The 71,015-nt window shown below is 43.9% G+C and overlaps 4 protein-coding genes across 4 annotated transcripts; 1 reads left to right on the forward strand and 3 right to left on the reverse strand.

The window, feature by feature from the left end:
- Window positions 1-1,319: 1,319 nt before the first annotated feature.
- LOC117482783 (cell wall protein IFF6-like) lies at window positions 1,320-10,012 on the reverse strand. The gene is given in 13 exon segments (XM_034130964.1): window positions 1,320-1,683; window positions 1,943-2,041; window positions 3,263-3,349; window positions 4,053-4,135; window positions 4,137-4,185; window positions 4,485-4,593; window positions 4,891-5,121; window positions 5,347-5,484; window positions 5,703-5,783; window positions 6,549-6,581; window positions 7,041-7,969; window positions 8,064-8,120; window positions 9,754-10,012. Coding segments are annotated over 12 exon segments (1,908 nt in total). The 5' UTR covers window positions 8,114-8,120; window positions 9,754-10,012; the 3' UTR covers window positions 1,320-1,664.
- Window positions 10,013-10,777: 765 nt separating this feature from the next.
- Window positions 10,778-31,939, forward strand: mindy1 (MINDY lysine 48 deubiquitinase 1). The gene is made up of 12 exons (XM_034130965.1): window positions 10,778-10,941; window positions 14,289-14,802; window positions 19,500-19,661; window positions 20,229-20,389; window positions 21,296-21,353; window positions 21,447-21,511; window positions 23,549-23,707; window positions 27,562-27,664; window positions 29,256-29,398; window positions 30,744-30,923; window positions 31,012-31,203; window positions 31,794-31,939. The coding sequence occupies exons 2-12, from the start codon at window positions 14,544-14,546 to the stop codon at window positions 31,863-31,865; spliced, it is 1,554 nt and encodes a 517-aa protein (XP_033986856.1). The 5' UTR covers window positions 10,778-10,941; window positions 14,289-14,543; the 3' UTR covers window positions 31,866-31,939.
- Window positions 31,940-34,389: 2,450 nt separating this feature from the next.
- Window positions 34,390-57,656, reverse strand: LOC117482785 (phosphatidylinositol 4-kinase beta-like). The gene is made up of 14 exons (XM_034130966.1): window positions 57,507-57,656; window positions 54,573-55,053; window positions 52,761-53,485; window positions 48,768-49,199; window positions 48,160-48,387; window positions 43,277-43,537; window positions 42,575-42,681; window positions 41,823-41,927; window positions 41,557-41,680; window positions 41,366-41,479; window positions 40,645-40,796; window positions 39,180-39,312; window positions 38,564-38,684; window positions 34,390-37,996 (listed from the first exon to the last, which is right to left on the reverse strand). Exons 2-14 carry the CDS (start codon window positions 55,036-55,038, stop codon window positions 37,815-37,817), a joined length of 3,150 nt encoding a protein of 1,049 aa, XP_033986857.1. The 5' UTR covers window positions 55,039-55,053; window positions 57,507-57,656; the 3' UTR covers window positions 34,390-37,814.
- A 6,138-nt stretch (window positions 57,657-63,794) lies between these two features.
- rfx5 (regulatory factor X, 5) lies at window positions 63,795-69,870 on the reverse strand. Its single transcript, XM_034130967.1, is given in 12 exon segments — window positions 63,795-64,860; window positions 65,101-65,229; window positions 65,301-65,380; window positions 65,488-65,686; window positions 65,810-65,888; window positions 66,296-66,412; window positions 67,123-67,245; window positions 67,415-67,497; window positions 68,358-68,391; window positions 68,493-68,545; window positions 68,547-68,626; window positions 69,782-69,870. Coding segments are annotated over 11 exon segments (1,569 nt in total). The 5' UTR covers window positions 68,601-68,626; window positions 69,782-69,870; the 3' UTR covers window positions 63,795-64,242.
- Window positions 69,871-71,015: the final 1,145 nt, after the last annotated feature.

Raw genomic sequence — 71,015 nt, forward strand, 5'->3', positions numbered from 1 at the left:
TATGTGTAAAGTAATTCACACAGCCTCTTCCCCTTTCTCTCTGAGGAGCAGCAGGTTCAGCTTTCAGAACAAAGTAACAAAAAACAAAAATGGCATTCATTTTTTTAAATATGTAGTAATAGATTTATTTATTTTTCTTCTCAAGAGAGTACCAGAATGTGTATTTTATGTTAGTATTTCAAAAAATCTCCTGGGGGAGAATCCCCCCAGACCCCCCTGCAGGGGTTGGGTTTTCAGCATGTCAACTCTTTCACCTGTGGGGAAATTGCAGGATTGGCTCCAGGTCGCCCTTTGTATTTACTACAAGACAAATGTGCCTTTTTATTTCATACAGTTCAATTTGGATTGAGACAGGGAAATAATCTAAACCTCACGCGTGGCGTTTCACTGTCAAGGGGGGCGATATAGCGTGTATGTAATTACATTGCAAATACTGACTTGAGCCCCACCACTGTATGGGTTAGCCCTACCATAGATTACCCAACACAAATACTCTGGAGCCGCTACTGCCCTGATCCCAACACCAAGTAATCTATCCACTGCGCCACACGCCTAATACTAATAGTATTGCAAATGCTAATGCTTATAGTAAAGCTAATACTGATGCTAATACTAATACTAATAGTAATACAAATGCTAATGCTGATAGTAATGCTAATACTAATACTAATGTTAATGCTAATAAAAATACTAATGCTAATAGTAATGCTAATGCACATAGAAATACTAATGCTAATACTTATGCTAATACTAATGCTAATAGTAATGCTAATGCTGATTTTACAGAAGAGTTGAAATGGGAGGTAATAACTTTTCACCATGAGATGCATATCTGTTGCACTGTCTGTGTGACATGTATTAGACCCAGGGATATCATTGTATAAACTCTAGTTATCATAACGGAAAAATACTAACTTCTACTGATAAGTTTCTGATTATTTTTGGACTAAACAACGTGTCCATGAAACAGAAACAGTTACTTCATCACTGTGTGTCTCTATGACCCGCTCACATGTTTCCTTCAACATGTTTGATTACAAACAGCTGTGCAGAGACCGCAGTGTGTGTGTGAGTGTGTGAGTGTGTGTGTGTGTGTGTGTGTGTGTGTGTGTGTGTGTGTGTGTGGTGTGTGTGTCTGTGTGTGTATATGTGTGTGTGAGTCTGTGTGTGTGTGTGTGTGTGTAAACCTCTGTATAACCCTTCATACAGTAGGTGAGTCAGCGCTGCACCCACACAGTTCCTCACAACGTGCTAACACGGTGACTCAGAGCTGAAGAGAGTCACCGTGTTAGACAAACAAACATTAGAAAAACAAAAAACACTCTTTACTATTATTTTATTGATGCATTAATGTGTCCGTAACTAGAGCTGGGGTCAGTCAGAGAAAGACTCAGTGCAATGGAAGTAAAGTCAACTTTATCAGAACATTTTGTAAATTAAACATTATTTTGTGTTTCTGGTTTGTTTGGCTGACAACAGAATCACATGATGAGTCATTTGTACCACACACACACACACACACACACACACACCACACACAACACACACACACACACACCACACACACACACACACCACACACACCACACACACACACCACACCACACACACAGTGTGTGAAGCTCCCGACCCCGGGTCATGTGACTGTTCTTCTCTATGCAGCGTCACAGCTTCTCGTCGTACCTGCAGAGAAACACCTGGTCAGCTTCTGAGTCATTGAGGTTTCAAGAGAGAGAGAGAGAGAGAGAGAGAGAGAGAGAGAGAGAGAGAGAGAGAGAGAGAGAGAGAGAGATAGAGAGAGAGAGAGAGATAGAGAGCGAGAGAGAGAGAGAGAGAGAGAGAGGAGAGAGAGAGAGAGAGAGAGAGAGAGAGAGAGAGAGAGAGACAGAGAGAGACAGAGACAGAGACAGAGACAGAGACAGAGACAGAGAGACAGACTCACTGAGACACAGCAGCTGGGATCTGAACCTGATCCACTGGGACGAGCAGAGAGAGCTCCTGGAGAGACTCCACAAACTGAAGCTTCCTACTGAACTTAGAACTGAAGAGGAGGAGGAGGAGGAGGAAGAACACAGAAGTTAGTTTGGTTAGTAATGCTCCAGACTCATGTTCTCATCATGCAGCAGCTGCAGTGTAGAGATGGAGATCTGAGCTCCTCCTCCTCCTCCTCCTCCTCTTCCAACAGAGCAGCATATTATATTATAAATGACCAGTGGCGGCTCCAGAGTATTTGTGTTGGGTAATCTATGGTAGGGCTAACCCATACAGTGCTGGGGCTCAAATCAGTATTTGCAATGTAATTACATACACGCTATATCGCCCCCCTTGACAGTGAAACGCCACGCGTGAGGTTTAGATTATTTCCCTGTCTCAATCCAAATTGAACTGTATGAAATAAAAAGGCACATTTGTCTTGTAGAAAATACAAAGGGCGACCTGGAGCCAATCCTGCAATTTCCCCACAGGTGAAAGAGTTGACATGCTGAAAACCCAACCCCTGCAGGGGGGTCTGGGGGGATTCTCCCCCAGGAGATTTTTTGAAATACTAACATAAAATACACATTCTGGTACTCTCTTGAGAAGATAAATAAATAAATCTATTACTACATATTTAAAAAAATGAATGCCATTTTTGTTTTTTGTTACTTTGTTCTGAAAGCTGAACCTGCTGCTCCTCAGAGAGAAAGGGGAAGAGGCTGTGTGAATTACTTTACATTGTGGAAAAGGGTGGATAGCCCCCATTGTTCTGTGTGTCAAAATGAAAGACAGCCCACACACCTATCAATCATCAAACCGTGGGGTCTTATTTCACGTAATGTTGTATCGATGTATATAGAGATGTACTACCGCTAAAGTATTCTCCGTCGGGACTTCCTGCAACAACACCACGCCGTTATCGTGATTCTGATTGGCCAGAAGACATTATCAAAGATGTTTTATTGGGAAGAAGATCACTACGTGACAAAAGTTTTCAAAACCGTTTCTAGTCTTCGGTATTTCCAGACAAGTGGCTACTGAAATCAATCTTACTAACTGCTGTCTGTGCAATTTACTCCGCGCGAGATGACGGACTTTATTTAGCTTACTTTAACATCATTTTTCATGGTGGGGCTAAGGTGGGGCTAAGCCATTTCTTGGTATGGCTGTAGCCTACCCCAGCCATACCCTGGCACCGCCACTGTAAATGACACAAACTCAACTAGAAACAGTGAGATGACCCAGAGCAGAGGAGATGAGTCAGAGCAGAGGAGATGAGTCTGACCTGATGAAGGGTTTGATGATGGTGGCGAGGGCCTTGATGTACCAGGTGGGGTGGACCACGTAGAACCCCTTCAGGTTCTTCCTCAGCCTGAGGGACAAAGCAGTGACTAGTGAATCAAACCAGAGGAGGTGACGCCTGCTGGACAACAGAGGGCGGGGGGGGGGGAGCCCCCTGCTGGACAACAGAGGGGGGGGGGGGGAGCCCCCTGCTGGACAACAGAGGGAGGGGGGGGAGCCCCCTGCTGGACAACAGAGGGAGGGGGGGTTAGAGGTGTGTGTTACCTGTGATGGTGGTGTGTGTTACTACAGGTGTGTGTACCTGTGGTTGATGGTGGTGTGTGTTACTACAGGTGTGTGTTACGTGTGATGGTGGTGTGTTTTACTACAGGTGTGTGTTACCTGTGATGGTGGTGTGTGTTACTACAGGTGTGTGTTACCTGTGATGGTGGTGTGTGTTACTACAGGTGTGTGTATCTGTGGTTGATGGTGGTGTTACTACAGGTGTGTGTACCTGTGGTTGATGGTGGTGTTACTACAGGTGTGTGTACCTGTGGTTGATGGTGGTGTTACTACAGGTGTGTGTTACCTGTGGTTGATGGTGGTGTGTGTTACTACAGGTGTGTGTACCTGTGGTTGATGGTGGTGTTACTACAGGTGTGTGTTACCTGTGGTTGATGGTGGTGTGTGTTACTACAGGTGTGTGTTACCTGTGGTTGATGGTGGTGTGTGTTACTACAGGTGTGTGTTACCTGTGGTTGATGGTGGTGTGTGTTACTACAGGTGTGTGTTACCTGTGGTTGATGGTGGTGTAACACTCCCTCAGCCAGCTGATTCCTGGCAGCTTGTCTCTCTGCCCTCCAGCACACAGGTACACCCATCAGGTAGTTCTCCCTCACCATCAGGTCCAGAGTGCCCACCACGTACCTGTGGGGGGGGGTGGGAGAGGTCACCTGGGGGGTTTAGAGTTCACCTGGGGGGTTAGAGTTCACCTGGGGGAGAGTTTCACCTGGGGGAGAGGTTTCACCTGGGGGGTTAGAGTTCACCTGGGGGAGAGTTCACCTGGGGGGTTAGAGTTCACCTGGGGGAGAGGAGAGCTACCTGTTCACCTGGAGGAGAGTTCACCTGGGGGGTTAGAGTTCACCTGGGGGGTTAGAGTTCACCTGGGGGAGATCTAAAGCTACCTCGTTCACCTCTCACAGTGGACATGTTGGTCAGTGGTTTACCTGAACAGGTGATCCATCATCCTGCTGGTAGTTAACCAGGCTGTTCTTCGGCATGGGTAACAGGAAGCAAACACCCCGATGATGTCGTTCATACCGTCTCCATAGTAACCTGAGAGATTAACACAGATTATTAAATCTTTACTGACGTTCCCTTATTAACACTGTGAATGGTCAGCCTCTGAATTCTGACTTTAATCCCAAAATTCAGTTTTTGAATTTTTTATCAGATTTCTTTTTTTTCATGGTTATGGTTCTGGTTCTCTCTCTCTCTCTCTCTCTCTCTAATCGATCTATCTATCTATCTGTCTCTGCTCTCTCTCTCTCTCTCTCTCTCTCTCTCTCTCTCTCTCTCTCTCTCTCTCTCTCTCTCTCTCTCTCTCTCTCTCTCTCTCTCTCTCTCTCTCACCTCCGTGTGACAGCACCCTCAGGTAGGGCTGCAGGACGCTCATGTTGACTCTGCTCTCCGGCCCCCCGGTGGAGAAACAGCGCCACCTGGTGCCCTGCGGATCCACTACATCCTCCTGCTGCCCCCCCACTGCTGCTGAAGAAGACCCGGAGTCGAACTCAAACCTGGAGCGCGGACCGGATCTGAACTCTGCCCGGCGCCGAGTCGCCACGCCGAGACGCCGCAGGTCATCTGAAGGAAGAACAAATCATCTGAAGGAAGAACAAGTCATCTGAAGGAAGAACAAGTCATCTGAGGGAAGAACAAGTCATCTGAAGGAAGAACAAGTCATCTGAAGGAAGAACAAGTCATCTGAAGGAAGAACAAGTCATCTGAAGGAAGAACAAGTCATCTGAAGGAAGAACAAGTCATCTGAAGGACGATGTCCTTCATGACTTGGAAGATGTCTCGTCTCACCCTCCAGGTCCAGCTCGTAGACGGGGAAGCACAGCGACTCGCTGTCAGACGGAGTCTCCATGCCGTCCAGATCGAAGTCCTCGTCTGGAGAGAGGAAGGCGGGGGGGAAATCCTCCGAGAGCATAGACTCACTGCGACCTGACAACAGCATTAATATTACATATATATATCATTATTATCATTTTACACAATATTACACATTTTATAATTATATTTTATTATCATTATTTTGTTCTCTCATCATGATTATTATTATTATTATTATTATTATTATTATTATTATTATTATTATTATTATTATTATTATTATTATTATTATGTGTATTATGTTTATTAATAACAGAGTAATTGATTACCTAAGGACAGACTGAGCGCTGGAGCCACCAGGACTTTCTTCTTCTTCGTTGGTCTTGAGAAGGCCAGACTGCTGGGAGGAGCTGCAGACAGGAAGTGAGGTCACACATTAGAGAGGCGAAGTCCCTCCCCTTCCGGTTGACCTCCATGGGTCCTTATTTCGGAAAAGTTATGCATTGAAGTCAATGGAGAGAGAAAGATTATCTTTCGATCCCGTTTGAATTGAGCCACGAATTACACATATGATGTTTGTCAATTTAAAAGATAATTTTGCAAGTCAAAAAAATAAAAATGTGTCGTAAAAATGTGAAGTAACACATTTGTTTGGTGAAACCGCTCAATGAACTACATCTCCCGTCTCGCACCACACACCAAGACGGCCGTCACGTTGGCACATTTCACTTCTTTCTTTCAGAATGAGGCAGGAAAGTATTAAAAGAGGTGAAAATCACTCCAAGTCTGGGCATGTTGAGAGCTGTACATACACACAAGGGGAGTTAGTCGGTTCATAAGAGCCAGCATGCGGGACCGGGATTCTGGGATTTGTAGTCTTTCTAGTTGCGTATTTTTCATAGTCTTATATTTCAACAGTTTTACGACAAACTGACTTTTTTGACATGAAAATTATTTTTTAAGATTGACAAACATCATATGTGTAATTCGTGGCACAATTCAAACGGGATCGAAAGATAATCTTTCTCTCCCCATTGACTTCAATACATAATTTTTCCGAAATAAGGTCCCATGGGTCGGAAGTAGATGGGCGGGACTTCGCCCTCTATAGCATTAAGTATTAGTGTTAATTATGAAGTATAAATATATGTAAAGTATTTGATCAGTAACTCCACCTGGCCTCTGATTGGACAGCAGCTCCACGGCTCCTGGAGACAGGAAGTCACTTTTCATCTTTCACACGTTTTGTTCACTTTTAACCTCTTTTGGGATTTCCTCACATATTTCTCACGTGTGTTCTTTTCACATCGTTTAAGACATTTTACGTTTCAGAAAGTCTGAAACTCTTTTCTCACAAAACGTCAGGAAACATTTTTCTAAGTTTTTAAAAATGTATTTGATATATTATTGATATCTTCTAATGAAGTAAAACACATGAAACCACGAAGTAGAAAATTCTCCTGTGAGTTCATTTTAACCTAAAAACTAATTCTTCTTCTGTCCTCTCGTCTAACGGACAGAAAGAGACGAGGGACTGGAAACAACAACAACAACAACAACAACAAATCACCTAACAGAATACTTATACCCAAATACATTACATTTAAAAAATCTGTTTAACGTTTATAACTGTAATAAAAACAATACCTGACTTCCTGTTACTTTACCTGAGAGAGCAGCAGCTGTTACAGGACGGCCAGTATCTGTGGCAGTATTCCCAGTACTAGTGTCTGTAGTAGTATTCCCAGTACTAGTGTCTGTAGTAGTATTCCCAGTACTAGTGTCTGTAGTAGTATTCCCAGTACTAGTGTCTGTAGTAGTATTCCCAGTACTAGTGTCTGTAGTAGTATTCCCAGTACTAGTGTCTGTAGTAGTATTCCCAGTACTGGTGTCTGTAGTAGTATTCCCAGTACTGGTGTCTGTAGTAGTATTCCCAGTACTAGTGTCTGTAGTAGTATTCCCAGTACTAGTGTCTGTAGTAGTATTCCCAGTACTGGTGTCTGTAGTAGTATTCCCAGTACTAGTGTCTGTGGTAGTATTCCCAGTACTAGTGTCTGTAGTAGTATTCCCAGTACTAGGGTCTGTAGTAGTATTCCCAGTACTAGTGTCTGTAGTAGTATTGGTAATACTGGTAGTACTAGTGTCTGTAGTAGTATTCCCAGTACTAGTGTCTGTAGTAGTATTCCCAGTACTGGTGTCTGTAGTAGTATTCCCAGTACTAGTGTCTGTAGTAGTATTCCCAGTACTAGTGTCTGTAGTAGTATTGACAGTACTAGTGTCTGTAGTAGTATTCCCAGTACTAGTGTCTGTAGTAGTATTCCCAGTACTAGTGTCTGTAGTAGTATTCCCAGTACTAGTGTCTGTAGTAGTATTCCCAGTACTAGTGTCTGTAGTAGTATTGGCAGTACTGGTAGTAGTATCTTTAGCAGTACTGGTAGTATCTGCAGTATTCCCAGTACTGGTAGTATCTGCAGTATTGGCAGTACTGGTAGTATCAGTAGTATCTGCAGTACTGGTAGTATCTGTAGTACTGGTAGTATCAGTAGTATCTGCAGTACTGGTAGTATCTGCAGTATCAGTGCTGTTGTTCAGAGACCTGCGCACACAGAGGCTTCACTGGTTAAACTGTACATCAACACAGAGACACTTTTATGTATTTATTAAGTGAAGTTATAAAATTGACCTCTGACCTCAGGGTGTCTCCTCCTCCTCCTCCTCCTCCTCTTCCTCTGGACTCCATGACTCTCCTGCTGACAGATGACCTCATTACTCTCAGTTATATTCTTAGATCCATAAACAGGTGTTTCTGTGACGGTTCACTTTTGGATTTGTCAAAGTGTTTATGTTTTAAAGGTCTCCTATCATGCAAAAGTCACTTTCTGATGTCTTTTCTACATCAACATGTGTCCCCGGTGTGTCCCCGGTGTATCCCCGGTGTGTCCCCGGTGTATCCCCGGTGTGTCCCTGGCGTGTCCCCGGCGTGTCCCCGGCGTATCCCCGGCGTGTCCCCGGCGTATCCCCGGCGTGTCCCCGGCGTGTCCCTGGCGTGTCCCCGGCGTGTCCCCGGCGTATCCCCGGCGTGTCCCCGGCGTATCCCCGGCGTGTCCCCGGTGTGTCCCCGGTGTGTCAGGGAACTCACGCAGCGTCAGAAAATAAAACCCTCTCTCTTTTCCTCCGTACCCAAATCTCTAAAAACGGGGGAACAACGGAGCTGATCCAGATTTGCGTCCGATATGATGTAATATCTGAAATGTAGACCCACAGCACTATCAGAAACGTTGCTATCAGAAACAATGCCCGACTGTTTTGGACGTAATATGGTCGGTGTTTACATTAGCATCGCTAACACTCAGAGCTAACCTGTACTGGAGAGCATGTGTGTGAAGAAGCAGGAAATAAAAAGGAACTCACCTTGTGGTATAACCGGCAAGAGAGAAAGCCTTTGAGCTCCATACTGTTTCAGAAATAATCCTTGATAATCCATGATATGGCGTTTCATCACGGCAGTATTTAGTTTAGACAGTAGCTGCCGGGTCCCGCATGAGCTCAGACCCCTCCTTTTTTATTTGTTAAAGCTTTATACCCAGAATCATCACTTTTGAACCAGGAAGTGAAATAGAGGGATATGAGGCATGGCTAGAATGGGTGATCTGTTTGGTATTTTGAGCAAAACACTTCATAGACATGTGTTTTATATATTTGTATATATCTGAGACCTATGCTATTGCCTAGAAATAGCATGATAGGTGACCTCTAACACTTTTTTGTTTTAGATTTATTTTCTGTGAATGTTTGGGACATTTTCCAGCAATTTCTTTTATACCTTTTGGGAATTTTTCTACATATTTGTCCGACATCCTCACACATTTTGTGGACATTTACACACATGTTTCAGAGATATTCTTTTCTACAAGTAAACAGCACATTATGCATATTTGTTTCACTTATTTCACTTCATTTTTGATATTTTTCTGCACTTTTTGAAGTAAGTTTTGGTGATTTTTAAGGATCTTTACACATATTTTTTGGAAATGTTTTAATTATATTTCGGCTCATTTTTCTGACACTTATAACATTTGATTTATAAATATTTCTGCAATTTTTTCGCAAACGTTCAGGACATCTTTCTGGACATTTTTACATATTCTTTGGAAATGTTTACTCACATTTCAGATCTCTTTCAGATCTCTTTCAGACATGTCTGGTATATGTTTCCCCCTCCAGTAGCGTGTGATCCTGTGTGTGTGTGTGTGTGTGTGTGTGTGTGTGTGTGTGTGTGTGTGTGTGTGAGTAAACGCTCTCCAACAGGATGGCGATGGTTAAGAAAACAAACTTTAACAATAACAAGATTCAGAGCAGAAATCCAAAGTAAAAACTCACAGCAGCTCGTGTTCCTCCGGGAGTCGACAGGAAGCTCGATCACACTCAGATGAGAGACAGACAGGAGAGAGACAGACAGGTGAGTCAGACAGGTGAGGTGAGAGAGAGGTGAGACAGGTAAAGTAGGTGAGGACAAACTGCCGGAGACTCAGAGAGAAACCATCACAGAGACTTTTTCCGAGTGTATGAGCGGACTCTAACACCTCACCTGTGTGTGTGTGTGTGTGTGTGTGTGTGTGTGTGTGTGTGTGTGTGTTATCAACAACAGGTCCTGCAGAGGTGTGACTGTATGACTGTCAGGGTGAGGCTGCAGCGTGCTGCTACCTGCAGAGGGTGTGTGTGTGTTGCACAAGGATTAGCTATTATTGTGTGTGTGTGTGTGTGTGTGTGTGTGTGTGTGTGTTCTGAGGTGTTAAAGCAGGGTTGGTCTGATGACAGTGAATTGTTGTTGTAACTGAATATAAGTTATAAACAGGTTTTTGTAAATAGTGACTAAATCTGTTTCAATGCAACAAAAAAAAGAGGATTCTTTTAGTGTTTCTTAAAAATACACGTTGACATAACGCAGATCATACAACGCAAACACAGAGGACTTTAAAGTCAAATTAAAGTGACAAAATGCAAAATAAAACGTCACATGAAGCTATCTGCTAACACCAGGTCTTTAGTGAACAAAGACACATCTTATTATTTAGTGGAACCAAACCTCACTGAAGTTTACTCTGGAGGGAGAACATCTACTTCCTGTTTGTGTTGTGAACCAGCAGAGGGCGACAGGAAGCCAGATCACTGTGTGTTTAAGTGTTTAAGTCATTTATTTTCTGTCAAATTAAGTTGCCTTAAAAATACACAGTGACCAAATCTAATACATTTCATATAAAGTGTAATATTATTATTTAATATTTTCTGAACAGATAAAATACAGTAAGTAAAAACGTAATATTGCAATATTTACATTTGAATTATTATGTATCCTCGCTGTTCCCTGACCTGTGCTCCCCCCCCCCCCCCCGGACAGCAGGTGGCGGTGAAGCTCCAGGCTTTAAACCCGGACGTGACGCGGTGTTGTTGGTTCCTGGTGGGCGGGGCTTAATGTCTGTAAACAGTTAGCATGTTAGCATGTTAGCATGTAGCTCAGGAGCAGCACCGACACAGCTGATTAACGGACTCCCGGTGCCGGTGCTCCCGGTAAGACTCCCGTTATTCTGTAGACATTATGTTCTGCTGGGTGTGAAGAGGTTAGCGAGGTTTGTATCGATATAGGTAACAGATCTGTTAACGGAACAACAGCTAACTTGAGCTAAGTTAGCTTAGGATGCTGCCGTCATGCTAACAGAAGCTGCTTAAAGCTGTCTTCTGTTTTCTGCCTGTTTTCTCTCTGTTTTCTGTCTGTTTTCTCTCTGTTTTCTGTCTGTTTTCTGTCTGTTTTCTGCCTGTTTTCTCTCTGTTTTCTGCCTGTTTTCTCTCTGTTTTCTGCCTGTTTTCTCTGTTTTCTGCCTGTTTTCTCTCTGTTTTCTGCCTGTTTTCTCTCTGTTTTCTGTTTTCTGCCTGTTTTCTGTCTGTTTTCTCTCTGTTTTCTCTCTGTTTTCTGCCTGTTTTCTCTGTTTTCTGCCTGTTTTCTCTCTGTTTTCTCTCTGTTTTCTCTCTGTTTTCTGTCTGTTTCTGCTTGTTTTCTCTCTGTTTTCTGTCTGTTTTCTCTCTGTTTTCTGTCTGTTTTCTCTCTGTTTTCTCTCTGTTTTCTGTCTGTTTTCTCTCTGTTTTCTGCTTGTTTTCTCTCTGTTTTCTGTCTGTTTTCTGCTAGACTCCTAGTACTAGACTCCTAGTACTAGACTCCTGGTGCTAGACTCCTGGTGCTAGACTCCTAGTACTAGACTCCTGGTACTAGACTCCTGGCGCTAGACTCCTAGCGCTAGACTCCTGGTGCTAGACTCCTAGTGCTAGACTCCTGGTACTAGACTCCTGGTGCTAGACTCCTGGTGCTAGACTCCTAGTACTAGACTACTGGCGCTAGACTCCTGGTGCTAGACTCCTAGTGCTAGACTCCTGGTACTAGACTCCTGGTGCTAGACTCCTGGTGCTAGACTCCTAGTACTAGACTACTGGCGCTAGACTCCTGGCGCTAGACTCCTAGTACTAGACTACTGGCGCTAGACTCCTGGTGCTAGACTCCTAGTGCTAGACTCCTGGTGCTAGACTCCTGGCGCTAGACTCCTAGTACTAGACTCCTGGTACTAGACTAGACTCCTGGCACTAGACTCCTGGCGCTAGACTCCTAGCGCTAGACTACTGGCGCTAGACTCCTGGTGCTAGACTCCTAGTGCTAGACTCCTGGTACTAGACTCCTGGTGCTAGACTCCTGGTGCTAGACTCCTGGTGCTAGACTACTGGTGCTAGACTCCTGGTACTAGACTCCTGGTGCTAGACTCCTGGTGCTAGACTCCTGGTGCTAGACTCCTGGTGCTAGACTCCTAGTGCTAGACTCCTAGTGCTAGACTCCTGGTGCTAGACTAGGCTGCCGCACCAGCAGCTGATGCTGGTGTCAGATTGAGGAAAAAATTCACCAGGAGAGTTTTCTTGACTAATAGAATGAATTCTGGGGGTTGGAGCTTAGACTTTCCGACTTTCAATTTGAAGGACCACCCTAATCCATCTATCTAGTTCCTTTACATCTCTTTATATCTCTCATGTTTCTGTAGTGGTTGTGTGTAGGGCTGCACGATATATCGTATCGTGACGATAATCGCGATATGCGCGATATTCACATGGACGTGCGATTCTTTAAAAAAAAAAAAGTTTATACATTTTTTTTTTAGGACTTGCGATATTAAGTAGGCAAATTAACTCAAACACGTCATGTTACAATGATTTTGCTGCTTGCTGCAAAAGGAAAACTTGCACGGCTCTCATGTCAGGGGTACTTGAGTGAGTGACAGCAAACCACCAATCACAATCAAATCTCCAAAGCTAACGGACCCGGAGATTAAAGGTAAAAACACTGAATAAAGTAGTTTCATGTGTTTCTCCAGGGCAGTTCGGCGCTGCTAACCGAGCTAGCTCAGCTTGTTGCGCTGATAACTTAAGATCCAGACGTCCGTGACTAAAATCCTTCATCCGGTTAAATATAGTTAAAAAAATACCAATTGTATAGCATTACATTTCAAGAAAGGATGGTTTGGGACAAAAAAACGGTCTTTTCTTCAATTCCTGTATGTTTTCATATCGCTATATATATATATATATATATATATATATATATATATTAGGGCTGTCAGTCGATTAAAATATTTAATCGCAAATTAATCGCAAATTTTTTAACTGCTCTAAATGTACCTTAGAGGGATATTTTTCAAGTTTTTAATACTCTTATTAACATATGAGTGGACAACTATGCTTTATATGTTTGTTTATCATTTGAACAATGACAAATATTCTCATGAATAATAAACACAACAATCTCTGAACATTACAAATATTCGCCTCAATTCAACCTGGAACCTCTCTCATACAATAATACTGTGTGTGTGTGTGTGTGTGTGTGTGTGTGTGTGTGTGTGTGTGTGTGTGTGTGTGTGTGTGTGTGTGTGTGTGTGTGTGTGTGTGTGTGTGTGTGTGTGTGTGTGTGTGTGTGTGTTGTGTGTGTGTGTGTGTGTGTGTGTGTGTGTGTGTGTGTGTGTGTGTGTGTGTGTGTGTGTGTGTGTGTGTGTGTGTGTGTGTGTGTGTGTGTGTGTGTGTGTGTGTGTGTGTGTGTGTGTGTGTGTGTGTGTGTGTGTGTGTGTGTGTGTGTGTGTGTGTGTGTGTGTGTGTGTGTGTGTGTGTGTGTGTGTGTGTGTGTGTGTGTGTGTGTGTGTGTGTGTGATGTGCAGCTCAAGGCATATATGCTCGAACGGGAGCTGCCTGGACGCTGCAATCATGTTGCGCGCACTATCCGTGCTGAGTGTGCTGTCTGGCTACCTGCATAAAGTCAAGTGCTCGGCGCAGTTGTCGGCGAAATGTCGCTCCTCTGTTTTCATTGAAACAGCTCCTTATATCCGTTAGCGCAGCTAGCTAGCACCAGATGCTAACAACAACACGTAAGGTGTGCCTCGCTCGCTCGCCCCACACATACACACACCCTCCCGGTCCTCCCGATGGCCAGTCCGGGCCTGCCGGTGAGCGTGGAAGTGTGGTCTGCCACAAGCGGGCGGCAGGAGCGGGGCTGTCAGCATCAGCTTGTAGATGGTATTTTAAACTCGATGCGCTCTGAAACTACGGCGGCCGAGGACAAAAAATACACATGCGTTAATTGCGTTAAAATAATTAGTGGCGTTAATTTCTTTTTGCGTTAACGCGTTATTAACGCTTGACAGCCCTAATATATATATATATATCGCAGGGGGAAAAAATCGCAATGTCAGTTCCAATATCGTGCAGAGAGACAGGAGGACAGAGAGAGAGAGACATGAGGACAGATAGAGTATTGATCAGGGAGCAAGACGTGTGTGTGTTAACCTGACAAACGTCTTCTTTAATGATTTTCTACTTCCTGTTTGCTTCAGGTCTGACAGGAAGTCTGCTGACAGGAGAAGAAGAAGTCCTGAACACCACAGAAGAAGAAGAAGTTTATTACGTGATGTTTCGGGTCAGATAGAGGTCAGAGGTCATCCAGGGTCATGCTGGCTCCGCCCCCGTCTGACACCCACTTCCTGCTTCTCTACACATGAAGGCTTCAGCGTGATCTTTCTTCCAGACGCGTGTGCTTAGCGTGTGCTTAGCGTGTTCTTAGCGTGTTCTTAGCGTGTTCACGTGTCGCCATGGCAGATCAGCTGATGGCAGAGAAGGCGTCTCCTCTCAAAGAGCTGAGCAAGAAGACGGAGGAGGACGAGGGTCCAGCTCTACCTGTTAAAGTCCTGCAGAAGAAGAAGGGGGACGATGATGAAGAGGAGGAGGAAGAGGCCACGCCCACTCCGCCTGATTCGTCCTCGCTGTCGTCAGATAACGGCACGATGACCGCCGTCACCACAGAAGAAGAATCTCTGTCGACTCTCCTCAGACACGGAGGAAGAGACACGGGTGAATAGATAGATCTGTAGGGTCAGTGCATGTTAACGGTCTGCAGGGGCTCAAATACCTGTGTCCCCCCCCCTTCCTGAAACCCCTCCATTGGACTCCTTTGTTTACATCCGGACCGTAGTGACATCACTATGTCCTCTCCTCTTCTTACAGTAGAACATATATATTTCTGCTGGAGACTAAATTCCTTTTTATTTGCGTTTCATTTTTCTGCCTTGAAACTATTTTGGTCTGCTCTGATTGGTCTACCGCTTAGAGATGTCCCGCCCCCTAGCATGTACAATGTGTTATGCTGCGTTCACACCGGACGCGATGCGAATATTCGCTCGAGTTTCACCGCGGCTGTCAGCTGTGTTTACTCCATAGACTTACTCGCATCATTCAAGCAAGACTCGCTGGCAAGGGGGCTACAACTACAACAAAATGAACATATTTGACCGTGATTTAATTGTAATACACATTTCAAAATGATGCCGAAGTAACAACATACTGATACCAGTTGGTAAAAACCATGAATTAATGCTTTGTCAAGTCTGCAGACAGACGGCAGGTGAAAAACCTTTTAAAATGCGTGTTTTCTGAATGGAGATCGGCTAAGCTAACGCAGTATATGCTCCGACCGTCCACACTCACAACAACGGCCTACAGACATAAATAAAGCAGCGACTGTATTCACCATGACACAGGCAGTCTGTGGTTTGTACTCGTTTAACTTTTGTCTAGTTTCTGAACAGATATGAGGAGCTGTGAGCTCTGAGTGCTAACAGCTAACGGCTGATGTTGGTTTTGTGGTTCTACGTCAGTGACGGCAGGCTGAGATCCTCACCGCTGATTGGCTACCGCGAGATCGTGTCACAGGAATTTGACGCTCGAGTTGAAAAATGTGAACTCGAGCGGTTGTCGCGGCCCCCCCCCAATCGCGCCGCGACATTCGCATCAACCGCGCCGTCGGAGCGAATTTGCGTCTGTCCGCGTCTCTGCATTGACTTTACATGTAGTCGCGCCGCCCCCAAACATCGCATCGCGTCCGCTGTGAACGCAGCATTAGAGCGTTAGCCAATAGGAGTGTGAGTGTTCCGTAGTGATGTTACTTTGTTCTGGAAGTAAACAAAGGAGTCCAATGGAGGCGTTTCAGACAGAGTGTGGGAGAGAAACTCCTTATGGATGAACACAGGGATTTGAGCCTCTGCAGACCATTGACATGCACTAACACCTATATAACTCTCTACAGGGGGGGGGGGGGGGGTCTCTTTAATGAGAACCCTCTCTATAATTCCTCAGATATATTCAGGGTTCGTACGGGTGCTGGAAATCCTTGAAAATGCTTGAAATTGTACGAGGTGTTTTCAAGGTTTGAAAAGTGCTTGAATTTTGGGAATGGTGCTTGAATTTGGGATAAAGTGCTTGAAAATGTAAATGCTTTACCTCGCTTTTTAGATTAAAAGAAAATGAAGAAGTCGGAGCGAGCTTAATTGCTTCGCTTTTACATAAAACAGCTCCGCTCCGGCCTTCCCCGCGCTATGCGCGTGACCTGCAAGTGTTTGTGTTACGTGTGACCTGGGCATTCTGATGAGAGTGATAGATGACAGTATGCCAGGAGGTTGCCATTTCAACGAGCGTTGGCTAGCTGAAGACAAATACAAGCCATGGCTAAGACGAGGGTCAAGCCCACGAGTAGCCTCCTGCAAAGTTTGCAAAAATAACGATGCGAGAGTCTGCGCTGACGAGCCACATGAAAGGTACGCCGTAGAAGAGCATTTTAGATTAGGCTAACGTTGCATGTTACGTTTAAGCTAACGTTAGCAAGCTGAATAGCGAACTCGATGAGGGATAATAATAATTGCAGGGGACAATCATTTCAGAGGAGCGTACCTACGTTAATATGTGCGTTACAGTCGCTATCCTGTGGTGTTCAGAGGATGAAGCACTCACTGTTGTAATTCAACCCAGTCTCACGGCATTTCGTGTTATAGTCACGAAATATAATCTATTGATTCGACACAGAGCGATTTTAAAAGCAATGTATTTCTACTGGTAGTATGTTTCGTGCCTAAACCAAATGTGACTTGCTCTATCGAAATCAATCACATTGACCCGAAGACACATTTTCGTTTGTATTACTGGTCTGGGGGAAGCTCGCAAGTGTGTGTGTGTTTGTGTATTTTTGCGTTTGTGTGTATTGTGTTTGTGCACCGGGGAAACACTCACAAGAAACACCGGCTGTTATGCTTGCTGTGACGTTAAACTACTCCGTTCTCCGCTTGTAATTATGCCGTTACAAGCTTCAAAGTTGTATTTATCATCTGAATTTGCCGAAACAAGTTTAATATTCTGAAAGCCAATACTTGTTTCTTTGAAAATATTCAAAGTATTAACTCTTCTTCCATTTACAAGCTTCAAACATGTATTTATCATGAGATTTTGGCAATAACAGTTTCATATTCTGAAAGCCAAGACTTTGTTTATTTAAAATGAAACAAAACACCCGAACCCTGAAAAACTAGTTTTTTTACACAAATCCACGTTTATTTTTTAAATGAGCCGTTGCGACTTTTGACTGATTTCGATAGAGCTGGTCACAAATAATAACAAATTAGAAGGAAAAAAATATATACAGATTTCAGTATTCTGAGGCTCTGAGGCTCTGAGCCCCATTTCTTTTCCTCACAGACGGTAAAAGAAAACGACATTATCCGATTTAAAATAAAAACAATAATCGTGGCTTGATATTGAGTAAGAACATGTTTTTATGAACCACACAGCTTCTGGTCTTCCAAGACCCGACCGGACAAAAAGACGCACGCACGAAACATACTACCAATAGAAATACATTGCTTTTAAAATCGTTCTGTGTGACATGAAAAAAAGGGGAAAATCGTGTTGGTGAACACGAATCAATAGATTACATTTATTTCGTGACTATAACACGAAATGCCGTGAGACTGGGTTGCGTAATTAGACCTTAGCTTGTTAGTATGTTATAAATTATAAACTGAGGATTTGACCGCGTCGCTATGGTTGATACTTTTAGAAACAGTCTTTTATATAAAATCTTGAAGTATTATACAAGTAAAACTACATTTTGCTTTAATCCCATGTAATTGTAGAATGAACACAGTCTTCCTTTGAAGATGTATAAGTCAGGTGTCTTGAGTAGCGGGTAATCAAAATTACCTACAAATCATTGTACACATTTGTAAATATTATTTTCCACTTGTTACCATTGTGAGTCTATTTTTATGCAGCTCTGCTTGATTTTGTGGCTACAATTCAGGCTAATACGCTACCAGAGGTGAAATAAGTACTCAGATCTTGTACTTGAGTAAAAGTAGAAGTACTCAGATCTTGTACTTGAGTAATAGTAGAAGTACTCAGATCTTGTACTTGAGTAAAAGTAGAAGTACTCAGATCCTGTACTTGAGTAAAAGTAGAAGTACTCAGATCTTGTACTTGAGTAATAGTAGAAGTACTCAGATCTTGTACTTGAGTAAAAGTAGAAGTACTCAGATCTTGTACTTGAGTTATAGTAGAAGTACCAGAGTGTAGGAATACTCTGTTACAGTAAAAGTCCTGCATTCAAAATGTTCCTCAAGTAAAAGTAGAAAAGTATTATCATCAAAATATAGTTAAAGGTGGGGTAGGTAATTTTGGAGAAGTGTGCTAGAATTTGAAAATACACAGCCGGAAGAAATCTGCTACTTCCTTACAGAGCCCCTCCTCCAACACACACGAACGCGCACATGACCAATGAGGGCACGAGATAAGTTTGTGCACAGATGGAAGGCTGACAGGCAGGTCGGCCATCCAGTTATTTTAGCCGGGCCGGCTCAGATGATTGGTCGTGCTTTTTACAGTACTACGGCTTCCACAGATGATTTTTTTGTATGGATTTTTTGTCAAAGCATTTCAGATATTCATTGCTATCGGGATGTTAAGAGCATTCCATGGAATATAACAAAAAGTGTATCTCGAGCCGGTTTCTCAAACTTACCTACCCCACCTTTAAAGTAGCGACAGTAAAAATAGTCATTGTGCAGATTGGTCCATTTCAGAATAATATATATGATATGTTTTATAATGATTGATCATGAAAGTGTTCTCAAAGCTGGTAAAGGTGCAGCTAGTTTGAATGACTTTGTATACTGCAGGGTAGCTTGTGAATTTACTCCAGGTGGAACTAAAGTCTGATTTAACACTTGATTATATTTCACATCATTCATCCACATCTGTGAAGTAACTAAAGGTATTAAATACATGTAGTGGAGGAAAAGTACACCATTTACCTCTGACTTATGTTTACTGCCAACCTAAAAGTACCTCAAAAATAGTAATCAATAATATATTGAAAGGTTATTTGGCTGATTGTTTTATATTGGGTCAGCCAGGTTATATGGGATGCCCAGTCTACGTACAGATGGGTCACACATTTTGAAATATTAAACTTAGTTTTATTTTCTTTAATTTTTCATCCTCATCTAGAATGCTATTATGAAACACACATTTGGTTGTTTATAGCACATCTGATTTAATGTGAGGTAGGGAAATAATCATTTGAGTATGTGTATATAAATGTGTAATTTACAACAGCTGTAAGATGCTTGAAAAGCTTGAAAATTCACCTTGAAAAGTGCTTGAATTTGACTTTGGAAAAGGTGTAAGAACCCTGTATATTCATAATTATATTCTGTGTGTTGCAGACGTGGAGGAGGCGTTGGGCGTCTCTGAGGCGCAGCGAGGCTCCACAGACTCCGCCTCCTTCTCCCTCCCCAGCCTCTCTGAGGGGGGTCTGACAGCAGGCGGGGGGGGGCAGGGCAGCGAGGACCCCCCACTGAGGGAGGGGGAGACGCTGGAGGCTGCGGGTGAGAACGCTTTAGAGAGATTTACTAATACTACACATTTTAGTTTCTTTTCACCCATGAAAAACTAAAATGTGTGCGTGCAGTGTGTGTGTGTGCAGCGTGTGTGTGGGTGTAGTGTTCAGTGTGTGTGCAGCATTCAGTGTGTGTGCAGCGTTCAGTGTGTGTGTGCAGCGTGCAGTGTGTGTGTGCAGCGTTCAGTGTGTGCAGCGTGCAGTGTGTGTGTGTGCAGCGTGCAGTGTGTGTGTGCAGCGTTCAGTGTGTGTGTGCAGTGTTTATAGTGTGTTTGTGTGCAGTGTGTGTGTGTGCAGTGTTTAGTGTGTGTAGCGTTCAATGTGTGTGCAGGGTTCAGTGTGTGCAGCGTGCAGTGTGTGTGCAGCGTTCAGTGTGTGTGTAGCATTCAGTGTGTGTGCAGGGTTCAGTGTGTGCAGCGTTCAGTGTGTGTGTGCGCAGTATTCAGTGTGTGCAGTGTTTATTGTGTGTGTGTGTAGCGTTCAGTCTGTGTGTGCAGTCTGTGTGTGTGTGTGTAGCATTCAGTGTAAGTGAGTGCAGTTCTGCTCCTGTCCACAGGAGGCGCTGCAGCAGCGGTGGAGGCGGGGCCTAACATGCCGGCCTACTACCTGGTGAAGTGGATCAGCTGGAAGGAGAAGAAGACGCCGATCATCACGCAGAGCGAGAACGGGCCGTGTCCGCTGCTCGCCATCATGAACACACTGTTCCTGCGCTGGAAGGTACACACACACACACACACACACACACACACACACACACACACACACACACACACACACACACACACACACACACACACACACACACCGTCTGAATACCTTTTAACTAACGTCTAAATAATGTTTAAATTACGTTAAACTCTTTACTGTCATATTGTCCGTTCAAAGGTTTGAATAAATCAATATGAAGTCACTTATATATTAGGGTTGTTTGAGGTAGGAGAACCATCACGAAGAAAGACAACATTTCAAAATGAAGTGGTTAATTTACGGTCAAATATCGTACATTTTTATTTCCTCTGATTTTATGGTGGTAGTATTACTACTTCGGTAGTTCTAGTGTTTGTAGTATCTGTAGTATCTGTAGTATCTGTAGTATCTGTAGTATCTGTAGTATTTGAAGTATCTGTAGTATCTGTAGTATTTGAAGTATCTGTAGTATTTTAATTATCTGTAGTATCTGTAGTATTTTAAGTATCTGTAGTATTTGAAGTATCTGTAGTATCTGTAGTAGTCGTAGTAGTATCTGTAGTATTGGAAGTATCTGTTGTAGTAGTAGTATCTGTAGTATTTGAAGTATCTGTAGTATCTGTAGTAGTAGTATCTGTAGTATCTGTAGTAGTAGTAGTAGTAGTATCTGTAGTATCTGTAATATCTGTAGTAGTAGTATCTGTAGTATCTGTAGTAGTTGTAGTAGTATCTGTAGTATCTGTAGTAGTAGTATCTGTAGTAGTAGTAGTATCTGTAGTAGTATCTGTAGTAGTAGTATCTGTAGTATCTGTAGTATCTGTAGTAGTAGTATCTGTAGTAGTAGTAGTATCTGTAGTAGTATCTGTAGTAGTATATGTAGTAGTTGTAGTAATTGTAGTATTTGTACATCTTTAGTAAACGATGTCTGTGTTTCAGGCGAAGCTCCCGGCGCAGACTGAAGTGGTCACTGCTGAGGACCTGATGGCTCACCTGGGTCAGAACACACACACACACACACATATATATATATATTCAGACATATATTCAGACAGTTTAGACTTCTAATTTGTGTGTGTTTGCTGTGCAGGAGAGTGTGTATTGTCTGTTACACCCAGAGAGAAGGCAGAGGGCATGGAGCTCAACTTCCAACAGGTACACACACACACACACACACACTTGGACACTTTAACGACATGTGTAGTACTTATATTTAAGCAATAGCTCACGACAGGCTTCGCGTCGGGCCGAACCACGCCGTTTAGCTGTGATATAATGAGCATATTGCTTTTATGAAACGGTTACCAAGTGTGGCAATATGAAAGAAAAATACGCACTCTAATTTAAATAGTTTTTATTAGTAAATAATGATGTTCAAAATAAAATAGTCCCTCCGTTGCCTTCTGCACGAAACATAGTGCGAGGTGGTTGCTATGCAACAACACTAACAACAGCTAGCGAACATATTAGGTGCCGTTTACACGAGGACAAAACGGCTTGTATCTGCATAGTTTCTCTTGCGTATAGCCCTATTATTTACACGAGGCCGATAGAAACGGACCCCACAAACGATAACGGGTCCCAAGGTGGATAGATTTGCAAACGAAACTCTCTGGGGGGTCAAACGAGTCCGTGTAATCGCCTCTATACGAATATTTCCTGAAAAAATAACGATAGCCCCACCTCTCCCCACCTCTGCTGCTCACTGCTGTAGCATGGCCAGTAGCCATCTGTAACGATCAACTATCAAAAATAGCTGTGTTAATTCAACGCACAAGGGGTTCTTGAATGAAATAATATTATAAAAGGCAAACCAGAATTGTTAACGCCCAATATACTCCTTAAACAAAATAAACAGAGTCAGATTTCATGCATTGATCCATTATATTGACAATTTTCCAGCCAAACAACACAAACAAAATTAAACAGTCCGCTCTGCGATACACCAAAATTGTCTTTACTGCCTAATCCAGGCCATTATTGTTCATTGCTCCTGCGCCCGTCGGCGGCAAAAAGAGAAATGTTTGTAGGCAGAGGACCGGCGTGTCCCAGAGGAGCGATCTCACCCGGTGTTTGTAGAGAATATCTCTCTTTCTGAGCGCGTCCTCTCCACGGAGACGTGCTTCTTGGTCGGTCGATGCAATATCCACAGATTCGGTTTCTTTCAGTTAACTTCCCCGTTGCATTTATCCATATATTTACATGCTGAGGAAATTACTATATCCCGCTGAATACCAGCAATCGCCACACACACTTCCTCCTGTCAGTAGCTACTGCTAGTGCTACTGCTACTGACCATGCTACAGATGTTAGTGCAAAATCTACAGCTCCTCTACCACAACCATCAGCAACAAGTGGACATGGAGAATGACATGAACTCAGAGCCGTATAATATAATCTATCTATATGGCGCTGCATGAACTACATGTTGCTAAATCCACCGCGGGGCGTAAACAGAAGGGTAGCCATGGCAACATTGCTCCGGGCTGCTCCGGGGGTCTTCTTCGCTGCTTTTGGTGTATTTTGTGGCGGAAGCGCCACTTGCAGTCCCGGCATATGTACTACAGCGTGTCCAGCGTTTCCAGCGGTCTCGTTTGAACAGACACGTTAAATGAAACTAATGCATGTGAACGGAAGACTTTTTTGAAAACGCATACTGTGCATAAACGCAAACGTTCCCGTGTGCACAACACCTTAGACAGAGAGCGTTGATCCATTATTTGGCTATTTATTTACATTAATGTGTGTTAATAAATAAAATAAATTGCTATTTTTGTCATTTCACAGTACAGGTACTATGAAACGAAATTGTTCCTCTGCATTTGACCCATCCTAGTGTTAGGAGCAGTGGGCTGCCATTATGTCCGGCGCCCGGGGAGCAGTGTAGGGAACGGTGCCTTGCTCAGGGACACCTCGGTAGCACTTGGTCTTGCCGGGACTCGAACTGGTGACCTTCCAGTTGCCAAGCCAAGTCCCTATGGACTTCGCCACCACTGCCGTTTATTGTGCACCCACTGAAAACCTATCCAGCATCAGTAGAATGGCTTACGTGGTTACTTGTATAGGATGAGGTTGTTCCATTATATCACGGCTAAGAACCAATCAGATAGCTTGATTTGACTTGTCCGTTTTATAAATATATATATATGTGTGTGTGTGTGTGTGTGTGTGTGTGTGTGTGTTTGTGTGCAGAACATGAGTGATGCGATGGCCGTTCTGCCGAAGCTCTCCACGGGTCTGGACGTTAACGTTCGTTTCACCGGAGTCACGGACTTCGAGTATACGCCTGAATGCATCGTGTTCGACCTGCTGAACATCCCACTGTACCACGGCTGGCTGCTGGACCCCCAGGTACACACACGCTCGCACTCGCACACTCACTCACATCTCCCACAATGTCTCATAGTGATCATTTAACATGGCGTCTCTGGGCGAGGCAGCTGGAGTTGTCACTTAGGGATCTTCTGGGACAGATTTGTAAATCAGTTTGATATCGTGAAGACATCGAGACAGCGCTGACTAATTCTGCTGCTGAAATCATCTGAAATGATGTGGAAAGAGTGAATATTATGGGATGTAGAGCAGGTTTAAGATCTTCTATTCAGGAGATTTTAAAGCCCCTCTCCACTCCAGGTGATGTCATCACTATAAAACCCTGAAAACTTCGTGTGTGTGTGTGTGTGTGTGTGTGTGTGTGTGTGTGTGTGTGTGTGTGTGTGTGTGTGTGTGTGTGTGTGTGTGTGTGTGTGTGTGTGTGTGTGTGTGTGTGTGTGTGTGTGTGTGTGTGTGTGTGTGTGTGTGTGTGTGTGTGTGTGTGTGTGTGTGTGTGTGTGTGTGTGTGTGTGTGTGTGTGTGTGTGTGTGTGTGTGTGTGTGTGTGTGTGTGTGTGTGTGTGTGTGTGTGTGTGTGTGTGTGTGTGTGTGTGTGTGTGTGTGTGTGTGTGTGTGTGTGTGTGTGTGTGTGTGTGTGTGTGTGTGTGTGTGTGTGTGTGTGTGTGTGTGTGTGTGTGTGTGTGTGGCAAACCTGTCACCTTTCGGCGAAATTTGCCGTTTTGAATCCAAAATAGGTTGTTTGTGTGATTCATGTAGATCTGCAATAAAAATATTTTTGGGGTATGGGGGGGTGTCTGGGACCCGGAGTAATCTGCGGCCGCGAGCTGTTATGTGCCATCATGACGTGCATGGTGTTATTTTTGTATATAGTATATTCAGGGTGCGTACGGGTGCTGGAAATCCTTGAAAATGCTTGAAATTGTACGAGGTGTTTTCAAGGTTTGAAAAGTGCTTGAATTTTGGGAATGGTGCTTGAATTTGGGATAAAGTGCTTGAAATTGTAAATGCTTTACTTCGCTTTTTAGATTAAAAGAAAATAAAGAAGTCGGAGCGCGCTTGCTTAATTCGCTTTTACATAAAACAGCTCGCTCCGGCCTTCCCGCGCAATGCGCGTGACCGGCAAGTGTTTTTGTTACATGTGTGACCTGGGCATTCTGATGAGAGTGATAGATGACAGTATGCCAGGAGGTTGCCGTTTCAACGAGCGTTGGCTAGCAGAAGACAAATACAAGCCATGGCTAAGACGAGGGTCAAGCGAAGCCCAAGAGTAGCCTCCTGCAAAGTGTGCAACAATAACGATGCGAGAGTCTGCGCTGACGAGCCACACACCACACGAAAGGTACGCCATAGTAGAGCATTTTAGATTAGGCTATCGTTGCATGTAAAATACATGACACTTTTGGCGAGCTTCAAAACAAGCTCGCCAAAATGGCTTCACTAGTCTGGCAGTATTTTAAGTGTCCGAAAATGACAATAAAATAGCGGTATGCAACGTGTGTGTGAAGCAGAAATCCTGCAGCTCCACCCGCTGTGACGGACCGGTGAGCGGAGCAGAACACACATTAAGAGTTAGACCTAACACACTTAGCTATTTTATCTACCTCTGGAACAAGCTAAACTAGTTATAAATATATTTATTCTTCACTGTCGGCTCGCTCATTACTGGATCAGTGAGCTGCAGGAGATACTGACGGGCTGTCAGGAGAGAGAGAGAGGGGGAGAGAGGAAAAGAGAGCGATATCGGTATCGGCCGATACTGATTCCGGCGATCGGCTCCAAAATTGGCGATCGGAGCATCCCTAATAATTGTATATGATATGTTTTATAATGATTGATCATGAAAGTGTTCTCAAAGCTGGTAAAGGTGCAGCTAGTTTGAATGACTTTGTATACTGCAGAGTAGCTTGTGAATTTACTCCAGGTGGAACTAAAGTCTGATTTAACACTTGATTATATTTCACATCATTCATCCACATCTGTAAAGTAACTAAAGGTATTAAATACATGTAGTGGAGTCAAAGTACTCCATTTACCTCTGACTTGTGTTTACTGCCAACCTAAAAGTACCTCAAAAATAGTAATCAATAATGTATTGAAAAGTTATTTGGCTGATTGTTTTATATTGGCTCAGCCAGGTTATATGGGATGCCCAGTCTACGTACAGATGGGTCACTCATTTTGAAATATTAAACTTAGTTTTCTTTTCTTTAATTTTTCGTCCTCATGTAGAATGCTATTACGAAACACACGTTTGGTTGTTTATACTTTATAGCATAAAGAACATTTGATTTAATGTGCGGTAGGGAAATAATCATTTGAGTATAAGTATGTGTATGTAAATATGTAATTTACAACAGCTGTAAGATGCTTGAAAAGCTTGAAAATGCACCTTGAAAATGCTTGAAAAGTGCTTGAATTTGACTTTGGAAAAGGTGTAAGAACCCTGTATAATGAAGCGCGACTGTGTGCTCGAGTCTTCCTGTCTGTCGGCTGAACTCTGCTGCTCCGCGATGAGGTCTAGCTTCAGCAGCTACATTACCTACGGTGCGTTCGTTAATATTAACTGTGTGGTCCGGAGTCACTGTGGCACAGACTGGACCGCTGGTGAACAGCTGTTAGAACGGGCCGTTCAGGTGTTCAGAGCAGAGCTCCCTGTTGGAGCAGCAGAGCGTGATGTGCACTGAAAAGTCTTTCTGTAGCGATATTTTTTAAGGAATCGTTGAGCTAGCTAACTAGCATACATTGTCACTATCTGCTAACGTTAGCTTTAGCCTTAGTTTTCTAATAGTTTTTTCATAGGCTATAAACAGAGGTGGTATAAGTATAGATCTTGTACTTGAGTAACAGTAGAAGTACTCAGATCTAGTACTTGAGTAAAAGTAGAAGTACTCAGATCTTGTACGTGAGTAAAAGTAGAAGTACTCAGGTCTTGTACTTGAGTTAAAGTAGAAACTACCAGAGTGTAGGAAAAGAGCCGTTTTTTGTATTATCTGCGAAATAATCACCATGATAATGATAGACTTTATTGCCAGCAATATACTTTTTTCACAGAAAAATGTATAACTTGCTACATCTCTCAGCCAGCCAAACTACTACTCAAGCAGCATGCGTTATGCCATCATCTATATCTGTATAGTTCAATGTTAATTGACAATAAATATTGTTGTTTTTTTAACTGTACTTTCTTTATTTGATTGGCAGTCAGTTGTTGATTACATGCAGACGTTGATACAGCTACAGGCTACTTCAATATATATCACACTAACTCATAAAGCAAGTTAGACATTTTGATGTTCCGGACCTTTGCATGGGGACATTTTCTCTAACTGGACCTCGTTGAATACCCCTGATCTACGTAACATCACTAGCAGCTAGTTTGAATGACTTTGTATACTGCAGGGTACCTTGTGAATTTACTCCAGGTGGAACTAAAGTCTGATTTAACACTTGATTATATTTCACATCATTCATCCACATCTGTGAAGTAACTAAAAGGATTAAATACCATTTTCCTCTGAACTGTAGAGGAGTAGAAGTACAAAGTAGCAAAAACATTGAAATACTTAAGTAAAGTACAAGCATCTCAAAATTGTACCCAAGTATAGTACATAGTAATACATTTTCAAAATGCTCAACAGTGCTGCCAAAATTATAAACTGACTGCTACACAATTAAAATAAATGGTTTTATATATTTCTATTAGATGTGACTCTTTGGCGTTTCTGTTATTATTAACTGCTGCTTTAGTTGTTCTGACTGCTAAAATCCTGTTATTCCTCATTTTAAAGCCGATATTCCGTGGGGTTGGGGGGCTCGGATCCTTGTCACCTTTTTCATACCTGATGAGTTTGCATCCCTGGTGTGTGTGTGCAGAGTCCGGAGACGGTGGCGTCGGTGGGGAAACTGAGTTATAACCAGCTGGTGGAGAAAATCATCGACTACAAACACTCTGCAGACAGCAGCCGAGTCAGTGAAGGTAACACATGCAAATATGAAGACACACACTAATGCATGCAAAATCATTTCACTACTATATACCAGAGGTGGGACCAAGTCATTGTTTTGCAAGTCCGAGTCAAGTCTCAAGTCTTTGCGCTCAAGTCCGAGTCAAGTCTCAAGTCTTTGCACTCAAGTCCAGGTCAAGTCTCAAGTCTTTGCGCTCAAGTCCGAGTCAAGTCTCAAGTCTTTGCGCTCAAGTCCAAGTCAAGTCTCAAGTCAGGATGGGCAAGTTCAAGTCAAGTCCAAGTCCTTTACTTTGACAAAACGAGTCTTAAACAAGTCCTTATGTGCTTTTCAACAAATGTAATGACATCGATCAACAGAATAATACTTAATAATCAAACTGCTCTTTATTAGTCACATTAATAATTTAATAATCAATTTTCTCTCTGCTGGTAAAGTAACGTGTTTTTCTTCTATTTTAAGAGGGATCAGTAAGGTAAGGCTACCGTGACGGTTTGATTCAGAAGGAGTTTAATGTATAAGATCCCTGATGTTGAGGTAACCAGAATGTTTATTTCCACTGTGTACAACATGTTATAAGGGACCCACAATCTATCTTTATGCAAGGGATAATGTGCAGCGAGGCGTCTCTATGGGGAAAAGAACACCTGAATCTAGATCCCTCTGCAGGTGGTACTTTAACTATATTTTGATGATAATACTTTTCTACTTTTACTTGAGTAACATTTTGAATGCAGGACTTTTTATTGTAACCGAGTATTCCTACACTCTGGTACTGTTACTCAAGTACAAGATCTGAACTTCTCCCACCTCTGACAATAAATCCTGAGTGGTTACCAAAAAAAATCCCCTGCTCTGAAGGTTATTTTCATTTTACAAATCCTGCACTCAGCTTTGCTTTCTCCAATATCATTGAAATGCAGCCAGATGCTGCTTCTTTTTTCGGTTTTCGCAAATTTCTTGACTTTTTCCGACGCGCTTGCATTTAAATCTGTCTCCCCGTCGCTCTGTGTAGCTGGCCTGTACCACTACACCTGCTGTCTTTGGAGCGTCTGCCCCCCACCCTTCTTTCACATAATGGTATGATCCTAGTGTGTCCTCGCATATGATTGGCTGCATGGTGGCTCAGCAAAATAAAGTCCCGCCCCTGCCTGCATGGATTCACAGCAAGAGTTGCAGCGGCTGAAGATTCTGCTCTCCCCGACGGGAGTCTGCTCTTCTAGCGGCATCTCGCGATCGGCGTGTTGGAGACCCCTGAATTAAATTATCAAGTCACCTCAAGTCAGAAGGCTCAAGTCCAAGTCAAGTCCCGAGTCATTGGTGTTCAAGTCCAAGTCGAGTCGCAAGTGTTTTGTGATTTTGTCAAGTCGAGTCCAAAGTCATCAAATTAGTGACTCGAGTCCACACCTCTGCTACATACACACATGAACACGTGTGAAGATTTTATTGTGTGTGTAGTAAAAATATATCTCTCAAAATGTTCACAAACATCTTTGTAACTCGTTTTCAGACCCATTTCATACAATTTCCCAGTTTTTCCAACATGTTGTGGACATTTCTGAGTGTGTATTAATGTGAGTGTGTGTGTGTGTGTGTGTGTTGAGGTCTGGTTGCTGAGCAGTTCCTGGAGTCCACGGCGACGCAGCTCTCGTATCACGGTCTGTGTGAACTCAACGCCACGGCAACCGAGGGAGAGATCTCCGTGTTCTTCAGAAACAACCACTTCAGCACCATGATCAAACACAAGGTACACACACACACACACACACACACACACACACACACACACACACACACACACACACACACACACACACACACACACACACACACACACACACACACACACACACACACACACACACACACACACACACATTGCTGTTACCTGTTGTTAATAAAGTTTCCCCCCCTCAGGGTCACCAGAGGCCTGTACTACGAAGCCGGTTCAACCTAACCTGGATATGTTTGAGTTAGCCGGTTGACCCAATCCAAAACAAACGCGCTCTCGCTAAACGGTCCTACGACGCGGGTTATCGACTCGTTAACTCAAGCCAGCCGTGTCCTATCTAGTTAGGTGCGCGTTCACATGAAAGGGGCGGGGTTAGCAACATTTGACCAATCTCAAACATGGACAAGCGTACTGACAGCGCAGCGCGTCATACTTCCTGAATGAAAAGTGAACTTTAATATTAGTCAAATATGAAGAAGTTAAACTTTAAACATCCATGACTTAAACACTTTATCCAGGATGAAAGCCACATAGCTGCACCTGCAAGGTGAATACAGCTGGTAAAAGAAAAAGTGTTTGAATGCGTACATTAACAGGTTTATGATATCACTGCCCCGTCCAAGACACGATCTGACTTTAATTACATTTGACTCGAGTGTTTCGTCAACTTAATGTGTTGCTTAAAATAATACTTCTGCATACAGTATGTGACACTGTGAGTGTTGCACGGCCAGATACGGCTCAGCTGACTCAGATAAGGAAATATATGATACATTATGATGTGATATGATGTGAATGATAATGGGACACATCGACGTCTGCACTCACAGTGCCGCGGACTGTACTTAATGTTACTCTGATCCGGTTACTTATGTTGTGGCAGATATTTAAGTAAGCTTTCTTAACGCTAATGTTATAATAGTCAGATTGCTCTGAAGATGGGAGGGGATATTCTATTAATGTTCACGTTCACACAGTCGGTGATTTTGGCCGGCCGTCTTTCCTGCAACGGCAGTTTAAACTGTATTTCCTTTCTCCTGTCATATGAATTGATCGCTTTAAACTCCGCACACTGAGCTCTGATTGGTCAGCAGGCAGTGCTTTTATCCTGGAACCTATCCTGCTCCGGAGGCTAGCCGTTCAGAATAAGTTATCTAGCCCGCTAAGAAGTGAACCAGTGTCGTAGGACCGGAAACCCCGAGTTTTCCCTGAAGTTAGCTCGCTAAGAGAAAATCCGGCTTCGTAGTACAGGCCTCTGTACCTGCTGTTACCTGTTGTTAATAAAGTTTCCCCCCCCCCCCCCAGGGTCACCTGTACCTGCTGTTACCTGTTGTTAATAAAGTTTCCCGCCCCCCCTCAGGGTCACCTGTACCTGCTGGTGACGGATCAGGGCTTCCTGCAGGAGGAGGGTCTGGTCTTCGAGTCTCTTCACAACGTAGAGGGCGATGGTAACTTCTGTGACTCTGAGTTCAGGCTGTGTCTGCAGAGAGCTCCGGAGCCCAAGAGCAGCAAGCAGGAGCAGCAGAGGCAGATCGACCAGGTGCCAGTGTTAACGCAGTGTTAAAGCAGTATTCACACACTCATGAGGCAGCTTCTAACACAGTACTTCCTGGTGTTCCTCTCTTCAGGACTACCTGGTGGCGGTGTCCCTGCAGCAGCTCCAGGGGGGGGCCCCGGGGCCTCTCAGTGATCTGGAGCTGGCCCAACAGCTGCAGCAGGAAGAATATCAACAGCAGCAACAACAACAACAACAACAGCAACAACAACAACAACAGCAGCAAGAACAGAACCAGCAGGGGGCGTCACAGCCACCACCACAGGTACTAATACACTAACACTACACTGTAGTATACAGGTACTAATACACACATACTACATTGTGGAAATACTCTAGAATACCACAGCAGGTACTAATACACACATACTACACTGTGGTATACAGGTACTAATACACACATACTACATTGTGGAAATACTCTAGAATACCACAGCAGGTACTAATACACACATACTACACTGTAGTATACAGGTACTAATACACACATACTACATTGTGGAAATACTCTAGAATACCACAGCAGGTACTAATACACACATACTACACTGTGGAAATACTCTAGAATACAACAGCAGGTACTAATACACACATACTACACTGTGGAAATACTCTAGAATAGTTTAAATATAAATATTGATGACATAGGTTTTTGAACATTTTACATTTAATTTTCGGCCACTTTCACTTTTTTTTAAGTCATTTTTAAAAACAAATTCACATTTTTATTTTACACATATTTTCTAGGCATTGTTAAAAAAAATCCACTTGTTTCTTGAACATTTTACAATTAATTTCACACAATTTAACCCATTTTTCACATAATTTTCACTCGATCATGTCTCTCTGTTTCAGGCCAGAGGTCAGGGGTCACAGCAGGGCGGAGCCAGGAGAAGAGAGAAGGAATCAGACTGCACCCTCCTATAGAGAGGACACACACACACACACACACACACACACACACACACACACACACACACACACACACACACACACACACACACACACACACACACACACACACACACACACACACACACACACACACACACACACACACACACACACACACACACACACACACACACACACACACACACACACACTCTCTCTCTCTCTCTCAGCTCGATGCCAAACCCCCAGTGCTTTGTTGTTTGCTGGCTGATGAAGGTTCACTTAAAGGGTCAATAACACATTTATTTATGGTCAATAAAACCTTTAGAACATAAAGAAGAAGCTCTGCTTCATTTAACGTGGAATAAAAAATGATCTTCAAAAATAAAATCAAAGAAATATAATTTTTTCTGCACAGACTTTGTTATGAGAAATGTATTCCTCTCCTCCCATCCCTTCTTCCTCTCCTCCCATCCCCTCTTCCTCTCCTCCCATCCCCTCTTCCTCTCCTCTTCCTCTCCTCCCATCCCCTCTTCCTCTCCTCCCATCCCCTCTTCCTCTCCTCCCCCTCTTCCTCTCCTCTTCCTCTCCTCCCCCCCTTCCTCTCCTCCCATCCCCTCTTCCTCTCCGTTCGTGATATATAACGCATGTATTGGCCATAAATGCGTCCACGTGTCGTTGGAGAGACTTTATTCTGTATTTAATGTAAATCTGAGGATTTCACTACAAAACTAAAAAAGCCTCGGTCGGATCAAGTGTCATAACTCGAACTCTAAGTGCATCCCGTCCTTCAGATGGACCTGATGTTTGTTCCCCTGCAGGCGCTTCACTAAATACACCAATATCGGTTCAATAAAACTTATATCATTATTTTGACCTTATCTCTGACTTCTTTATATTTACGAGCCACATTCTGATTATTGTATTTATTTATGACTAAATAACTAATAACTTTGACCTAATGAATCAGAAGGTTGACTTTATATCTCAAATATACGACTTGTCTCTAAAGAAATATATTATTGATGAAATCTCTAACATTTCCGACCTAAAAACTCTAAATATCTCTAATTGATTTAATACTTAAAGATTTCTCACATTTTTGAATAAGTATATTGTAATGTTCTCTGTATAATTGTGTCTTTATGAAACAAACATTACATTATAACTGATTTAGAACCTGCTGTGGAACAAAAGGGACGTATTTCAAAATAAAACATGTTTAATATCTGCTGAAACTGATTTTCAAAATAAATCTTCTTCCTGTTTTAAAGCCACGTGTTAAACCGAGGAAACGTTTCTCTGTCGCTGAGCAGACTTTCCCATCATGCCTCTCTGCGTGTTTTCGGGCGCGTCGCCGGTACTACCTGTTTGTCGTCCGGTGTTTTCAGACGTGTCGCCGCGCACTGATTAAGCTTTGTATTTCATTTGTCATGTCAAATTATCAGTAAAAACTAAACAAATAAATGTCTGATGTCGACTCTGTTTGTTCTCCCACATTTTTCACAATTTGAACAGAGGCTTATTTCCACAGGCGACCGATTTAGACACTTTATCTGAAATGGAAAAAGCTCCTTCTCATTTTATAAAATTGCCTATTTCCCCTAAAGCAAAAGAAACTCATTTTAAAATTGTTCATAAAATCTACCCGGTTTCTACTTTTTTAAATTCAAGATTTAAATTTGAAGTGGAACCATGTTCCTTTTGTAATGTATCTGATGAATCGTTGGAACATTTATTTTTCTCATGCCCTTTTTCTGAATTGTTTTGGTCGAATGTGAGATTGGTTGTTACTTAAATTAACAAATATTCCGGCCTTCAAAATATATCACATTTTATATTTATATTGATAATTTGGACTCTCCCATTTCTGATTTGGTAAATATAATTATTATTTTGGGTAAATACCATTTACATTGTAGTAAATGGAGAGGAGGCAAGCCCTCCTTTCCCTGTTTCATAAATGAGTTCAAGTCCTTTTTTCTGTCCCTTAGAAAAATACAATCTTGTAAACTGTCTATAAAGATTTGCAATGACATGTCTATAAAGATTTGCAATGACATGTCTATAAAGATTTGCAATGACATTTCCAAATGGTTATTTTAAACTTAATGCCTCTTAAATGTTTTTGTGCCTTTATGCTTTTTTCTTTCCCCCTGGCTCTTATTGGATGTATTATTTATGTGATTTTGTCTTATTGTGAATGAATGTCTTGCACTTATGTTAAGTTGATGATATCCTCACCGAGATTTTGTATGTTTAAAAAATGTTCAATAAAAAAAAATAAAAAAAGACTTTGTTCATGTGTTAGCATCGTTAGCATTTCCCCATTGAAACCAATAAAACATGAAGCTAATTCACAGGATGACTCGACAGAAACAGTGTGCTAATAACTCTGTTCATGTGTTAGCATCGTTAGCATTTCCCCATTGAAACCAAGACAACATGGAGCCAATTCACAGGATGAGTCACAGAAACAGTGTGCTACTAACTCTGTCTGTTCATGTGTTAGCATGGTTAGCATTTTCTCATTGAAACTAATACAACATGACGCTAATTCACAGGATATAAATCAGAGGAGAGCTGGAGGAGTCCCCATGCTGCTTTAATGGGTTTAGTGGTAAAAACAAATAACAGAAAACATTTTCATTCAGGATAAATGCACTTTAAAGAGTTTTCACATTGAAATTCTTGAATGTTTTCGAGCTGATGAAAGGAAGATAAAAGGCAATGAAGGGTTTTTAGAAACAGAGACAAGTTTTAACTGGTTTCCTCTCCGGTACAGAAGCTCAACCATTAAAGGAGCTAGTATTTAAATCTATATACAGTCTATGATTTAAATGCATTTTGGGCTTTATGTGCCTTTAGTCAAGGTGGAAAACAAAGAAAAAAGATAGGCCTACTAGAATTTAGAAAAATCAGTCAAGCTTTCAGAGAGAAACTTTAATTACTGTTAATATAAATAATAATAGTCCAGATGAGGAAGAGGTTAAAACTCGTCCCTGAAGCGGTCAGATATAAAAGCACTTCGTCTCCGGTTGCATTGATAAGAGTTGTGTACCTCCTGTACGTCTCAAGGCATCTCATTTTACATTAAACAGTTAATTTACATACATACATATTCACAAAGGAACAGAACGAGAGAGGGTAGTTGCTATTTAAGTTGCTTATCTGGTAAACTTTAGTCACAGCTGCATCTTTGTAAAGCGCGGTGGTGTATAAAGTAGCGGCTAACGGGTAGCGGGCTAACGGTTAGCAGACGGTAACATGGTTTCACAATAAAAGATATGTGCTTCTCCTTCAATAGTGGTCAAAACACACACAAAAACAACTGTACATAAAATAATGATGGTAACACCAGGTAGTGACATTATTCCAGCATTTGTGTCTTTACAATTATTGGGTAAGATTATAATTTGCTAATTTTCACCACAGTGCTAACAGAAAAAGACTGAACAGTTAATTGTTCGTTAGCCAACTAGCTTGTTAGGTTTGTCACTACAAAACATAAGATGAATTTGCTTAAAAAGATTTATAAAGATAACATTTGATTGTGAAGAAAAATGGTAAAATATTACAAGCTAGCAACAATTTAAGCTGAGTCACTGTCATGCTAATGGCTAACAATAAGCAGCAGTCGTGGTATAGTGATTTCAAATTAGGTTTAGTTGTAGTGAAAACAGTCCGCAGATAATAAAGTTATATATTGTAACACTGCTGCTGTAAACTGTACTATAGTTACTGCTCGTGTACAAGTTAGTTCAAAGCTAGTTAGCTAGCATAAGCCGTCCCAGTGTCTGTCTGCCTCCGTTAGCATTATTAATAAAACATAAACACTTGTATGAAATAAAACAGGAACTCAGCTAAAGTGTTTGCTAGCCAGGTATGTTTTTAGTTTTTTCTCTACAATGTACTAGTGTTAGCGGAAGAAGGAGAACTCTTAGCAGAATAGTTCATGCTAGCTAGCTCATTAATAGCTGGCGAACAAGTTTTTCATCATCCCTCAACTGTAAATACAACTGTAGCTAAACGTTGGGTACAAGAGCATTGACTCGCTAACTAGCTTTTGATCAAAAGAAAAAAAAAAAACTGTTTTTATGTTAAAGTGTGATAGACTGGAATAAAGCCATTAATAGTGTCACCAACATTAGTTACAACTTCATTATATACGTGTTAAAGTTGCTCAGCAATACTAAGAACACATTAGTCTGAGAAAAAACATTTGTTTAGTGGATTGTTATTATATAAAAAAACATTCACATATTCAGGAAACGCGTCTCCTCATAAAGAAAAAATAAACGTTCTGTCAAACAGAAATCAGAGTCTCTGCTTCAGCCGGAGGAATGTTTCTAATCAGCTAATCAGCCATCGTTAAATATGCAAATATATCGTTAACAGACAGGTAACTGTAACACATTAACTCAAGAGTTATACACAGATATCCAGTTAGTGGAGAGGAACATGTTCTTGCATAAATCTGTTGAAAGGAATCGTTTCAGAAGCCATTTTGGCTCTAAAATGTGCGGGACTGTTCTTTGACTTTGACTTTATATTTCAACACTGTAGAGTTGTGTTAGCGTTAGCATCTTTTATCAAGTCGTGAATGGAACAAATTTACACAGAAGTTTCTCATGAAATTCAACACGGACCACGAGGAAAGAAATAGAAATTAATCAGAGACGATCCTGCAGATAAACTGATGATGTACACGTCTCTATTTTTCACCAGACACTCGTCACGTTTTCAAAAGGGTTTTCGAGTCATAACATTAGGAAAGGTAGCGGTTAGCACTGTACATAAATCTTATTAAAATAAAGATGTATAGGTCCATTAAATCTCAACATTACATGAAGCAAACTATTCACAAGGATGCGTTTGGTTTAACAAAGAGAACCACAACAACAGAGCTCTAGTGTTAGCATGTTAGCCGTTATCAGTTATTTTAGGCTGGAATGTCTCCCACAGATATCAGTGGGCTAATCCTAAAGTTTAAATGATGTTCATGTTTGTAGAAATATGTATAAAAGTCACGCTATTGGAGCCAAACACCGGAGCACTTTAGCCTACATGCAGCGCGGCATTTAGCATACCAACGTTAGCATGCATGCTCACAGTTAGTAAGGTTACGTGCTAACACTTAGCAAACGGCATGCTGGAACCGCTATGTGACTTTTACGCTAGATGAGTCAATGTTCTTAAAGTTTGCACAAAAAATAACGGTGAAGAACTGGAATCATCTTCCAGCTGGAACCGGTTTATTTGTTCAGAAACAGCCGTGATAAATGTCTGGTGAAAACATTCAAACTAAACACAAAATAAACTCTCCGGAAACATCTCAAACCGTTCAGTCTCTCTGAACACCGGAGAACACGTTAGCTTCTCTGCGCAGGTTCTTACAACTCTCCCAAACACACTTCTTTATTTAGAGAGAGTTTGATATTTAGGATTCATTACAATTTATGATTTGGTCTTTAAAGTGTCAGAAAACGTCACAAATTAGAAGAAACTGAAGTGAGCGTTTCAGTCCGATCAGCAGCTCTAATGTTCCCCGCTCAGTTTATTTAATTATAACTCTTGTTTTAAACCCTTCGATGATGCGTCTGGAACATGTGCTGCTTCAGAGGGGAACCCAACAGAAGTCTTTTAGTTTTTTTTAATTTAACTTGATGCTTCCAGGTAGGATATTTTCACAGGATGTAAAAAAACAACCTGTTTAAAGTCCCGGACGCTCCCAGCTGCTCATGAACGCAACACAACGAATCAGCTGATCGTCGTCACAATAAAGACTTGAGACGGACGAGATGAAACCGAGATGATCAGCGATTGCCGTTGGTGACGTACTGGAAGGAGTCGTAGAGCTTGGTGGTGATGGACCTCATGGACCCGTCCACCAGAACACACACAGTCTCACACACACACACACAGTCTCACACACAGTCTCTCACACACACAGTCTCACACACACAGATCAGAGGTCACAGGTCACATGATGCCGTTGGTGACGTACTGGAAGGAGTCGTACAGCTTGGTGGTGATGGACCTCATGGACCCGTCCACCAGCTGCTCCACCAGAACCTGCAGCTGCTCCTCCGTCAGAGACATGTGGAAACGCTCCTTCAGACCCCGGATGGTGCTGGATCCGTGGAAGCACGCCAGGTGAGAGCCTGAGGAGACAGGTGAGGAGACAGGTGAGAGCCTGAGGAGACAGGTGAGGAGACAGGTGAGAGCCTGAGGAGACAGGTGAGAGCCTGAGGAGACAGGTGAGAGCAGGTGAGAGCCTGAGGAGACAGGTGAGGAGACAGGTGAGAGCCTGAGGAGACAGGTGAGAGCCTGAGGAGACAGGTGAGAGCAGGTGAGAGCCTGAGGAGACAGGTGAGGAGACAGGTGAGTGAGGAGAGAGGAGGTGAGGAGACAGGTGAGTGAGGAGAGAGGAGGTGAGGAGACAGGTGAGAGCCTGAGGAGACAGGTGAGAGCCTGAGGAGACAGGTGAGAGCAGGTGAGAGCCTGAGGAGACAGGTGAGGAGACAGGTGAGAGCCTGAGGAGACAGGTGGGGGGTCAGGTGGAGGACTTTTATACGACTGTTTACAATATAACTTTTTTTTACGACATACTATAGTATGCATTTTCTTAGGACTTTTCCCGGCATGCTATCCTATGACTTCTCTATGTCTCATTAAGATAAACTATGATATCTTTGTAAACATGTGTATTGAGCACTGGGACTCGTTACCCTGCTGCATGATCTCCACGATCTGCAGAACCTTCTCCATGTGTTTCCGAGCCGCAATGAGACCCTGCAGCATCAGCATCTTGTAGTAGATGAACATGTCTCCGTCCAGACCCCCCATCACCTGAAACACATGTCAGTCACTTCAACAAATCAAGACGTGGCATTCAGCAGGAACTCAGAGAACCAAAGATTCAGTTCTATCATCACGTGCTCAGCAGCTACAGTGTAGATATGGAAATGAGAAACTGAAGTCCTCCTCCAACAGAGCAACATGAATCTATAGATAACAGCAGATACATATCCTGAAAATGAGTTGAACATGTGTTGCTGCGGGTGTTCATTCTCTAGGCTGAATGTTGAGATCACCGAATCTACACATCCATTACATCTGCTAATAATGTATCAATGAAAACAATACTTTAGCAGAATAACCTGAATGTGTTTTCATACATATCATTGCATTCATTTGATAACAGATCAAATAGTGCAAGAGAATGTTTTGAGATGTGCAATTATATATAAATAAAATAGAAATAGTGCCATAAGAGTCTTTATAAGTAGATGGAATATGATATATAGATAAATAAACAGCAAAATGCAAACAGATGAAACTCACGTCCACAAACTCCGAGGTGAGTTTGAAGGCGGACGTTTCGAAGCCGAGGTTTCGAGGCGAGCTGGAGAGGATGAAGCCGAAGTCGATGTGGATGATGTGACCTTCAGAGTCCAGGAGGATGTTCCCGTTGTGTCTAAAGAGAGACAACATACAGCACCGTTAGCTTAGCATCAAGAGGTGTCCTCCAAAGGGACCAGTAAGGTTTCTGAGGGTCACTAATGCCCCTTTCACACCGGCGCTTTTCCAGCTCCTGCTGGGAGCTAGAGCCTGAAAAGCGCCGGTTTTTCCAGTTCACACCGCAGCGGCGGCACGTCATAGCTCCGGAATGCGGTTCACTTCCAGCTCCAAAAAGTTGTCGGTCCAGAGGCAAGAGCTTTGGAGCTATGACGCGGCGTCGCTTACGTCGAGGCGTGCAGGAAACCTTACTTTGACCATCCGTTCGCTGTTATTGATCATTGTGGAGAGCAGGCAGACGTTTTGTTTGTTATTATAGCAGCTATCGGATGGAATCAATACATGGGCTGCACAGGTTGTCATGTCCGACTATCACAAGTAGAATCATAATGAAAAATACGCCGGTAAAAAGTGCCTGTAGAAAACGGCTTAGCAAGTAGTCAGTTTAGCTTCGGTTGCTATGCTAACATCACCCATGTTATACCAGAGAAACTTTCATAACAGCGTTGTGATGCCAAACAGCGTCAATTCAGACTGACACACATTCACTTAAGGGGAACTGGGGATATGTATCAGCTGCTTGTGTGACAGTCAGACAGTGAATACTTTAGAGCCGTGTGAGCTAACCCGGAGCTAACGGGAGAATACACTCCCGTTGAAGAGCAGCCAGCACTGCAGCGGTCGGTAAATGCCGCTGAAACACATTAATAAACAATGAACCACGGCACTCTGGAGAAAAGTATAAGGTTGGAGAAGTCGTTATTTAATTTAATCTGGCTTCGTATGATTAAAAGCAACACGATCGTCGACCCGACGCAGTCCCCGGCCCGTTGTTGTTGTGGGAGAAAATCTCTCGGCAGCTCTGGGCGGTGTGAACAGAGCGGGAGCTGAAAAGGGAAACCGGAGCTGAACCAGAAAAGCTCTCGCTAGGAGCTAGAAAGGGAAAAGCGCTGGTGTGAAAGCCGCATGAAAGGAGAGCATGATGGGAGTTTTGGGGAATTGTGTAATTTCAGAGTTACTGACATCTACTTAATTTCTCTAGAACGTTACAGACTTCCCCCCCTCACCTGTTTTTAACCTGCAGCAGGTAGCCCCGCCCCCTCACCTGTCTTTAACCTGCAGCAGGTAGCCCCGCCCCCTCACCTGTCTTTGACCTGCAGCAGGTAGCCCCGCCCCTCACCTGTCTTTGACCTGCAGCAGGTAGCCCCGCCCCTCACCTGTCTTTGACCTGCAGCAGGTAGCCCCGCCCCTCAGCTGTCTTTGACCTGCAGCAGGTAGCCCCGCCCCTCACCTGTCTTTGACCTGCAGCAGGTAGCAGATCAGTGAATATCCAGCGACGCTCTGGACGAAGTTCCTCTGAGCCGACAGGAACTCTTCAGTCGTGAAGCTGCCGTGTTCCTGCAGGAAGTAATCCATCAGGGACAGCTGGCTCTGCTTACGCACCTGGGGGGGGGGGGGGGGGGGGAGGTGAGAGAGGGGGGGGTAAACAGTCATAAAAAGTCATTCAAAAGTCATAAAAAGTATCTTCATTTATGAAATGACGAAAGAAGTAGAAAGCAGCATGAGAGGAAAACAAACAGGTATTATAGTGCAGAACTTTAAGAAAGTACTCAGAGAAACAGTACTTTAGAGTATTTGTAGTATATGTGTATTATCACCTGGTACTTGAGAGTATCCCCTGGTACTTGAGAGTATCACCTGGTACTTGAGAGTATCACCTGGTACTTGAGAGTATCACCTGGTACTTGAGAGTATCACCTGGTACTTGAGAGTATCACCTGGTACTTCAGAGTATCACCTGGTACTTCAGAGTATCACCTGGTACTTCAGAGTATCACCTGGTACTTCAGAGTATCACCTGGTACTTCAGAGTATATGCAGTATATGTATTCTCACCTGGTACTTTAGAGTATATGCAGTATGTGTGTATTCTCACCTGGTACTTCAGAGTATATGCAGTATATGTATTCTCACCTGGTACTTTAGAGTATATGCAGTATGTGTATTCTCACCTGGTGCAGGGACACGGCGTTGAGCACCGGTTCGATCATGCCGCTGTCTGATGACATCACCATGATCTTATAGGGTTTGATCCACAGAGGAACCCTCTCCTGCTGCCAGATGCTCTGCATGCACATTAGTGAACATATTAAGAAACTGATAACAGTAATACAATTAATAGTATTGATCCAGGTGTGTTTACCTGCAGCTGCCGCAGCACCTGATAGGCCAGCAGCTCCTGCCTCAGGTCGTCTCCACACTTCACGATCACTGAGAGCAGCCTCCAGTTCAGCAGGTGACCGTAGGGAGAGCCCTCCCTGATCCTACTACACACACACACACACACACACACACACACACACACACACAGGGATCAATAAAGTACTTCTTTATGTTTTTAGGTAAACAACGCCTGAGATATTAACCAATGAACGGTGAGGAACATGACATCATCAGAGCGCGTCTCACCTGACTTTCTCCTCCCAGGGTTCCTTCAGGGCGACAGCAGACGGATCCTCAGGATCTCTGCGGAACGAAGTGGGCGTCTGGGCGAGGTTCTCCGAGAGGCGCCGCCTGAGAACAGGAGAACCAGGAGAACCAGGAGAACCAGGAGAACCAATAGAACACTTTATTTTAAAGGTCACCTATTCTGTAAAATCCTCTTCTCCATGTCTCTTCTACATCAACATGTGTCCCCTCTGTGGAAAGGGGGGACACATGTGTGTACTTGTATATGTATACCAGAGGTCGCGTTAACCGAATATCTTTCGCCTATGACGGATTTTTTTTTAACAATGACGGAAAAATCTGAAAGCTCAGAAAAGCGCCAAAGTATCCCCGCAGCGGAGCTCCGGTATTATGCCGTGTTATGCATGCCCGCCCAAAAGGAAATGATATAGTTTCCAAACCTAACTTTGCCGAACAGATCAACAAAAGTATTTGCTTTACGCTGTGCGCACTCCCGCGAGGTGCTGTGGGCATGCATAACACGGCGCTAACAGTTCACGAGCGAGCGTCCACCCCCCGTTGACAGTTCGCGAGCGTGCTCTCTCCGCCCCCCCCCCGGCAGAGTTGTGTACAGGCCGACGGGTAATAATGGATTTTGACGGAAATGTTGCGATCCTGTCCGTCAAAATGGCGGGCAGCGAAAAAGTCTAGTGCAACCTCTGATGTGTGTGTGTGTATATATATATATATATATATATAAATGTATAGAGTACCTGATGTCTCCGGCGGCGATGAACACCGGCTCTCGGCTCTCCAGACTCGTGATGCTGTCCACTGAAAATTGACTGATGTTATCAGAGCTGCTGGTCTGAGCCTCCACCTGGACACACATTATTATCATACCCATTAGAATAAATACAGTCAGAATAATGATCTGATAGCACAGTCTGCAGATCTCTACCTCCACCTGCAACATATACATAGAACACATACTGTATATGAAAGTACCATGCTAACAAAGGTATCCCAACTGTAGCTGAGTACATGACAGGATGTATGATTACCTAGAAGAGCATCAGGACTGTTTTAGGCATATGATAGCTATGTGATTAACATGATGATTCAGCCTCTATGGAGATAGACATATGACAAGCATGATCATTTCTGACGTGGAGCTAATCTGAAGTAAACATTGAATACTGCTTTCTATTCCTCCATCTTGTGACTGTGTAACTCCCTCTCTTGGATATCAGCATGTGAAGGACACTGTTCAGGAACTAGTTGATGCTCTGTATGTGATGACTCCTTCCATTCTGGAGAGGATCACAAATACATGGATCCTGATATTGAAGCTCAAGCCGGGGACCAGGGAGAGTTCTCTCACTGTATTATAATAATAATAATAATAATAATAATAACATAAATACAAATAAAGTAGTTCTTATTATATCTAAATGACACCTCTCCCCCCTCACCTCCACCTGCAGCTGCCCGATGTCGTCGGTTGCCCAGGCCTCGTCGTCGTTGTCGTAATTCGGGACGGTGGAGAAGCTCCCGGCTCGATGCTCTGATGTCATCGTGCTGAGGTTAGCGTTAGCATTAGCCGCGGAGGCGCCGCAGTCCAGGCTCTCCGCGGATCGAGCCGAGCGGATCCTGGTCTCTGGGATCCGGGTCGGAACCGGAGACGTTTCATAGCTCTGGCACTCCAGAACCTCCACGTAGATGAGGTAGGGAGCCTGGAACACAGCTCTATCCGTTAAAACTGTACGCTAACAGTTTCTACCTGCGTTTCCTAAGCTAGGCTAACAGTTTCTACCTGCGTTTCCTAAGCTAGGCTAACAGTTTCTACCTGTGATTCCTAAGCTAGGCTAACAGTTTCTACCTGCGTTTCCTAAGCTAGGCTAACAGTTTCTACCTGCGTTTCCTAAGCTAGGCTAACAGTTTCTACCTGCGTTTCCTAAGCTAGGCTAACAGTTTCTACCTGTGATTCCTAAGCTAGGCTAACAGTTTCTACCTGTGTTTCCTAAGCTAGGCTAACAGTTTCTACCTGTGTTTCCTAAGCTAGGCTAACAGTTTCTACCTGTGTTTCCTAAGCTAGGCTAACAGTTTCTACCTGTGTTTCCTAAGCTAGGCTAACAGTTTCTACCTGTGTTTCCTAAGCTAGGCTAACCGTTTCTACCTGTGTTTCCTAAGCTAGGCTAACCGTTTCTACCTGTGTTTCCTAAGCTAGGCTAACCGTTTCTACCTGTGTTTTCTAAGCTAGGCTAACAGTTTACACCTACTTCTAGTCTTTGTTCCGAGTTTATTTCTTCAGAGTTGATTGCATTAATTGTAAGTCTTTGTGGTTTCTAATGCTTTTCACACTGTAGTTACCTGTGTCAGGTGTTACCTTGTCATATTGCTAAGCTAACGGTGCTCTCAGGTGTGTTACTGTAATGGAAATTATGATTATCAGTGAATTGAATGCTATGATGTTATATTTAACATATAAATAATACAATTCTGAAAGCCTTACATGTCGAGAGACAGTAGGTCTCAGCACTCAGGAAGGTGATCAGTCCAGGGTTCTTACACCTTTTCCAAAGTCAAATTCAAGCACTTTTCAAGCATTTTCAAGGTGCATTTTCAAGCTTTTCAAGCATCTTACAGCTGTTGTAAATTACATATTTATATACACATACTTATACTCAAATGATTATTTCCCTACCTCACATTAAATCAGATGTTCTTTATGCTATAAACAACCAAATGTGTGTATCATAATAGCATTCTACATGAGGATGAACAATTTAAATTTTTAGAAAAGAAAACTAAGTTTAATATTTCAAAATGAGTGACCCATCTGTACGTAGACTGGGCATCCCATATAACCTGGCTGAGCCAATATAAAACAATCAGCCAAATAACTTTTCAATACATTATTGATTACTATTTTTGAGGTACTTTTAGGTTGGCAGTAAACACAAGTCAGAGGTAAATGGTTTACTTTTACTCCACTACATGTATTTAATACCTTTAGTTACTTCACAGATGTGGATGAATGATGTGAAATATAATCAAGTGTTAAATCAGACTTTAGTTCCACCTGGAGTAAATTCACAAGCTACCCTGCAGTATACAAAGTCATTCAAACTAGCTGCACCTTTACCAGCTTTGATAACACTTTAATGATCAATCATTATAAAACATATCATATACAATTATTAGGGATGGTCCGATCGCCAATTTTGGGGCCGATCGCCGGAATCAGCTTGTTCCAGAGGTAGATAAAATAGCTAATGGCGCGTTTCCACTACACGACCTCGCTCGGCCCTGGACTGGCTCACTTTATGGCGCATTTCCATTACAGTTTAGGAACTGGGGTAGTATCTATAGTAACGCAGTGTAGGCGGAGCCGTGACGTGATCTTCAGAGAACCCCAGAAAAAACAACACAGCCGTTAGCTGTTAGCACTCAGAGCTCACAGCTCCTCATATATGTTCAGAAACTAGACAAAAGTTAAACAAGTACAAACCACAGACTGCCTGTGTCATGGTGAATACAGTCGCTGCTTTATTTATGTCTGTATAGGCCATTGTTGTGAGTGTGGACGGTCGGAGCATATACTGCGTTAGCTTAGCCAATCTCCATTTAGAACACACGCATTTTAAAAGGTTTTTCGCCTGCCGTCTGTCTGCAAACTTGACAAAGCATTAATTCATGGTTTTTACTAACCGGTATCAGTATGTTGTTACTTCGGCATCATTTTGAAACGTGTATTACAATTAAATCACGGTCAAATATGTCCATCTTGTTGTAGTTGTAGCCCCCTTGCCAGCGATGCTCTCTCTAGTTTAGCATACTCAGCCCGACTCAGCCTCGTTGTCTCTGGCCCTAGACCCGCGATTTTATGAGGCCAGAAAAACTGTGAATTAGGACCCGCCGGCCGGTACTAGGCCAAGTGGAAACGCAACCAAAGACGGGCCGCTGACGTCACAGCCCTCTTAAACCGGGCTGCGCGCTGTAGTGGAAACGCGCCATAAGTGTGTTAGGTCTAACTCTTAATGTGTGTTCTGCTCCGCTCACCGGTCCGTCACAGCGGGTGGAGCTGCAGGATTTCTGCTTCACACACACGTTGCATACCGCTATTTTATTGTCATTTTCGGACACTTAAAATACTGCCAGACTAGTGAAGCCATTTTGGCGAGCTTGTTTTGCCGCGCACAGAGAAAAGTGTCATGTATTTTACATGCAACGTTACATTAGCCTAATCTAAAATGCTCAACTACGGCGTACCTTTCGTGTGGTGTGTGGCTCGTCAACGCAGACTCTCGCATCGTTATTGTTGCACACTTTGCAGGAGGCTACTCTTGGGCTTCGCTTGACCCTCGTCTTAGCCATGGCTTGTATTTGTCTTCTGCTAGCCAACGCTCGTTGACACGGCAACCTCCTGGCATACTGTCATCTATCACTCTCATCAGAATGCCCAGGTCACACACGTAACAAAAACACTTGCCGGTCACGCGCATTGCGCGGGAAGGCCGGAGTGGAGCTGTTTTATGTAAAAGCGAAGCAATTAAGCGCGCTCCGACTTCTTTATTTTCTTTTAATCTAAAAAGCGAAGTAAAGCATTTACAATTTCAAGCACTTTATCCCAAATTCAAGCACCATTCCCAAAATTCAAGCACTTTTCAAACCTTGAAAACACCTCGTACAATTTCAAGCATTTTCAAGGATTTCCAGCACCCGTACGCACCCTGTCAGTCACAAGGTGTCATGTGACCACACAGTGACCTGATCAGGGGTCTATTGATAGGGTCAGGGGTCAGTTATCTCATGACTAAGCATGTCTTACGTCTTCATTGTAACTGTATAAAAGCTCTCTCTTCAGTGTGGAGACATTGCTCTTCATGTTGTTTGCCTCTTTTGCAAATGATTAAAGAACCAGAAAGACATCTCTCTCTTGTCTTTATGCTAAGCTAACAGTCTCAGGTGTGTGTGGTGTTACCTTGTCTCTATGCTAAGCTAACAGTGTTCTCAGGTGTGTTCCCAGGTGTGTGTGGTGTTACCTTATCTTTATGCTAAGCTAACAGTCTCAGGTGTGTGTGGTGTTACCTTGTCTCTATGCTAAGCTAACAGTGTTCTCAGGTGTGTTCCCAGGTGTGTGTGGTGTTACCTTGTCTCTATGCTAAGCTAACGGTGTTCCCTTGTCTTTATGCTAAGCTAACAGTCTCAGGTGTGTGTGTGGTGTTACCTTGTCTCTATGCTAAGCTAACGGTGTTCCCTTGTCATTATGCTAAGCTAACAGTGTTCTCAGGTGTGTTCCCAGGTGTGTGTGGTGTTACCTTGTCTCTATGCTAAGCTAACGGTGTTCCCTTGTCTCTATGCTAAGCTAACGGTGTTACCTTGTCTCTATGCTAAGCTAACAGTGTTCTCAGGTGTGTTCCCAGGTGTGTGTGGTGTTACCTTGTCTCTATGCTAAGCTAACGGTGTTCCCTTGTCTCTATGCTAAGCTAACGGTGTTACCTTGTCTCTATGCTAAGCTAACAGTGTTCTCAGGTGTGTTCCCAGGTGTGTGTGGTGTTACCTTGTCTCTATGCTAAGCTAACGGTGTTCCCTTGTCTTTATGCTAAGCTAACAGTCTCAGGTGTGTGTGTGGTGTTACCTTGTCTCTATGCTAAGCTAACGGTGTTCCCTTGTCATTATGCTAAGCTAACAGTGTTCTCAGGTGTGTTCCCAGGTGTGTGTGGTGTTACCTTGTCTCTATGCTAAGCTAACGGTGTTCCCTTGTCTCTATGCTAAGCTAACGGTGTTACCTTGTCTCTATGCTAAGCTAACAGTGTTCTCAGGTGTGTTCCCAGGTCTGTGTGGTGTTACCTTGTCTCTATGCTAAGCTAATGGTGTTCCCTTGTCTTAATGCTAAGCTAACAGTCTCAGGTGTGTGTGTGTGGTGTTACCTTGTCTCTATGCTAAGCTAACGGTGTTCCCTTGTCTTTATGCTAAGCTAACAGTCTCAGGTGTGTGTGTGGTTACCTTGTCTCTATGCTAAGCTAACGGTGTTACCTTGTCTCTATGCTAAGCTAACGGTGTTCCCTTGTCTCTCTGCTAAGCTAACGGTGTTCCCTTGTCTCTCTGCTAAGCTAACGGTGTTCCCTTGTCTCTATGCTAAGCTAACGGTGTTACCTTGTCTCTATGATAAGCTAACGGTGTTCCCTTGTCTCTATGCTAAGCTAACAGTCTCAGGTGTGTGTGATGTTCCCTTGTCTCTATGCTAAGCTAACGTTGTTCCCTTGTCTCTATGCTAAGCAAACAGTGATCCCTTGTCTCTATGCTAAGCTTACGGTGTTCCCTTGTCTCTATGCTAAGCTAACGGTGTTACCTTGTCCTTGGAGTTGAGCACCACAGCCTGGGTGTTTGGGATCCTGACGACGTGATGCTGGTTCTCAGCGGTGGGCATCCAGACTCGAGCGGGCAGCTTGTGGTTCAGCAGCGAGAGTTCAGAGATCAGACGCTGAGTCTTCTGCTCTTTGGTCGGCAGCGTCGCCAAACGCCTCCCGATGCCCAGCAGAGACTTCACCAGTTCTCTCTGAGGCCGAAGACGCTCCAGCTGCAGAGAGGAGATATCACGGGTTAATTATTGTATATATATTTACAGATATGTTCAATATCATCTTGGCCTGTCTCTCTATTAGTGGCAGTACTTTATTTAACTGTTTAGTTACTAAATAAAAGCCTCAGTATTTAACTTTTATAAAACCAAACACTCCCAACACAAAGATGACTTTCAAAAAAAAAATCTCAGTATTTTATTTAACTTTTATAAATCCCACCTCCCAACAATGAGTTAAATAGTTTTCTGTGTTTTTACTTTTTGTTTGACTTTTATGTATGCACCATAACACCAAGTCAAATTCCTCGTACGTGTCATGCTACCTGGTGATAAACCTGGTTGGGATTCTGAGACGAGTTTCAAAATAAAAGCCTCACCTCCTCCGGCACGGCCTCCACTCTGGGGTTACTTCCTGTCCTCCTGAGGCCGGATCCAAACCCACTGCTGGCTGTGTTCACATCAGACTTTGACCTCTGGTGGGTCTTCCTGGAGGGGGAGACGAACATCTCGCCCTCCCCCAGAACGGGACTCTCTGGGGGGGGAAACGGAGACGCTGAGTCCACGTTGTTGTTGCTGTTGTGGCGGCGGTGGCAGCGGCGATGAGACGGAGAGGGGCTGCCGGAGACAGACCCCCCGCGCTGAGGGTCAGCTGGAGGGTTAGAGGGCTTCAGCTCGTCGGACAGGATGAGTTTCCGCAGCTTGTTTCCTCTGGAGTGACGCTGGGTGGAGATGTGCATGTCAGAGGAATACGCTCCCAGCAGCCAGGCCGTCAGCAGGGAGAAGGTGATGCCTCCTCGACAGCGGTGGATCTGAGAGAGACAAATCAATCAATCAATGTTACCTTCGTCTCAGTGGACTTTACAGTTTGTAGAGAATATCAATACGACAGCCTCTGTCCTCTGACCTCTGACCCTCACATCGGACAAGGAAAAACGTCCTAACTGTAATCTTTGCTAAACCAATCTAACCCCCGTTAGACCAACAAGAACCTCATCCAGGACAACTGGAACCTCTTCAGCCAAAGGGAACGCCCACCAGGTAAACAGAACCTCATCTAGGACAAATGCCAAAACAATGCCAAGTATCCATCTCAGTGGCACGTCGTCTCGAGTCGAGTGTCTGTTATCTAAACTTCTACAGTCCAACCGACTGTAGAAGTTTAGATAACAGACACTCGACTCAGGTGAAGTGAAATCAACAAACTTCTACAGTCAGAAACCAACAGAAAGTCGTCTCAGGACTCACCAGGTAGGGGCTGATGCTTACTGTAATCTATAGTTTAGAGAACAGGACTCACCAGGTAGAGACTGATGCTAACTGTAATCTATAGAGAACAGAACTCACCAGGTAGGGACTGATGCTAACTGTAATCTATAGAGAACAGGACTCACCAGGTAGGGGCTGATGCTAACTGTAATCTATAGAGAACAGGACTCACCAGGTAGGGACTGATGCTAACTGTAATCTATAGAGAACAGGACTCACCAGGTAGGGACTGATGCTAACTGTAATCTATAGAGAACAGGACTCACCAGGTAGGGGCTGATGCTAACTGTAATCTATAGAGAACAGGACTCACCAGGTAGGGACTGATGCTAACTGTAATCTATAGAGAACAGAACTCACCAGGTAGGGACTGATGCTAACTGTAATCTTTAGAGAACAGGACTCACCAGGTAGGGACTGATGCTAACTGTAATCTATAGAGAACAGGACTCACCAGGTAGGGACTGATGCTAACTGTAATCTATAGAGAACAGGACTCACCAGGTAGGGGCTGATGCTAACTGTAATCTATAGAGAACAGAATTTACCAGGTAGGGACTGATGCTAACTGTAATCTATAGAGAACAGAATTTACCAGGTAGGGGCTGATGCTAACTGTAATCTATAGAGAACAGAATTTACCAGGTAGGGGCTGATGCTAACTGTAATCTATAGAGAACAGGACTCACCAGGTAGGGACTAATGCTAACTGTAATCTATAGAGAACAGGACTCACCAGGTAGGGACTAATGCTAACTGTAATCTATAGAGAACAGGACTCACCAGGTAGGGACTGATGCTAACTGTAATCTATAGAGAACAGGACTCACCAGGTAGGGGCTGATGCTAACTGTAATCTATAGAGAACAGGACTCACCAGGTAGGGGCTGATGCTAACTGTAATCTATAGAGAACAGGACTCACCAGGTAGGGACTAATGCTAACTGTAATCTATAGAGAACAGGACTCACCAGGTAGGGACTGATGCTAACTGTAATCTATAGAGAACAGGACTCACCAGGTAGGGGCTAATGCTAACTGTAATCTATAGAGAACAGGACTCACCAGGTAGGGGCTGATGCTAACTGTAATCTATAGAGAACAGGACTCACCAGGTAGGGGCTGATGCTAACTGTAATCTTTAGAGAACAGAACTCACCAGGTAGGGACTAATGCTAACTGTAATCTATAGAGAACAGGACTCACCAGGTAGGGGCTGATGCTAACTGTAATCTATAGAGAACAGAACTCACCAGGTAGGGACTGATGCTAACTGTAATCTATAGAGAACAGGACTCACCAGGTAGGGGCTGATGCTAACTGTAATCTATAGAGAACAGGACTCACCAGGTAGGGGCTGATGCTAACTGTAATCTATAGAGAACAGGACTCACCAGGTAGGGGCTGATGCTAACTGTAATCTATAGAGAACAGGACTCACCAGGTAGGGGCTGATGCTAACTGTAATCTATAGAGAACAGGACTCACCAGGTAGGGGCTGATGCCAACTGTAATCTATAGAGAACAGAACTCACCAGGTAGGGGCTGATGCTAACTGTAATCTATAGGGGCTAACTGTAATCTATAGAGAACAGAATTTACCAGGTAGGGGCTGATGCTAACTGTAATCTATAGGGGCTAACTGTAATCTATAGGGGCTAACTGTAATCTATAGAGAACAGGACTCACCAGGTAGGGACTGATGCTAACTGTAATCTATAGGGGCTAACTGTAATCTATAGAGAACAGAACTCACCAGGTAGGGGCTGATGCCAACTGTAATCTATAGGGGCTAACTGTAATCTATAGAGAACAGAATTTACCAGGTAGGGGCTGATGCTAACTGTAATCTATAGGGGCTAACTGTAATCTATAGGGGCTAACTGTAATCTATAGGGGCTAACTGTAATCTATAGAGAACAGGACTCACCAGGTAGGGACTGATGCTAACTGTAATCTTTAGAGACCTGAGGCCTGTACTACGAAGCCGGATTTTCGCTCAGCCGGCTAACTTCAGGGAAAACTCGGGCTTTCCGGTCCTACGACGCTGGTTCTCTTTTTAGCGGGCTAGATTTCCATGATAATTTATGCTGAGCGGCTAACCTGCTCCGGAGCAGGTTAGGTGGCAGGCTAAGAGATCAACTCAGTGAAAGCACCGCCTGCTGACCAATCAGAGCTCCGTGTGCGGAGTTTAAAGCGATCAATTCATATTACAGGATAGAGGAAATACAGAAAAACTGCCGTTGCAGGAAAGACTGCCGGCCAAAATCAACTGACTGTGTGAACGTGAACATTAATAGAATATCCCCTCCCATCTTCAGAGCAATCTGACTATTATAACATTAGCGTTAAGAAAGCTTACTTAAATATCTGCCACAACATAAGTAACCGGATCAGAGTAACATTACGTACAGTCCGCGGCACTGTGAGTGCAGACGTCGATGTGTCCCATTATCATTCATATCATATCACATCATAATGTATCATATATTTCCTTATCTGAGTCAGCTGAGCCGTATCTGGCCGTGCAACACTCACAGTGTCACATACTGTATGCAGAAGTATTATTTTAAGCAACACATTAAGTTGACGAAACACTGGAGTCAAATGTAATTAAAGTCAGATCCACTCGTGTCTTGGACGGGGCAGTGATTTCATAAACCTGTTAATGTACGCATTCAAAACACTTTTTCTTTTACCAGCTGTATTCACCTTGCAGGTGCAGCTATGTGGCTTTTATCCTGGATAAAGTGTTTAAGTCATGGATGTTTAAAGTTTAACTTCTTCATATTTGACTAATATTAAAGTTCACTTTTCATTCAGGAAGTATGACGCTGCGCTGTCAGTACGCTTCTCCGTGTTTGAGATTGGTCGAATGCTCCAAATACCACCCCTTTCATGTGAACGCGCACCTAACTAGATAGGACACGGCTGGCTTGAGCGATCCACTTGATAACCAGCGTCGTAGTACAGCTTAGCGCCAGCGCGTATGTTTTGGCTTAGGCCAACCGGCTAACTCCAACATATCCAGGTTAGGTTGAACCAGCTTCGTAGTACAGGCCTCAGGTAGGGGCTGACGTAACTGTAATCTGTAGTTTACTCACCAGGTAGGGGCTGATGGCGTCCCCCACCTCCGTGTCCATGTGCACGTACATGTTGAGCAGCTGAGGGAGGTAGAAGTCCACCTCGCTGTCGGTGAAGCTGAACAGACGGTTCCCAATGTACGCCTGCACCCCCGGCTCTTTCGACTTATACAGGTAGGAGATCGCCATGGAGACGTCAAACAGCTTGGACTCGAACAGGCGGAGCAGCCACGACTGTTTGGACGAAGAGGGGGTAGCGAGCAGCGAGGAAGACTCCGGTCGAGAGGATGAAGAAGAAGAAGAGGAAGGAGGAGGAGGAGGAGCATCTCGCTGGGAAGAAACGCCATTTTGTTTTACTTCATCTTTCACAGAACTACCTTCTTCTACTTCCTCCTCGTCTTCCTCCTTGATGGAGCTGGTGTCCGGGCTGATGACCCACTGAGGACCAGAGATCTCTGCTTGTTGTTGTTGTTGTTGTTGATCGTCGTCCTGTTGGTGTGGTTGCTGTTGTTGATCGTCCAGTAGTTGTGGTTGCTGTTGTTGATCGTCCTGTTGTTGTTGATGATGATGATCTTCCTGTTGATGATCGTCCTGTTGCTGTTGTTGTTGTTGATGATCGCCCTGTTGTTGTTGTTCCAGTTCCTGTTTGTTGTCCACGTGTTGCTGCTCACACACCTCTCTGTTCAGCAGCTTCACTTGGAGCAGGACCTCCTGGCAGGCCTTCAGAGCCACTTCAGGGTCGATCACTGAGAGCAGAACAACGAGGCGTCAGGGAGATCAGAAACAAACGCAGACAGAATGAAGTGTTGATGGTTACAAATAACAGTTTTGATAGCAAGGGAGACTGCTCTGTGTAGACCTGGGAACAGCCTCAATGAGCCCATCGCACATTAAACATTGGGGTTTGATGGGAATACCCCTCCTACTTCAATCTAAAATATCAGGATATAATAAGTTCTTCTCTGTGTGCACCCTGATCCGCCCTCAGGTCCATCTCCATGGCGTCCTCAGGCAGTGTTACCCATAGTACAAATATTATCATTTTCAAAATCCGTTTTTATGTTTTTTGGCATTTTAAAACACTCATTGAAAAGCAAAGATAATAAAACATGAATAATGAATGAGTTCTTCTCTGTGTGTCTTTACCCTGATCCCCAGGTCCATCTCCGTTTGTTTGTTAAACACCTGAACTTTTGAAAGAACATTCATCTGTTTGCAACTTAAAGGGGACCTATCATGCAAAATGCACTTTTGTACGTCTTTTATACATGAATATGTGTCCCCGGTGTTCCAGGGAACTCACCAAGTGTCAGAAAACACAACCCTCTCTATTTTCCTCCATACCCAAATCTCTAAAAAAGGGGCTGCAACGGATCTGATAAAAACTGATCCAGATTTGAACACTGTCCTGACGTCAGGACGGTGGCGCTACGGCTATTGGGCCAACTCCACCAATCAGGAGGAGACAGCCACGGCCATTGCCGTTCGAAAGCGCTGGAGACGCTGTAGTACTTATGCCAGGCCTGTAGATGGTGCTGTTCTCACTGAATCAGCCCTTGCAAAAACAGAGCTAAAAAATGTCAAATTGAGCAAAATGAGGCATGGCTAAAATGCATGATCGGTTTGGTATTTTGAAAAAAAAAAAGTATAAATATGCCTTATATAGGTATGGTCCTACACTATATTATTCAAATATAGCATGATAGGTCCACTTTAAATCATTATATTTATGATAAAAGACATGAAAAAGTGTATTTTGCATAATAGGTGACCTTTAAAGTATAATCGTATTGTTATAACAGTATGAGGGTATCCTAAGGCCTGGCCCCTCACCCTGGTCCGCCCTCAGGTCCATCTCCATGTGGTCCTCAGAGATGATGTCTAACGGAGGAGTCTGTCCTCTGGACGACTCGCTGCCGATACCCTCGCTGCTGCTCCCAATGCTACCTGTGCTACCGATGCTACCGCTAGGAGAGGAGCTACGTGGGCTAGCACTGGGGGAGGAGGGCTGCTCGCTGTGGGGGGGGGGAGGCGGCTGCAGTTTGGGGCGCTGCGAGTGATGAAGGTGATGATGATGATGGTGGTGAGGGCAGTCAGAAGAGCTCTCAGAACAACAGGAGGAGGATGAAGAGGAGGAGGAAGAGGAGGCACTGGAGGGGGAGGAGGGGCAGGAGAAAGTGGTGGGGGAGGAGGAGGCGCCAGGGGTGGGAGGGGGGACAGCGGGGGCGGGGCTTATGGCAGAGGGGGCGGGGCTTAGGTGAAGAAGAGCGGGGGAGAGGGACACCTCGGCGTCCGCCATCTTGGAAAAACACACCTAGAGAGAAAGAGATTCAAAGGTTTAATAACTGAAACATTTTAACCCTTTAATCACCCAGTGTTACTCACACACAGGTGCAGGCAGTCGGGCTGGGAACATTACAATAACAGCTGTTCGCCCTGTTGAAACCATTTCTAGAAACACTGCTCCAACCACACAACCTGCTGATGTCCAGGTGTATATCAGTATGTCGTGTCTCTATTTTAAAGAGTCCTCTCATGCTGATGTTCAGGTGTATATCAGTATGTAGTGTTTCTACTTTAAAGAGTCCTCTCCTGCTGATGTTCAGGTGTATATCAGTATGTAGTGTCTCTACTTTAAAGAGTCCTCTCCTGCTGATGTTCAGGTGTATATCAGTATGTAGTGGCTCTACTTTAAAGAGTCCTCTCCTGCTGATGTTCAGGTGTATATCAGTATGTAGTGTCTCTACTTTAAAGAGTCCTCTCCTGCTGATGTTCAGGTGTATATCAGTATGTAGTGTCTCTACTTTAAAGAGTCCTCTCCTGCTGATGTTCAGGTGTATATCAGTATGTAGTGGCTCTACTTTAAAGAGTCCTCTCCTGCTGATGTTCAGGTGTATATCAGTATGTAGTGGCTCTACTTTAAAGAGTCCTCTCCTGCTGATGTTCAGGTGTATATCAGTATGTAGTGGCTCTACTTTAAAGAGTCCTCTCCTGCTGATGTTCAGGTGTTTATCAGTATGTAGTGTCTCTACTTTAAAGAGTCCTCTCCTGCTGATGTTCAGGTGTATATCAGTATGTAGTGTCTCTACTTTAAAGAGTCCTCTCCTGCTGATGTTCAGGTGTATATCAGTATGTAGTGTCTCTACTTTAAAGAGTCCTCTCCTGCTGATGTTCAGGTGTATATCAGTATGTAGTGGCTCCACTTTAAAGAGTCCTCTCCTGCTGATGTTCAGGTGTATATCAGTATGTAGTGGCTCTACTTTAAAGAGTCCTCTCCTGCTGATGTTCAGGTGTATATCAGTATGTAGTGTCTCTACTTTAAAGAGTCCTCTCCTGCTGATGTTCAGGTGTATATCAGTATGTAGTGTCTCTACTTTAAAGAGTCCTCTCCTGCTGATGTTCAGGTGTATATCAGTATGTAGTGTCTCTACTTTAAAGAGTCCTCTCCTGCTGATGTTCAGGTGTATATCAGTATGTAGTGTCTCTACTTTAAAGAGTCCTCTCCTGCTGATGTTCAGGTGTATATCAGTATGTAGTGTCTCTACTTTAAAGAGTCCTCTCCTGCTGATGTTCAGGTGTATATCAGTATGTAGTGTCTCTACTTTAAAGAGTCCTCTGAATGTAAATGATATGTTTGTCTGTAGATCATGTGACTAAAGGTCAGCCATTTGTTGTGATGATCAATCAGAAGGTCAGAGGTCATCACAGCAGGAAGTACAGTAGAGACACTACATACTGATATACACCTGAACATCAGCAGGAGAGGACTCTTTAAAGTATAGACACTACATACTGATATACACCTGAACATCAGCAGGAGAGGACTCTTTAAAGAGCACTACAGGTAGATTATTATTACTATACTGTTATTAAGCACTGATGTACTTTAGTACTAAAGGAGTATTTAAGGGGAATGACGTGTGCAGTTCAGGTCAAAGTGTGAAGTCAAACACCAGAGAGAGATAAACATAACACCTACATGTATTTTAATTTAGCCGTTAACTTTGTTTTTGGTTATAGTTTAAAACAGGGGAGCAAGGGAAAGTGGTATATCACATATTACAGGAGTATTACAAGTATATAATACACACACACACACGAGATGTGTACTTGTATTATTGAGTATTATGGGAGTACACTAAAGGAGTATTATTACAGGAGGTGTGTACTTGTATTATAGAGTATTATGGGAGTACACTAAAGGAGTATTATTACAAGAGGTGTGTACTTGTATTATAGAGTATTATGGGAGTACACTAAAGGAGTATTATTACAGGAGGTGTGTACTTGTATTATAGAGTATTATGGGAGTACACTAAAGGAGTATTATTACAAGAGGTGTGTACTTGTATTATAGAGTATTATGGAAGTACACTGAAGGAGTAGTATTACAGGAGATGTGTACTTGTATTATAGAGTATTATGGGAGTACACTGAAGGAGTAGTATTACAGGAGATGTGTACTTGTATTATAGAGTATTATGGGAGTACACTACAGCACACACAGTATAGTTTAACCCTAACCTGTATAGTGAGCAAAAAGAGGAAATAGAGATATACAAACACAGATACTGAGATACTGCGCCATGCTAGCAGTATCTCAGCTGTAGTATTTATCAGAGTATTTACGGTACATTTAGACCAGAAACCCCCCCCGGTATCATCAGGAGGAAACACCCCGGATTCAGAGCCTGTCCCCGGGCAGAAAGAGGCCCTTCGCCCGGGGACAAACATCCAGAACATCCGGGGGGAAAAAGGCGCACCTACCCGGGTTTGAGGCTCGAATCCCGGGTTAAAACCTGGCGGTGGTCCGGGTCAAAGATCCAGGTTTCAGGACATCTGGTCCAGAGTTTCTGATGTGTTTTTCTGGCCTGGCTCGGCTTTAAGGCAGCAGCTGTGACGCAACTTCCGCCAAAAGGACAGCCGCAGTCCCGGAGAACCACACTTCCGCCAAGTCCTTTCACAATAAGAGCAGCAGGAGAACGGTTCAGAAAAAAAAGGCAAATTAAAAAAACAAACGTTTTGTTTTCTGTTTACTTACATGTTTTGGTTTGTTGCTTTTTATTTTAAAAAGCACACAAATCACCTGCTGTAGGCAGGCCCGCCTTAACACGCGCGCGCACACACGGCCTCAATTCCAGGTATCAGTAGATGAGAATGATCATTATCTGACCTGAGTACTTCTACTCTTAATGTATTCATTGCTATCGGGATGTTAAGAGCATTCCATCTGAAGTGAATGACCTACCCTACCTTTAAGTGTTTCTGAAGTGAATGACCTACCCCACCTTTAAGTGTTTCTGAAGTGAATGACCTACCCTACCTTTAAGTGTTTCTGAAGTGAATTACCTACCCCATCTTTAAGTGTTTCTGAAGTGAATGACCTACCCCACCTTTAAGTGTTTCTGAAGTGAATGACCTACCCCACCTTTAAGTGTTTCTGAAGTGAATGACTTACCTTACCTACCCCACCTTTAAAGGTGGGGTAGGTAAGTTTGAGAAACCGGCTCGAGATACACCTTTTGTTATATTCCATGGAATGCTCTTAACATCCTGATAGCAATGAATATCTTAAGTGCTTTGACAAAAAATGTCATCTGTGGAAGCCGTAAAACTGTAAAAAGCACGACCAATTATTTTAGCCGGCCCGGCTAAAATAACTGGATGGCCTACCTGCCTGTCAGCCTTCCATCTGTGCACAAACTTATCTCGTGCCCTCATTGGTCATGTGCGCGTTCGTGTGTGTTGGAGGAGGGGCTCAGTAAGGAAGTGGCAGATTTTCTCCGGTTGTTTTATTTTCAAATTCTAGCGATCTCGAGCCGGTTTCTCAAACTTACCTACCCCACCTTTAAGTGTTTCTGAAGTGAATGACTTACCCCACCTTTAAGTGTTTCTGAAGTGAATGACCTACCCTACCTTTAAGTGTTTCTGAAGTGAATGACCTACCCCACCTTTAAGTGTTTCTGAAGTGAATGACCTACCCTACCTTTAAGTGTTTCTGAAGTGAATGACCTACCCCACCTTTAAGTGTTTCTGAAGTGAATTACCTACCCCACCTTTAAGTGTTTCTGAAGTGAATGACCTACCCCACCTTTAAGTGTTTCTGAAGTGAATTACCTACCCCACCTTTAAGTGTTTCTGAAGTGAATTACCTACCCCACCTTTAAAGGTGGGGTAGGTAAGTTTGAGAAACCGGCTCGAGATACACCTTTTGTTATATTCCATGGAATGCTCTTAACATCCTGATAGCAATGAATATCTTAAGTGCTTTGACAAAAAATGTCATCTGTGGAAGCCGTAAAACTGTAAAAAGCACGACCAATTATTTTAGCCGGCCCGGCTAAAATAACTGGATGGCCTACCTGCCTGTCAGCCTTCCATCTGTGCACAAACTTATCTCGTGCCCTCATTGGTCATGTGCGCGTTCGTGTGTGTTGGAGGAGGGGCTCAGTAAGGAAGTGGCAGATTTTCTCCGGTTGTTTTATTTTCAAATTCTAGCGATCTCGAGCCGGTTTCTCAAACTTACCTACCCCACCTTTAAGTGTTTCTGAAGTGAATGACCTACCCTACCTTTAAGTGTTTCTGAAGTGAATGACCTACCCCACCTTTAAGTGTTTCTGAAGTGAATGACCTACCCTACCTTTAAGTGTTTCTGAAGTGAATGACCTACCCCACCTTTAAGTGTTTCTGAAGTGAATTACCTACCCCACCTTTAAGTGTTTCTGAAGTGAATGACCTACCCCCACCTTTAAGTGTTTCTGAAGTGAATTACCTACCCCACCTTTAAGTGTTTCTGAAGTGAATTACCTACCCCACCTTTAAAGGTGGGGTAGGTAAGTTTGAGAAACCGGCTCGAGATACACCTTTTGTTATATTCCATGGAATGCTCTTAACATCCTGATAGCAATGAATATCTTAAGTGCTTTGACAAAAAATGTCATCTGTGGAAGCCGTAAAACTGTAAAAAGCACGACCAATTATTTTAGCCGGCCCGGCTAAAATAACTGGATGGCCTACCTGCCTGTCAGCCTTCCATCTGTGCACAAACTTATCTCGTGCCCTCATTGGTCATGTGCGCGTTCGTGTGTGTTGGAGGAGGGGCTCAGTAAGGAAGTGGCAGATTTTCTCCGGTTGTTTTATTTTCAAATTCTAGCGATCTCGAGCCGGTTTCTCAAACTTACCTACCCCACCTTTAAGTGTTTCTGAAGTGAATGACCTACCCTACCTTTAAGTGTTTCTGAAGTGAATGACCTACCCCACCTTTAAGTGTTTCTGAAGTGAATGACCTACCCTACCTTTAAGTGTTTCTGAAGTGAATGACCTACCCCACCTTTAAGTGTTTCTGAAGTGAATTACCTACCCCACCTTTAAGTGTTTCTGAAGTGAATGACCTACCCCACCTTTAAGTGTTTCTGAAGTGAATTACCTACCCCACCTTTAAGTGTTTCTGAAGTGAATTACCTACCCCACCTTTAAAGGTGGGGTAGGTAAGTTTGAGAAACCGGCTCGAGATACACCTTTTGTTATATTCCATGGAATGCTCTTAACATCCTGATAGCAATGAATATCTTAAGTGCTTTGACAAAAAATCCATAAAAAAATGTCATCTGTGGAAGCCGTAAAACTGTAAAAAGCACGACCAATTATTTTAGCCGGCCCGGCTAAAATAACTGGATGGCCTACCTGCCTGTCAGCCTTCCATCTGTGCACAAACTTATCTCGTGCCCTCATTGGTCATGTGCGCGTTCGTGTGTGTTGGAGGAGGGGCTCAGTAAGGAAGTGGCAGATTTTCTCCGGTTGTTTTATTTTCAAATTCTAGCGATCTCGAGCCGGTTTCTCAAACTTACCTACCCCACCTTTAAGTGTTTCTGAAGTGAATTACCTACCCCACCTTTAAGTGTTTCTGAAGTGAATTACCTACCCTACCTTTAAGATGCTGAACAGCTCAGTTTAGAGACAGAATATAACGAGTGATTAAAGGACAGAGAACAAAGGAATTAAAGAAATAGGAATGAGTCCTAATGCTCTGGACGTGAGAGTAAAGAGGGGAAGACTTTAATAAACAGGGAGGAGAATGAGAAGAGAACGTCACTTCCTTTATTCCAGTCGTCAGGTAGGAAAAAATATATTCACATGAGAGTCGCCCGTCCCTCAGACAGGAAGTCAAGCTGCAGATTATTGGGCAACGTTTACACTTTTTTTCCTTTTTTTTTTGGACCAACGTCGACTTCCCGAAATTCAATATTCAATTAAAGTGCAAAACAAAACCAACAACAGCTGAGCGCGGGGGGACAGAAGCAGTCATTGAGATACAGAAACACACAGGATAGAAACCATGCAAAGCAAAACACATCTTATACACTTATAATAATAATAAAATCTGCACAACAACGAGCTGTACAACCGTCGGACACGAGGACACAAAGCAGAGACACAGAGGAAAACTAAATAAAGCGGCAGCTCTCAAATCTGTCTGGTGTCAGAGTCACACTCAGAGACTACATTACCCAGAAGCCCCAGCTGAGTGTGTCTCTGACAGGAAACAGGGCTACTGTTAGCCTTCTTTACCCCAGAATCTGCGGAGAGACCAGGATCTTCGAACGCCTCGTCATGCCGTCAGCTTTTATAATCAAAGTATTTATCTGATGATTAATCACAGATGTCACATGACCCTCGTTCAGGTCACATGACAGCCGTTCAGGTCACATGACCCTCGTTCAGGTCACATGACAGCCGTTCAGGTCACATGACAGCCATTTAGGTCAGGAGTTAAAGGGACAGTTCCTTTGTTTATGAGATTTCAGCAGGTCATGGTGAACTCCTGCCACGTTAATATGAGGCTTTGGTGACTCAGAAATAACTTTTTAAGTCCCACAATAACACAACAAATGTACCTGTTGTATTTCTACTACACCAGCACCTCTGTGTCTTTGTCACTGGTGTCAATCAGTGGTTTACTGGTCTTGTTGGGTGACTCTGGAGCCTCTGAACGACCCTTTAAAACACCAAAGTCTCACATTAAGACAACAGCTGATGGACAACAGACTGCATTCATTTAACCTGCAGAATTCAGCAGTTTCTGGTCCAACTCTGTGAGAAACTCCTGTCCCTTTAAAACACGTCTGTTCCTTTAAGAGGCTCCTGTCCCTTTAAAACACGTCTGTTCCTTTAAGAGGCTCCTGTCCCTTTAAGAGACTCCTGTCAATCAATCAGCAGGTAAACATCCCACAACAGGAAGTGACATCAGAGGACGCTGAGGTTGATCCTTATTGGTCGTCGCTCCGCTACCCGAATCCCGATCCTTAAATCTTTGATTATCTAACCCGTTTCTGTTTTTGAGCCACAAGGCTCCACAGTGAAATATTCCAGAACCAGAACCAGAACCAGAGCTCCCAGTGAGAGAAACTGAGACCAGCTGGGCTCTTCCTGCCTTTGACTCTCTACGATCTGATGGTCCAGTCCGTCCCAGTGAGAGATCCAAACTGGGACGGACTGGACTCCTTGGCGTTGTGGACACTTCCTTTTGAAACTGGGACTTCCTGAAGCTTTACAGGTGAGTTTCCTGTCACCAAAACTCTGCTTTAAATCCAGTTTCTGAACCTCTGATAAACGTTTCCCTCTCCAGTCGAACACGTAACTCTGAACTGTATTTCATCGATGCATAAAAACCATGAAACCATGAACCCCCGAGGACCTCCAGTAGTTTCAGGTCTGTTTGAAGACGGTGTTGGCACTTTGTTTTTCTGATACAAAAAGAGAGCATCAACAGAGCTGCTTTAAATTCACTTTCCCATCATGCAACAGGAGTCATTTTAACAGTAAAAAAAAAATCACACTGTTGGCGTCCCTTTGAAGCACAGGACGGAGGGACACACACACACACACCTGTACACACACACCTGTACACACACATGGACGTGCGAGTGTTGATGTGAAACAGTGATCTGCGGTTTGAAGCACCAACGAAGAAGAAGAAGACACCCGGAGGCGGTTTGGCAGAAAAAACAAACGTCAACAATGTGGCGTAACCACGACGTCCACCAACGAAGAAGAAGAAGATGGAGGGGGGGGCAGATCGTTCTAACCTTTGATCTTTTTCTGGGAATCTTTCGATAGACAAACATTTTCCATTCTACTTCTAATTGTTAATTTTAACAATTATTTTTAAGTTAAGATTTTTTTAATGTTTTGTATCTTTTTACAAAATAGGGTTAGCATCATGTGAACTGGTTTAATTATTTTTTCTCACATTTTATCGAAACACATCCCATAATTTCCCTCAACTCAAACACAGTGAACTCTAACGTCTCCGAGAAACCGTGGTGACGTCACATCGCTGATCAGAGGAGCTAGTGCAAAGGAAGCATGGCAACGATAGCTAAGCTAGGCTAGTGCTAGGCTAGGTTTAGGCTAGGCTCGACTAGGTTTAGGCTAGGCTCGACTAGGTTTAGGCTAGGCTAGTGCTAGGCTAGGCTCGACTACGTTTAGGCTAGGCTAGTACTAGGCTAGGCTCGACTAGGTTTAGGCTAGGCTAGTGCTAGGCTAGACTAGGTTTAGGCTAGGCTAGTGCTAGGCTAGGCTCGACTAGGTTTAGGCTAGTGCTAGGCTAGACTAGTTTTAGGCTAGGCTAGTGCTACAGAGGCTAGCCCTCTTCCCTCAGTATTACTGCATGCTGACTCTCTTCAGGCCACATTAACAACTTGTAACTATAATAATGAATAATAAACTGCAATGTGTATCTCTGCTGGGCACGTGGGGCTAATGAGAGCTAATGTCAGTCGGGGGAAACATTACACCCCGTCGGGCCGAGCTGCTGTCGCTAAGGGGTTATCACGTAAACACGACTCATTCTGTTATTCTGTGATGTTTAAATAAATGTTCTCCAGTTTTAACTTTGTGGGAAAATGATGATAAACAAATTACAGGATTTACTCCTCTTAACAAACACACACACACACACACACACACACACACACACACACACACACACACACACACACACACACACACACACACACACACACACACACACACACACACACACACACACACACACACACACACACACACACACACACACACACACACACACACACACACACACACACACACACACACACACACACACACACACACACACACACACACACACACCAGGAAGAGGAAAGAGGCCAAAAGAGGGGCGGGGCTTAATGTTCCAGGTGAGGTTAAACAGCTGATAGAAGAGAGTTATGGCGCCTTTCCACTTCAGGGCCTTGGTAGGCCTCGTTAGGCCTCGTTAGGCCTTGGTAGGCCAGGCTCACTTTATGCTGCGTCTCCACGCTTAAACCGCGCTGCAGTGGAAAAGCACCATTATTGTCTCTTAGAGCCCCCCTCCCCCCCCTCCTCTTCCTCCCTCCTCTTCATCACCGTGAGGGAGGAACAGGAAGTGGGAGCGGACGAATAGGAAGTGGGCGTGTCCAGGTGCAGCTCCACGGGGGTGAGGGTGATCTCCACCTGGTCATCATCGTGCAGCGTGGGGGGGGGGCAGCACAGCTGATGGAACAGCCAACATGTTGTTTCCTGGTCTCGGGGCTTTCTGAATGACCCCCTGAATCTCCCAATGGGGGGGGGGAGCGCTCTGCAACAGCTGGATGACCCCCCCCGTTACCGAGGTGATGATTGGCATGTGAGAGGGGGGAGGGGGTTTGGGTGAGAGAACAGCCGGAGGAAGAGGGGGCGGGGCTTCTTCTGGGCGCGGTTTCCTGGGTCGTCCTCGCTTTCTTTTCAGAGGGAGGGGGGCGGGGAAGGGGTCAGAGGGGGGGCGTTTGGTGAGCCCTGACCCTTGACCCCGGGGCTTCTGTAGCACCGAGGTGGGGGCTGAGAGCTGAGGGGGGGGCGGGGGGGCGGAGGTCAGGACGCTCTGTGGGAGGATCATCACTGGAAGAGCCCCGCCCCCCATGGAGATGACCTTCACCTGACCTCCGGGGGCCGAAGCTCCTCCCATACCTGGGGGGTCTTTGGGAGCCAGCGAGGGGGGAGGAGCTAACAGAGAAGGGGAGGAGCTAACAGACAGGTGAGTCTTATCGGGGAGGGAAGAGCGAGGGAGGATTCTGGGTAACTGCTTCATGAAGGCCTCCACCTGAAACACATCATCAGTGTCGTTGTTGTTGTTGTTGTTGTTGTTGTTAATAAATACGATAATCCTTTATTGGTCAGATAAATATTTGTGACACATGGAGCTGCTGTGATGATGTGTCAGGACACATCATCACAGCAGCTCCATGTGTCAGGACACAATACATGAGAAACAAACATGGAACATAACAGCATCAGAGAGAAACGTTGATGTAAGACATGACGTCATGACGTGTAGACGTACCGCAGGCCGCAGAGACGAGGAAGAGGAGGATGAAGGAGGAAGAGGAGCGTCCAGAGGCTTCACTGCTGCAGCTGATTTGTCTCCAGGCCTCAGTGAAGAAGACGAGGAAGAAGAGTCCCCGAAGTCCTTCTGCAGACAGACAGGAAGTGATTAGCAGCAGCGACAGGAAGTGATGAATAGCAGGTATCAGGTGAGCTCACCTTGTGATCAGCTGCTCCTTCGCTGTCTGCTTTAGAAATCACCGTCTTCTTGATGACTTTGTGGGATTTGGCTGGACCTCCTGCAGAGAGACAGCTGTCAGTCATCACACATCTACTTGCACTATTTCTATATACTTTCACAACATTCTCTTGCACCATCTCACAACTAAAACACACACACACACACCTGCGAGTGCAGCGGAGGTCACCAGCTCAGCCTGGCTGCAGCGAGGGTTCACGATGTGCTCCTGGATCAGATATCGGGCGATTTCCACCACCGTGTCGAACGAGCGCTTCAGGATCTTCTGCGCCCAATCACAGATCAGCTCGCACGCCGCCTCCGTCACTTCCTGTTTATACGTCTGCACCAACTCTGTCAGCTCCGCCTGCAGAAACACAGAGAGTTCATCAGTTTAACTTCATGTTACATCACATTGTTGACCCCTTGTTGTGCAGCCTGATGGCTACAGGCACAAAGGATGTATGTGTGTGTGTGTGTGTGTGTGTACCGGGTCGTTCTTCAGGTCCAGGTTGGGCAGCAGAGGCATGTTGAGCACAGTCTTCCTCCTGATGCCGCTGTAGCAGTACGTACGAGCGGCAGGTTAAAGAGACAACAGGTAACTTCATTAAACAAGAACAACAAAGGTTTGGCCCCTCGCTCGACCAGATGAATAAACCTCTCAACGTTCAACCAATCGATTTGTTCACAAGGTCTGTTTGCTTTAGAGAGCAGACGATGTTTGAGTGTGTTTCAGCCAAAAGTCAGACTTTTCTTTCAAAATTCTCACTTTTTTCTCAAAATCCTGACTTTTTTCTCAAATTCTCAAAATGTAAATCTGCGTGTCTGCTTGTGTTTGAGAGAAGGATATTTATTAGTTGATTGACCTTGAGTTAAACCTTTCTGCACGTCTGGATCTGAAGTTATCAGAGGAAGAAGCTAAGCTACTGAGAATACAAACTACATCTCCCATGAAGCCTTGCGGCTGAAAGGATATTTGGACTGCCCTCTGCCTCCCAGCCTGCGAGCCTTGATGTTGGGGAAAATGTCTCGAATTATCTTCCCGAAGTTAGCGGCGCTGAGAGGGCGATGTTGAAGAATCTCACAATATCTCCTGTGGACACAGACAAGAAGTGAGTGTCAGTGCGTGTGTGTGTTTGTGTGTGAGTGTGTCTGTGAGAGTGTGTGTGTGTGAGTGAGAGTTAGTGTGTGTGTGTGTGTGTGTGTGTGTGTGAGTGAGAGTTAGTGTGTGTGTGTGTGTGAGTGAGAGTTAGTGTGTGTGAGTGTGTGTGTGTGTCTGTGTGAGTGAGAGTTAGTGTGTGTGTGTGTGTCTGTCTGTTTGTCTGTGAGTGTGTGTGTGTGAGTGAGAGTTAGTATGTGTGTGTTTTTGTGTGAGTGTGAGTTAGTGTGTGTGTGTGAGTGAGAGTTAGTGTGTGTGTGTGTGTTTTTGTGTGAGTGTGAGTTAGTGTGTGTGAGAGTGTGTGTATGTGAGTGAGAGTTAGTGTGTGTGAGAGTGTGTGTATGTGAGTGAGAGTTAGTGTGTGTCTGTGTGAGTGAGAGTTAGTGTGTGTGTGTGTCTGTCTGTGTGTGTGTCTGTGAGAGTGTGTGTGTGTGTGTGTGAGTGAGAGTTAGTGTGTGTGTGTGTGTGTGTGTGTGGGTCTGTGAGAGTGTGTGTGTGCGTGTTTGTGAGTGTCTGTCTTGTCTGTGAGTGTGTGTGTCTGTATGTGTGTGTGTTTGTCTGTGTGTGTGTGTGTGTGTGTGTGTGTGTGTGTGTGTGTGTGTGTGTGTGTGTGTGTGTGTGTGTGTGTGTGTGTGAGTGCTCACCTGTATGTCTCGTAGACGTCTTGTTTGGGTAAGCATGTGTCTGAATGCTCCTCCAGGTGACTCCTGATCCAGTTGCAGGTGTGCAGCTGATCAGCTGTGTTGAAGGAGCAGCAGTCCCCCACACTGAACACACAGGTAAACACACAGGTATACATCATTACACACATACATTAAATAATACAATTCAATTATATAAAATAAATAAAATAAATAAATAAATAAAATAAAATAAATAAAATAAATAAAATAAATAAAATACCTAAAATACCTAAAATACCTAAATGTAATGTACCTCTTGTCCCCGGTGCTGGGTCCCGAGGGCAGCTGGAGGTAAAGGTACAGCTTTTCGTTGTCGGAGAAACGCTGAACATCTTGCTGTTAAAGCAGAAAATAAGAATACAATCACACACACACTTCCTCTCACCTACACACACTTCCTCTCACCTACACACACACTTCCTCTCACCTACACACACTTCCTCTCACCTACACACACACTTCCTCTCACCTACACACGCTTCCTCTCACCTGCACACACACTTCCTCTCACACACACTGCTCCGGAGCAGGTTAGGTTGTAGGATAAGAGATCAACTCAGTGAAAGCACTGCCTGCTGACCAATCAGGGCTCAGTGTGCGGAGTTTAAAGCTATCAAGTCATATTACAGGAGAAAGGAAATTTAAACTGCCGTTGCAGGAAAGACGGCCGGCAAAAATCACCGATTGTGTGAATGTGAACATTAATAGAATATCCCCTCCCATCTTCAGAGCAATCTGACTATTATAACATTAGCGTTAAGAAAGCTTACTTATATCTGCCACAACATAAGTAACCGGATCAGAGTAACATTAAGTACAGTCCGCGGCACTGTGAGTGCAGACGTCGATGTGTCCCATTATCATTCATATCATATCACATCATAATGTATCATATATTTCCTTATCTGAGTCAGCTGAGCCGTATCTGGCCGTGCAACACTCAGTGTCACATACTGTATGCAGAAGTATTATTTCAAGCAACACATTAAGTTGACGAAACACTCGAGTCAACTCGCGCACTCAGCCGGACAGAGAAACCCTGGCTTGAGTTACCGAGTTGATAACCAGCGTCGTAGGACCGCTTAGCGAGAGCGCGTTTGTTTTGGGTTAGGTAAGATAACTCAGAGATATCAGGGTATGTTGGACTGGATTCAGAGTACAGGCCTCAGATGTAAACACGATGTGAACACACTCACCAGGATCTGATCCACTTTGGTCTGAACATCTTTGCTGCAACACAGAAACACACAGCGGTTGGAGACAGGCCTCTGCTGATTGGTTGATATTCAAACAGGACTGTATAAAGATGATAATGAGGTGTGATATCTTACGAGATGTTGCTCTTGAGTTTCTGCAGCAGCATGCTGGGCTCCGTGTCGCCCTCCACACCCGCCCCCCCCCCCCTGAGAGGCCTCGACCTGCCGCTGGTCCTCCGACATCCTCAACTAGCGCTGAGAAACACCATCTGAGGACAAAACACTCTTTAAAGTACACCATCTGAGGACAAAACACTCTTTAAAGTACACCATCTGAGGACAAAACACTTTATCTGTCGCCACTTTTTAATTGAATTTTCCAACTTTTCACAAATACAAATGTGTGTTATTAAGTAAAAGTGCATATTTAGAGAGTCTGAAAAATACTATAAAAGTGGCGACAGATAACCCACAAGTAGCCATTTCATTTGAATCTCAGGTTGTAAATAATCCCAAAGTCATGTCTCACTGCAGTGTTTACAGAGAGCCGGTGGTCATGTGATGCCATTTACTATCACCACGCACACGCACGCGCACACACTGTATTAAGAGAGAGGCGGGGCTCCGTTCATTCCTATGAGAGATGCTCATTGGCGCATGAAGCCCAAAATAGAGCAACTGTAGATTCAATGTGGGCCCACTGAGCATGCGCAGTGGAGTTTCCCTTAATCCCAGTCTCGGATCTCCCGCTCCCTGTCAATCAGATGAACGGAGAGGGGAAATAACTATTTTAGCGCATTTTACAACTTTTACACCCCGATGATTTAAATAAGGAATACAAAATAGTTCTTGTAGGGTAGTTTATTTAGCTGAAAACAAATTATCCGCTGATTTACAGACGTCTCTTTCCCAATGTAAGTCAACGAGGAAGAGTATTTGTGGGCCAAAATGACGTTACGGAAGCTGTAGTACCACCGTTTGGCCGCTACGGACATTCAAAATATGGGCTTCAACACCAGACGCAAACACACACACGGCTCTCACACACACACCCTCAACATGTTACTGCTACGCTAACAGGCTAGCAGACAACCCTCCCGACGCGGCGACATTTCAACACGTTAGCTGGATTAAGAACACACACTGTCAACAACCGTTTCAAACCAGAATACATTATTTTAACGCCGATTTATCTTTGGCAAATATTAGCCGCGTTCCTAGCTGCTAACCGGCTAACTAGCCTAGCCGCTTGCTATCAGATAGCATTAGCTAGCAGGCACTGAAACACCCGTTAAACATGATTTCTCACGCCGTTTGTAAATTCAAAATAAAGCCTGATAACGGGGAATTTATTCTGTTTCTAACGTAGTGCCTGTTAGGTGAGTCCCCCTTTAGAATTTATTTTAAAAAGAAAAAGAAAGTACCTGAGTCAAGATACAGCAAAAATCCCCTTTCAGATTTTTTTGTGATTGGACGACTTTGTTATGTCTGCCTGACTACAAAGCCAACGTCTATTCCCATTGGTCGGCTGTCTCTAACCTACCCGGATACCAGAAGCGAGTGGGATCTCATTGGTCGAGCAGAATTATTTCTCTGACATGGATTATTGTGATTGGAAGCCATTACCTGGTCTGCCCAGTTACAAAACAGATGACTTTATCTCGCTGAATCTGCATAGCAACAGCCGCCTTTTTAGGCTGTGCGAGCAAATGACTTCAGATGAAGATTTTTATGAATAAGGTTTAAACTCATCTGTATGTTTAATAACATATACTGTCCAGAGACTATAACAGAATAACTGTGTGAGTGTGTTCTTAAATAAACTATGTATATTGATTTGAATGCACTTATAAGTCTCTTTAAAAGCTAAATTAAATGTATTATACAGCTCTGAAGTGTATTCATATATCACATATCCTCTCCATCAGGGGCATCTAGGATATGCTCTGCGGGAAAACAAGAGAACGCTTTGTTGATTTTAACTAAATAGAATAGATAGAATGGGAGGGATGAAACCCTCTTTAATGGTCATACATGCAGAGCCCCGAGCACACAGTGACATTTGTTCTTTGCATTTAACTCATCCTAGAACCAGGAGTCAAGTACCAGGAGTCTAGCGCCAGGAGTCTAGTAGTAGGAGTCTAGCACCAGGAGTCTAGTACCAGGAGTCTAGTACCAGGAGTCTAGGAGTCTAGTACCAGGAGTCTAGCACCAGGAGTCTAGTAGTAGGAGTCTAGGAGTCTAGCACTAGGAGTCTAGCACCAGGAGTCTAGCACCAGGAGTCTAGCACCAGGAGCCTAGCGCCAGGAGCCTAGCGCCAGGAGTCTAGCGCCAGGAGTTTAGCGGCAGGAGTTTAGTGCCAGGAGCAGTGGGCAGCTATTGTACAGCGCCCGGGGAGCAATGGGAGTGAGGGGGGAAGGGGGTTGTCCGGTGCCTTGCTCAAGGGCACCAGGGCAGGGCAGGAAGTGAATTGGGACCTCTCCAAGTAGCAGGCCACACTCCATATTTAGGTCTGTTCGGGGACTTGAACCGGCGACCCTACGGCTCCCAGTCCAAGCCCCTACTGACTGAGCCACTGCTGGATCCACATGATAAAACTGTGATTAGCATTAACAGGTAAACATCTTGACATTAAACCACAGGGTGTTTCTGTAGGTT

Source organism: Trematomus bernacchii, unplaced genomic scaffold, assembly GCF_902827165.1.
Source record: "Trematomus bernacchii unplaced genomic scaffold, fTreBer1.1, whole genome shotgun sequence".
In the NCBI taxonomy this organism is placed as follows: domain Eukaryota; kingdom Metazoa; phylum Chordata; class Actinopteri; order Perciformes; family Nototheniidae; genus Trematomus; species Trematomus bernacchii.

What these genes read in the sequence shown, in the direction of transcription:
- mindy1 (XM_034130965.1), top strand. Translation starts at nt 14,544, where the DNA reads ATGGCAGATCAGCTGATGGCAGAGAAGGCGTCTCCTCTCAAAGAGCTG. An exon ending in TGGAGCTCAACTTCCAACAG is followed by an intron (nt 21,512 to 23,548) that starts GTACACACACAC and finishes GTTTGTGTGCAG; the next exon opens with AACATGAGTGATGCGATGGC. An exon ending in CAGCAGCCGAGTCAGTGAAG is followed by an intron (nt 27,665 to 29,255) that starts GTAACACATGCA and finishes GTGTGTGTTGAG; the next exon opens with GTCTGGTTGCTGAGCAGTTC.
- LOC117482785 (XM_034130966.1), bottom strand. Translation starts at nt 55,038, where the DNA reads ATGGCGGACGCCGAGGTGTCCCTCTCCCCCGCTCTTCTTCACCTAAGC. An exon ending in CCCTGGGAGGAGAAAGTCAG is followed by an intron (nt 41,681 to 41,822) that starts GTGAGACGCGCT and finishes GTGTGTGTGTAG; the next exon opens with TAGGATCAGGGAGGGCTCTC. An exon ending in CGTGGAGATCATGCAGCAGG is followed by an intron (nt 37,997 to 38,563) that starts GTAACGAGTCCC and finishes CTGTCTCCTCAG; the next exon opens with GCTCTCACCTGGCGTGCTTC.